Source organism: Sebastes fasciatus, chromosome 8 (assembly GCF_043250625.1).
Source record: "Sebastes fasciatus isolate fSebFas1 chromosome 8, fSebFas1.pri, whole genome shotgun sequence".
Classification (NCBI taxonomy): Eukaryota; Metazoa; Chordata; class Actinopteri; order Perciformes; family Sebastidae; genus Sebastes; species Sebastes fasciatus.
In genome coordinates, this window is record NC_133802.1 from 19,261,871 (window position 1) to 19,333,959 (window position 72,089).

General features: G+C 42.2%; 2 protein-coding genes across 2 annotated transcripts; one reads left to right on the top strand and one right to left on the bottom strand.

Annotated features, from left to right (window-relative positions):
- Positions 1-16,825: 16,825 nt before the first annotated feature.
- Positions 16,826-22,210, bottom strand: spata2 (spermatogenesis associated 2). The gene is made up of 3 exons (XM_074644112.1): positions 22,071-22,210; positions 19,741-20,588; positions 16,826-18,393 (listed from the first exon to the last, which is right to left on the bottom strand). The coding sequence occupies exons 2-3, from the start codon at positions 20,089-20,091 to the stop codon at positions 17,041-17,043; spliced, it is 1,704 nt and encodes a 567-aa protein (XP_074500213.1). The 5' UTR covers positions 20,092-20,588; positions 22,071-22,210; the 3' UTR covers positions 16,826-17,040.
- A 3,255-nt stretch (positions 22,211-25,465) lies between these two features.
- On the top strand, positions 25,466-31,507 carry rnf114 (ring finger protein 114). Its single transcript, XM_074644113.1, has 6 exons — positions 25,466-25,651; positions 26,841-26,991; positions 27,445-27,551; positions 27,990-28,104; positions 29,374-29,481; positions 29,590-31,507. The coding sequence occupies exons 1-6, from the start codon at positions 25,515-25,517 to the stop codon at positions 29,653-29,655; spliced, it is 684 nt and encodes a 227-aa protein (XP_074500214.1). The 5' UTR covers positions 25,466-25,514; the 3' UTR covers positions 29,656-31,507.
- The last annotated feature ends 40,582 nt before the right edge of the window (positions 31,508-72,089 follow it).

Sequence of the window (72,089 nt, forward strand, 5' to 3'; positions counted from 1 at the left end):
TCAGAGAGGGCAGAGCATAATAAGCAAGCCAACAAATAAAAAAGTGTTAACTTATCTTCGACATGAAAACTAATAGTATAAGGATATCCACAAAGAAAAAAGACTTTGTTGTTTATAAGTCTGGTACTTTCCCTCATGACTGCAATACAAAATCTGTTGTTTACCGGGTATTCCTGCAGTAGCAATGACACTCCAACACAACTTAACCACTCCGCCAAATATCAGTAAATGTAACGTCAACTGTTTTCAGACAACACCGACAGTAACGCAAGTCTCTGAGAATTTTAAAATAATAAAAAGATATAGAAAGAATAGAAAAATGCAATAGCTGCTCGCGATGACATTAACACGGGCCACTCATACTGTTTGTAAAATGTGAGGAACTCATTGTTTCCCCAAAGAAAAAGAAAAATATTTTGTTAATAGCACAAATACGTCTAACAAGCAGCTGTTGCTGAAGTACAGTGAGCTCTTTAAGATCATGATTTAAGCAGTTAGAGGGTCTTATAGGGGCTTGCATGTCTGCCACAGCTGAGAATATCTGTGAAGATTCCAGTTTTCAAAAGCTTAAACATTGGGGCTTAAAAAAATATATAATATTTTCCTTGTATGGCCCAGAAACGTTTGTAGTTCCAATAAGTAAAGCTGAAGTGGGTAGAAATTTGTATTATCTATTATTATTATTATTATTATTTCTCACCTCAAATGTTTTTAGAAACATCTTGTAGTGTACTGTTTAGCTGTAAAATGAGAAAGTTTGTGACCTGGCAGCAATGTTGAAATCAGTTGAGGAAATACCAAGCACCGCCCACCAGCCGGAGCACAGCCAATAGGAACGCTCTCTCTCTCTGAAATGACCTGTGATTGGCCAAAGTCTAGATTTTTTAAAGCCTGAAAACAGAGCCATAAGGAGGTACAGAAGTCTAGTTATCTCTCAGAACACTTCAATTACAATATGCTGAAAGGTTATTATGGAATTTTTGCACAATGATGCCAAAAATATTCTGCAGGTTTAATGGCACTAAAAGTGGAGAAAAATATTTATATTATTTGAATTAAGCCAATGTACAATATTTGAATAATGCAAATCACTATGCAAATTTAGGTGCTAAATGCGAGACTGGGATTATTTCTATTGCATCCGGACAGCTCTCAACAAGGTGACGGCTGAGCCAGCGGCTCGCAGCTAACGGTGCTAACAGAGGAAACAAGGCAACACTGCTGACAGAATCAACAGTGTTGATCTGGGGGGGAACCGGAGTGTGGGTACTATGCTTCCGCAACGGTTATCAGCTGTAACCGCCATATGAGAGCAGTGCAGATCAGCGGCCATGAGCCAGCCAGTGGGGCACGCCCACATGCACGAAAATGCACAAAAAGCCCGGTTATGTCAACAAAGAGCTGGGAAACTTCAATTACAACACACACAGAGGGAGAATGACTTAATTCTCTGCTCAGGTAGACATTATTCCTCTATATCTTTACACATAGTTGTTTGCTGACATATTAATGCTCTGGAACATCATATAGAGCACCTTTAAACTAGTATTAATTATTCATTTAACGTATAGTGTAGATGGAGTGAAACCATTCCCACAACTGACAGCGAGAATATCATTTGACTATTGGGGAGCAAAGAGAGAGAGAAAGAGAGGGTGGAATCAATGTTGTTTATGATGTCTCAGCTGCCCATGGTAAACCAGAGACAGGTGAGAAAATGCAGCCATTTACAGAGTTTTGAATTCAGTCCAAGTTGCCACAGGCAGCCAATGAGCAAGTCCCATGGAGAAAGAGGAAACATTGAATAAATTGAGCATAGGTGTACTGCCACGTTATATCATAAAGCATGCAGTCTCAGCCTGGGACCACAGCCAACAGACAGAACAATGTCTAAATGGTAAACAGGAAGAGTTTCTGATACAGAAAGAGTTTATCTGAGAAATATTATGCAGTTTTTCCTCAATAAATGTCTAGAATCATCCTTAACATTTGCAAAACAGTATGTTGATTTCTGGAAACAATTCGTACAAACAGCACCCACAGACTTGTGGGCAGAAATCACACAGAGAAAGAGCCCGTCCAAGACCAAACATCTATTTAACACGCTCTGAAATGCATATGTTAACCAAAATAGGCCATTACTACTAATATACTCACCTGAATTCACCACAATTTAATCATACAAGCCTTATACATCATCATCAGAGGTAATGTTACAGGCACCTGACTTGTATACATGCATACTGTAAACATCCATCAGTGTATATACAGCAACATGTCACATTACTCATTCAGTATTTATTCCAGCATATTTGCACTCTGCACCATTGCACTGCTGTATTATTGTTTACAATTTACAGAAACAGCCTGACACATTGCATGTTGTTGACATTGTATTTAGCCTACAATGAGAGCATAATAACCAGAGTCACATTCCTGGAAAGCCTCTACATGTGCAGGTCTTCTCATATCTGGCCAATCAAGCTGATTCTGATCCAACAAAACAAACATGAACAGCATCACATAGCCTGGCATGGCGGCCACATATTCACACACACAGCTGACAGATGCAGCAGCATCATTTATCAAGCTTATGGATCATAGAGCACCTGCATTAAAGTTACAAAAAATGCATTTTAACATAGCCTTGCATGGCGGCCACATCTTCACACACACAGCCGGCAGCAACATCAGAATAAAATTGTTCACAACTACACCCAATTAACAATAATATTGAAATAGGCCACTAGTAAATGTAGTAAATGAGCAATTACTTTTGATGATGACAGCAGGAAACGAGGGGTTTTGGTGATGAAAACTGAAATGACTTCATTATCTCTTTAAGAGGAGAGCAGGGACACAGAGTTCAGTCTGATATGAAGCCCTGATGCCAGTTATTTAACTCGTTGACTTAGATAATAAACACACAATGTATTTAAACTTGATAAAGTACAATTCAAGGCTTTCTGTTTGTGTTTTCAACAGCTGCCGTCACTACGAGCAATCAGAGGAGAGACACCAGCTGTCACTGATGAGAGAGGAGGGGCTGCTTAATTGCTACCTGCCATTGGCCAAATGAACTGTCACTCAAACAATCTGACCAATCACGCAGCTTAAACAAGGCGCGAGCACAGAATTGTTTGATGGTCGGAGTCAGATATTTGAAACAACTTCAGCTCTTCTCCAGTGGCTCCCTGTGGATTTTTAAAAATGGAAATGAATAACTGTTTTTTGATTCAATTTTCATTTTTATTTATCATTGTTGTAGGTCTGTGTATTAGGGCCACATTGAGGAAAAAAAAGTAAATCTGAGATTTCAAGAATAAAGTCATAATATTATAAAGTAGTAATTATATGTGTTATTTTCTTTTTTCTCATAAAGTAATGACTTTATTCTCGTAATATTACGACTTCTTTTCTCGTAAAGTTATGACTTTATTCAAATATATATATATACTATAAAAACATGCATCATTCTGCTACATTTTACATTTTCGCACACATTGATGATGCCACTATCATCTCCTCTCTCTGTAATCTTCCAGACCTGTAACCCCCGCCCATTTCTAACACCTGAGCAAATTGGTATGCATTGCTCCCAGGTGTGACCAAGGTCGTATCTGAAATGTCCTGACCAGGTATTAACCCGGGTTGACTGGCTCGTTTGAATTGAAAAAAGAAGAATTGAACATGGGTCGATAACCCTGGTTTGACCCTGGTCTTTGAAAGAGGTGTTAGAGAACTGGTTGATCATTGGTTGATCATCAAATTCCCCTTCATAGTGAAAGTCAAGATTCACCTGAGAGCAATTCATCAATTCAGGACACATTTACAAAAAAAACGACTAATAGAAATGTATATAAAATATGCTTGACACATTATGACAACAGGCTTTGGCATGTAATGACTTGCAATGAACTAATTCACTTTATTTCAATTCAATTTATTTTTGTATAGCGTCAAATCACAACAGAAGTTATCTCAAGATGCTTTATATATAGAGCAGGTCTATAACCGTACACCATAGTTTAGAGACCCAACATGATCCACCAAGCGCGCTGTGGCCAGGAACAACTCCCCGATTACTGGGAAGAAACCTGGAGCAGAACCGGGTGCAGGGCGGGCGGCCATCTGCCGAGACCGGCTGGGGGGATAGATGGATGGACAGAGAGAGAGAGAGAGAGAGAGAGAGAGAGAGAGAGAGAGAGAGAGAGAGAGAGAGAGAGAGAGAGAGAGAGAGAGAGAGAGAGAGAGAGAGAGAGAGAGAGAGAGGGAAGCAGCCACAATAATAGCCTAGCAGCTGTAATAGCTAATACAAGTAGGACTAATAACACAAAACCAATAGCGGTGATAATACAACTATCGGAATTGATGTCATCGGGTCTTCCTCAGACGGGCTTTCAAGCGGAGTTTCCAGCTGTCTCAGTCCATCATACATCTGGCAAGCTCGCCAGCACTGTCCAGCATCTCTCCTCAGTACGTCCATGTGTGTTGGTGGGGGACGTCCCTGTGATCGATGCCCGTGCGTTGGTTCCCGCAGCATCAGCATGCTTGCTGGGAGTTCTTGATGTCTTTGGCAGTGACCGAGAAGTGTTATTCTCCAGGTTGCCACTTTGTCACTAAGTGTTGGTAACTAATGCCTATAGATGTTTTGAACCAGTATAATTTTGATCAACATGACATAAGTAGTTGATACAGCAGACAATTGTACGTAATCATTTGCATGAATGTGTCAAAGCATTTGCAATTTGTTAAAAAAAAGAACAAGAAATTGCTTTTATGATGTGCACAAATAACTAGAGATGATGTGGAGGTTGAACAAGAGGTTTGGAGAATTTCTATTCTGTTCTGAGAAATGTAACAAAGTGACTGAGAAAAACTTTTTAAGTGAAACCTTGGAGGATTGATTTGAGGATGTGATGTGGTTTATAAGTACATTGCACATTTGATATCAAATCACAGAAAAGAACATAAAGTATGTACTTTATACATAAAAGATACTGAAAACATTAAAATATGTAGTGTGCAGAAAATCAAGGACACAACTTAAATTCCCGCTATTCAATGCAGAGACACTTTTTCTTTTTTATAGACCGGACCGGACCATACAGATAGACAGATAACCACGCGGCAGGAAGAAGCTGATGGCAAGGACACAGGGATGTTTTGAGCAGCTTCAGAACTAGACACTGTGGTGAAGGCAAACAGGCCAGAGGCAGTTATAATCCTTCAGGGCTGTTGCTTTCTGTGATGTCCCTGGAGTTTTCTAAAAATCCTCCATAACTCAGTTAACAAATACACACAAATACACAGGTATGTGCCTCAGTTTTCGATCTGTAAACTTTGTTCCACTGATGTCCTAAACCTATTGATACTGTATAAGACTGGGTGAAAAGGTACATGGTATGCAAGGTCTTCCTGATTGTCCCCATCCTCAATAAAATCATTATAAAATGGTTTAGGGGACAGTGGGGTGAGTTGAGCCAGTTTTTACTCGAGGCTTCTTTAAAGTGAGAAACTAAAACATGTACATACATATATTTCAGGACGTGGAGCATCCTTGGAGTAATCACTTTGGATGTAAAATAAACAGTTTTCAAAATATGACTTTCCATGGCTTGGCTCAACTTGCCCCCAATGAGGGGTAAGTTGAGCCAGTACGGTACGCCTGGTCTATCAATCGTCCATTACTGAAGTGAGGTTATCAAAGAACTCCCACACATTGAGCCTAAAGGCCGTGGCTCTTCTTAGTGATGTTACTTAAGGAGTGCGCCATGACAGATGGTGACGCACCCTAAAACGTGAACCAATCACGCCCTAGAAAAGGTTAGAAGTTGAATAGCCTATATGATCATCTTTTTATTTATCCTTTATTGAACCATTGCAGTTTACATTGAGATTTGCATAACAAGTTGAAGCTACTGTATAATCTAATTATAAATCATTATAAATGGCTCAACTTCCTCCAGGCCTTTTGGCTCAAATTACCCCACCACAGCCATTGTAACAAACTTGTATCAACCAGCAGTTTAGACCTAACGTCATGCTAACAGTATAGCCTCATACAGTAACTTCCTAAATTACTAACACGTGTGAGATTTTTTCAAACTTGTAATTGTTCAGACAAGAATCATGACTCCTTGAACATAAAAAAAACATTATCAATGGCAAAAAGATATTTTTTCAACCTAAATGTGCTCACCACTTGTCATATGGGCCTCTCTCCATCACAGGGTCAATAAAAGACTAATTTTGTCTATGGTTGCCTAGAAACAAGGGGTGGCTCAACTTCCACTTATGCTCAAATCACCCCACTCTCCCCTATTTAGATGTGTGTTAAACATTGCTAAATGTGTGTTTCTGGTTATATTGTGTACCGTCCCGACAAATCTTGAAACTGAATTGGAGGAAATGCCTGCCTCTTAAATGTTTTTCCTTTTCTATTGTTCCTCCACTGTGAACCAGATATGGAGTTTAGATAGTAATGTTGGTGTTGCAGAAATTGTGTTCTGGCAGCCGCGGTTCTTTCTCATAAGCTTGTGGTGACATCAATGACAGCAGTTACATAACATCCAATTGCAGTTTCAATGATTCAATTCCGTGTTTTGGTTTGTGCTGCAGGCCACTGAGATGGCTTATCAGAATAAAAGACAGCTATCACATATATCTCTCACACACACACACACACACACTTTAGAGTTGAATGAATGTCTCTTGCCTTTCAAAGCCACACACAAACATGTGAGGATGAACAGCAACGTATGTGTCACTGTCAAAGTAGGACGCTGCTTCAATATTAAGCTGTTTGTTGTGTTTATATTCTATACGAATGTGTCTATGCTTTGACTATGAGTGTGTAAAGGTTGTTTAAAGTGAAACGTATCAGTAAAAAGTGCTGTCATGTTCTTTGCTTTGTGCATTTGTCTTAACACACGGCCATTGAGTATGTCACGACTGTTGGAAAATTGTTTCGGCACTATGGAAGGAGTAAAGTGCTGGACATTTTTTGCAGTAATAATGGCCCAAGGCTGTTTTATAATTTTAGGTATATGAAAGAAAAGTCTGGAGTGTAAGATGCCGATAAGAAGGATGTCAAAGCTAAGTGACTGACACAAAATGTTCTCAGAACTTCAGAGAAGAACAGTGTTCTGGGAAGAAAAAGCAGAGTGGGGACAGAAAATACAGAGAAAATTCATATGCACACTATACCTTCAGTTATCAGAAGTCATTAACAAAAGGCAAGGTTTGGTTTGCATGCTTCAAAGTAACTTGATTTATTTAATAACAGAGTTAACATGGATTCAATAAAGGGATTGACGTCAAGAATCACCTTTCTCAGAACTTGTCCTCACTTCTTTGTGTCTGGCGACCTTTACGACATGCACAGTTTGAAAAACAAAGTTAAAGTCAGAACGTTCACTGCAACTAAAAGTGAGGCAAAAAATAGCTAGAGTGCTTGATGATTTTGCACCTGATCAGATACTAAAATACTTTCAACAAAGCAAAAAACATAAATCTGTTGTCCACATCTGCTTTATACGGTAACGCTTCTCCTTCAGTTCATTAAATCCCTGCAGCCATCTGAAGGCAGCAGAACACATGTTGAAACATCGCCAGCGTCTGATTTAAGAAGTGCCGCGTCACTGCGCAGTGCCATTACGCACGACCGTTCACTGTGTTAATCTTCATTAATGGTTCCATACATCCACCCAGGAAGCACCGGGCTTTGAAGTGCAGGATGGTGCAAAGGCTGTTGTGTCACATTTTACGTTAAGATGTGACCCTTTATGAAGTGAGATACAGAAGAATTAAACTGAAATAGTGTCGGATTGATGCGGTCATACAAACAGCTTCATCAACATCAGGGGCGGCTGTGGTTCAGAGGGTAGAACAGGTTGTCTACCAATCGGAAGGTTGGTGGTTCAATCCCCGGCTGCTCCGGGTCACATGTCGATGCGCCCTTGAGCAAGACACTTAACCCCAAATTGCTCCCGAAGGCATAGCCATCGGTGTTATATTAGATCCTGATGGGCAAAGTTGGCGCTTTAGCAGCCTCTGCCATCAGTGTGTGAATGCTGACATGTAGTGTAAAGCGCTTTGAGTGGTCGGAAGACTAGAAAAGCAGTATATAAATGCAAGTCCATTTACCATTACCATGTTTTATTATTTATATAAGTCAATTTAAATTTAAATTAAAAAAAAAAACTGTGCTGTTGGCTGCAGATTTGTGGTGATTTGTTGGGCAATTGTTGTCATGCTTCTCTGTGATTGGCAAGGCGGTTTCACAGCGATGACATCACTGATGTGATTGGCTAATCAGCCTCTGATATATATTCACCTTCACACAGACGTTTTGCACTTTGCGCTGCTGCCCCTACATGAACCAAAATAGCAGGTAGGCACACAAAATCCCAGTGTCCAAAACATACCGCTTAGCACTTGCCATATTTCCTTATGTCAGGAAAGTACTGTTTGCAATATTTGTACAACATGCCATTTGATTTCAAAGCATGGCTCAGCCTCCTCTGTCAAGTTGAACACTGGATACCAAGTGTCTTTTTGACCCCATTACCCTTAAAACTACAGATTAAGTGAGGAATCTCAGTTTTATTCTTGGTGCTGACCTCAATTTTCCACAGCCATTCTGTAAAAACACTTGCAGAATATAAAAACCTGCAGAATATATTGTTATGATGGCCTCGGCTTAGCTACAGTTTTTCACACTGACTAAGAAAAGAAAGCCCAATCCACCTGTTCTCATATGACTGCTTCCAATAGGCCCTACACACTAGATTGGACTTCTCTTGCTTGTCGAACCACTGAATGGCCTTGTCTTGATAGCCACTCAGAGCTCAGGTCATCAAGCTCTGGTCTTCTTGTTGTACTGAGAGTCAATTTAAAGTCTGGCGAACCTGCCATGCTAGTTGCTGAATGGACCTGGGACATGCTCGAACTCACTCCTTTTAGAAGCAACCTGAACTTTTCTTTTCTCTGTTGCCACTCAATAATGCACCTTAGCAACTGAATAGACTGAGTGTGTGTACTTGTTGTGACCAAGCAACTGTGATTGTGTATCCTTAACTCCTTTAACTGTGACGCACATGTTTTGTCTCAAGTGTCGAGGCAACGAGATACTGTAAAGGCAAATGTGAAACAATGAACTGCTTCCAGCAGGAGTGTCAAGGTTGTGAGTCGGTGGCATGAAGACAATTTCAAATACCAGAAATACCAATAAACTGTAGCAGGAGTTAAAGTGTTAATAACGTCTAAAGTAATTACACTTTACTTGCAACTAGGGCTGTCAATCGATGATTGCCCATAGTTAATCACAATTAATAACAATTTTTTATCTGTTCAAAATGTACAATTGGTCAATTTATTAATACTCTCATCAACATGGGAGTGGATATATATGCTTGCTTTATGCAAATGTATGCATATATTTATTATTGGAAATCAATTAAAGACACAAAACAATGACAGATATTGTCCAGAAACCCTCACAGGTACTGCATTTAGCATAAAAAATATGCCCAAATCATAACATGGTAAGCTGCAGCCCAACAGGCAACAACAGCTGTCAGTGTGTCAGTGTGTTGACTTGACTATGACTTGCCCCAAACTGCATGTGATTATCATAAAGTGGGCATGTCTGTAAAGGGGAGACTCGTGGGTACCCATAGAACCCATTTACATTCACATATGTTGAGGTCAGAAGTCAAGGGACTCCTATTATACTATTTAGCCTCCTTCACGACAAGCTAGTATGACATGGTTGGTACCAATTAGTTCGGTTTTCCAGTTTCGTATGATACCAGGATCCTCCCTCTAGCTTTAAAACTGAGCCCGCTAGAACCCATAAATCGTAAGTTGCGTTAATGCATTAAAGAAATTAGTGGCGTTGCGTTAACGTTTTATTATCATGTTCATTTTGACAGCCCTACTTGCAACATTTATCAACATCAGCGTTATCACGATCAGACCTATCACAAACCACAGTACATACTTACCGACTACACGCACTAAACTTGTCTGCTCTTTGTTCCACAAAACCTTTGAAAACAAACATAAAAAAACTCACTTACCCATCATGAATTGAGGCTTTGTAATAGCAAGGACATCAGCAGGATGAAGTTTCAAAGTGAAATGGAGGGGAAGGTGATGAAACCTTGAATTATAAATCACAAATCACACATTAGCTGCAGGCAATTACATAGCGGAATATTTATGAGACGGGGAAAAAAAAAGACTTCTATTATAATATTTGCCTTGAGAAGACAAGAGCTAGAGGAAGCACAGATAATAGGCGGTTAAGTGCTGGCCTCTGCATTTATACAGTATGTGAGTGTGTGTGTACAGTCATGCATTTGTTGACTCTCAGTTATTGAACACACTAACAGAGGGCATGAGATAAAATGCTTCTTTTTATTTAATTTAAGAGTGTCATTGATTACCGACAGTGAAATGTTGAGTATGCATTTAATGAATTTATGTGTGTAATTAACTTCAAAGATAACAAATCATGTGCAGAGCAAGAGAAGGTGGAGAGGTAGAGAGAGAGAGAGAGAGAGAGAGAGAGAGAGAAGCCCTTCAAGTGACCGACACATGACTCTCTTCTGACATGTAATTAACCGGTGACAAAAGCCTTACACAACACTACGCACAGGTCTTTGGCTTCCCTCTATAACAGTTGGTTGTCTAAGATTTGTGCCTCGACACAAATGCATGTATGCACAGGTGTGAATTATACTGGGTGTAGGCGCAGGGTGCCACGGTATGTGGGTGGAACACAAGTAAGTACATAACATATAATGTAATGTGTACCTGTTATTGCCCTGATTAGGGTGACATGCTTTCAGACTGTAAATGTAGTCCATTAAAAACTGTGCTCACCTCCCTCTGCTAATGATCTGCTGCTGCTGCTGGAACCACAAGATGCACATCGGTCCATTTCCTGCAGCAGTTATGGTAGAAAGTCACTATGGAAATGGCTGAATAAATGGAGAAAATGGTTATAAATTGGAGGCAGATGAGGGGAAAACTTGACCTAACGCAGTGGAGAATACAGCACATGTGAAATACATGTCGTTCTGTGCAAAAATACTCCGCATCTGTGTGAACAGTTTAGATAAATGCCTGTGCTGCAACTGTTTCTCTGGCAAGTCTCTCTTCAATGAGCTGAGACCATTAACGGAGATGGTGTTAATGCTACTGGCTGCTGGTGGATTTATTCAAAGGCTAAGCAGTGTGCCATCAGTCATTATCTTTCTCTCCTGCTGAACAGTAATGTGCGTTACTCAGTGTGTCTCGGGCTCCCTCAAGGCTAATAAAGGCTGTTAGTCAGCACAGTTGTGACATGTCCCAGAGGAGAGGATGGTGCAAGGACTGGCACTCACTCAGCATTTCGGTCACTGCAGACGTCCCCACTGATGTCCATCTTTGCTATTTCCCCCTTTTGTGATTAATCTCAGTTACAGCTATTCCATATCTAACATTAGTTCGTTGGAGGCAGGCGCGGGTCCAGACACTGATCCAATTATTATACCCAATATGGAAGCTTATTTAGACTAGTGACGGGCGCCGGGCTCCGGATCTCATTTGTTAAAGCACCGTGAGCCAAAACAAGCATCTGCAAGTTTATCCTGAGCAGGTGTCCATTCCAGAAATGAGCCTCTAGTAGCTGATGAAACATACCATTTGGATATGAGCTAACAGCTAAATGAGGTTAGTCGTGTCAGGTTCTTAAGATTAAAAGCAATTCCACCTGTGCTTCTATTTGTGCAAATGAGTAATCCTACTAAATTTGGGAACATGACAGTCAAATGAAGACATTACAAGTCACCAATAAAAGGAGAGGCAGCAACCAAAGATAATCAAAACTCTCACTTTGTGTCATCTAGGGAAAGTGACCAGTATTTAGTGCTTGTCGGTGGTAATTTAATTAACTTAATTAATGACCAAACTGCTGTTTAAGCAGTTTGTTCATTACAGAGATAGTCATTTAATAACTTGGCACACGACCAGCCTTTCTCTTCTCTCTTTATTGCAGTAAAATGTCCTGAGACATCTCGTCTTCTCATAGAAAAGCGAATACTACAGTAAAAATGACTGATTTAGCTAATCTTAACTTGTATTCTGTTATACAGAACTACAGTGTTGCTTTTGCACAGTCTTGCCTTGTTGAGCCTACAGAGGATTTGCTTTGACCCTACAGGCTATTTTAGTACTTTATGTCATGCAACAGCCAGTGTCAAAAAACAGAGAGACATGACACGCAGAGGAACGGGGGCTGCTTCTAGTTTGTCTTTTTACTCTGTGGTTGCCTTTATCTAGATGTGCGTGTTAGTCTCAGATGAAGGAAATGATGCTGAAAAGAACATTCATACAAACATTATTTTACAGCAAACCCATACAGCTGCTAAAAAAAATAATTCATAATGATATAATACTAATGCAGACCCAACTAAGGGCTTGAATACAGTTAAGTCCTACTATGAAACATATATTTAAGAAGTTAAAAAGGATTGGTGTATTTCATACAGCCTCAGTCTCTCCATGTGTGGGTGTTTATCGCCATCTACTGGTCATATAGGAAAAAGCCAAATCATGTAGAACTGGGCAGCCTGGAAACTCAAAATATGCCGGTACAATAGTCCTGAATGTGAGTTAGAAGGGAGAAACAAACTTAAACAGATAGAAAATAACAAACTGACAGCCTGGAAGTTAGGGGAAACAGGAATTAGAGTATTTTTGACTTTGACTTTCTTGAAAAAATGACTCACAGATTAATCGATTATCAAAATAGTTGGCGATTGACTGAATAGTTGACAATCGATTAATCGTTGCAGCTCTACTGTAGACAGTAAAAAAAAAAAAAAAAAACAACGTCCCCATAGTGGTTCAAAACTGTGTACAAATTGCATTCAACAGTTCAATAATGCTACATACCAAGAAAACTTTTTTTTTTCAGAATTTTATTCTTTAAATTATTTTATAAAATCTCATTTACATTTCAATATATATATATATATATATATTTTCACCGATTAACAATTTTGGCTATTTTCCCTTTCCACCCCCGTGTATGCCCACATATTGATCGTAAGGTCCATACCCCTTCATATAGACATTGTGCAATGATCCTCAGTGCCAAGGTGGAGGGGGGGAGAGAGGGGAGACAGTGGGTGAGGGTACATGTAGGGTTGAGGGAGAAGAGGTATGGGTTTGGGGCCTTGTACAGAGCATGCCAAGAAAGGGTTCGGGGGAGATCGGGAAGGGTAAAGGGGCTGCCTAACTACACCACCACTTTTAACATCAGTAAGATAACCACACAAAGAGGTAAAGGGAGTATTGACTTCCACAATGACTTGAGTGTGTCCGGTGTGGGTTAAACCAATCATGTTCAAAATGGCTCAATGTATTCCATGACACAAAATAAAAATAGCTCTTTTGTTTGTTTTCCAACATCAGTAATTCACATCCACTGATGAATGTAAATCCACATTAGATATTTCACCTATGACAAGTCAGTTGTTCACTAAAAGATTTAAAACAGTGCCCACAAACTTAGCAGCAGCCCTGAAGACTGTTTAGCCCTTTGTAGTGACCTATACAAGTTATCAGTCCACCGATCTGAGTCAAATCCACGTCCCATGGTGTGCGAGTAGGTATCTGTGTTGATGATTCTCTTTCTAGGCTTCTTAAAAAAGGCCAACATCAACACACAACTTTAGCAAAACCACAGATTTATGTTATATTAACTGTACATCCGGGCAAGCAACAGGATTTCGTTTTCTACTCCAATAAGATATTTGTTCTTCATTTGGCAATATGACCACTCTTTGCAACATGGCTCAATACTTCTGAAAGTCGTCTTCTTTGTTGCTGGTATGATTTGCGATGAACGAGACTCGCGCAACTGAAATATATCTATGATAAATACTCAAACTATATAGAAAGGCTTCATTAGATGAAAACAACACAATTGCACACCTCCCCTAAGGTCACTCAAGATTTTTGTGATACCTAAGTTAGCTCACGTCTCTCAAAGAACCCCTTAAGCTACATCCAAACGGTATCAAAAGATCCCTTCTTTATGTTGTTTGACATGATAAAGACACAAAAACTCAAGTTTTAAAGGGAAGGAATGAACAGTATGAGATCAGACATCACCCCCTGTAACCACACATGTCTACTCTGTTCAGGTAATATCTGTAAGCAAAGCAAAATTCCTTCCATGCAAAACATGGTTATTACAGACACCCACCCATGTAAGCATATAGTATATATATATATATATATATATTGGTCTACAAAGTGTGAATCGCTGCATAATTCAGTTACTATGGTTCAATATGCTCCGTCTTAGAACACCCTGTGTGGTAGTGTGTATTTTTGAATTCCTTCCTTAGCTGTCACAGATCAAGCTATGTATTTAGTTCATGTAGCCTCGCAAAAGCCATGTTAATGTTTAACCTACAGGCTGGTAAAACAACACGATGTCAATGACAACACTGAAAACTTAAAACACTCGATAAGACAGCTGAATGAGTTTAAGGCATTTAGAGGTTATTCCTGACAGAACATTAAGGCTACGGTCGCCTAAACGCTCTGTCAAAATAACCCACTCTCTTTTAATGAAATGTGATTTAAAATTAGCCCTTTGGTGACTATCAACTGCGATATACAACATTACTTATCCTCTCACATGGAAGCCTTAATCACTAAAAGGTACCTTCTAAATGTATGACACACGGTTTACATGTTAGCAAAGTTTATTTACCCAGTGGCAGTGGTTTGCTTGAGGGAACTCTTCTTAACCTCGTGCAACAAATCACCCCAAATCGAGGGGCCTTATAGAAGGGCTTTCAGGGTCTTCAAATATGAAAAATCACACTACGCATTGGTAATCACTGTGCTGTACAGACAGGCAGACAACAACGTGAATCCCTGTAATAATATAGTGTAATAGCCCTGTGATAAATACCAACTTTGCAAAGCCAAAATGTTAACTCTGTGTCAGAAAGGCATCGATTGAACTCTGTAGTCTGGGGCTGCAACTAACGATGATTTTCATTATCGATTAATCCGTTTGATTACTTTCTCGATTAATCTATTAGTTGTTTGGTCTATAAAAATGTCAAAAAATGTCAATCAGTGTTTCCCAAAGCCCAATATGACGTCCTCAAATGTCTTGTTGTATCCACAACTCAAAGATATTCAGTTTACTGTCATAGAGGAGCAAAGAAACTAGAAAATATTCACATTTAAGAATCTGGAATCAGAGAATTTCGATTTCTTTAAAGATTACTCAAACCGATAAATCAATTACCAAAATAGTTAGCAATTAATTCAATAGTTGACAACTAATCGATTAATCATTGCAGCTATACTATTGTCATTTTTGAGTCCATAGTCTGTGTTGGTGTTGTACTGAACTGCAACATATTATAAGTGATTTCTGTCTTTTGGTCAATGGGACAAAACAGAGACAACTTGTAGTGTAATGCAACCCAGTGCACTACCACAAAATACAGGTTCAGTATGACCATAAAACTAAATCAGCACTTTTCTCTCAATCTCAACCAACCATAAACAGTTTGAGCTTCACAATGTTAGTATTTGTAGCAGAGCTTTTGTATTGAATTGCATTATAAAATACAGATTTTCACAGTTTTGTGTGCACTTGCCTACAGAAATTGTAAACCTTGTGATATGTTGTTCAGGATTATCTCACAAGATAAATAACCTCTGCTAACCTTTAAAAGTGACTAAATCAGCTGATTGTAAGAGGAGATGTTTTTTCTATTCGGCTAAAACACCAGTTGGGCTAGTTTGAAACCACATTATCGAACTGGGTGTATAAGCTGAAGCCATTTGAGGTAGACAGAAACCGTGTCAGAGTATACACTTCCATACTGTCTAAAAACCAATCGATAGGCTCACACACTGTCAAAGAACCGTAATCACTTGATTTGTAGCCCAGCGCGAGACCTCCCGTGACTCTCCACCTGAGACTGACAGGGAATGACTGATCTGGTAAGGATGCACGACAACATCATGGACCATAAGGAGTGTAATGAAAGGGAATGGGGGGGGGGTTTGGAACTGACACAACTCAACAGGCTATTTACCAGAAAGAAGTCAACGCCACACATCTTCAATGTCTCAAGTCAACGGCAGCATTTAAACCTCAGTCATATAACCAGAAACAATTGAGGGTTAATTTACAAGGCATAATCTTTTAAATAGAATATATGGCATCTGGCCATTGGCTCAATATGTCCCTTTGAGATATCTCCCACCCCACGCCCACAGACATAAGTTTATACCCCAAAAAATCCCAATGCCAGACCTCATGCCCATTTAACAGTCTCACATTGTTCTAGAGAATAGAGATTAAAAATATATACTATTGACTTATTGACTTCCAGTGTATGTTTTCTCTGTTTTTCCCTATTATTTTTCAAGTTTAAAAAGATCTCCTGTGTCACAATGCAAGCTCAGAGGTCTTTTCTACACACGCACACTCTCACACACACTCTCACACACACTCTCACACACATATATACTGTATATATATATTATATATATAGAGGAATTTTTAGCTGAGAAGTTAGGCAAAGAATATATGTTCATTTGGACAGAATTCATTCAAAATGAGAAGGAATTAAACTCCCTTTTCTCCAGTTTCCCTTTTGAGGAGGACAAAATTTGAGGAATTGGGGAAGCGCTACAACATCACATGACTACTCAAGAGCAGGTAGCAAGGTAAAAGGAAGAAGAAATAGATAAAAGGCCTGAACTTGTACAAGGCAGAGAGATGGGCAGACGATATGGCTCTCTGTGGCATGTGCATTCCAGGGCCCTACTGACAGTTAGAGAAAATGTACAAAGTTCAAGAGAGCAAAAAGACCATCAGATAAAGGGGGAAGATAGTGAATGAGTTGTTTTAAACGGAGCTGAAGCAATAGTGCAAGACTATGCAGCAGGTTGAGGGAGGGGACTACAAGGGAGAAACAAATATTCTGTCTGCCTGATTCATCGGTACACCAGGTGAGATATGGTGCCGGATTTGAAGTTGAGCTGATGGTTGGGCACAAAGCTGTGCTGGGGATTCTTCCGCGTGCAGATGTCCTTTGCATACAAGCCCATGCACGAGTCACATGACACCTTAGAGCAGTTCACACAGGTGTGTGACGCCCCTGGCTTGTTGCAAAACCCGCATCGCGATCCCCCGATGCTTAGTCGCTCACTGCTGCCTCCCTTTGGCGTTGTCAAGGCAACAGACTTGCTTGCAAACAGCTTAGTGGACATGAGGGGTTTCTCCACCATCTGGGGGTGAGGGTGCGGGTGAGAGTGTGAGTGGGTCAGCGTGAGGGGGTGCGGATGGAGATGGGAGTGGGAGTGAGTGTTAGAGTAGACAGAGAGCTTTTCCTTGACAGGAATGTATCCATCGAGGGGTCGTGGGGATTTGGGGTGGTAGTCCTGGAGGCCGCAGCAAGGGGAGGGGTCCACGTCGTGACAGGTAGAACAGAGGATCATGTCACATCTCTGGCAGGAGGCCATAGAGGAGCAGCCCAGCCCACAGCCCTGACACTTGACACTACCATGAGCTTTGAGCAGCCACGCATCCCTTACATCCCGAGGCTCTCTGGATGGAGGTCGAGAGGGGGTCTGCCGCCCTCCCGTCCCAACACCCCTCTCTGTGTACAAGTCAATCTCATCCAAAGACGATAGGTGGTAGGAGGTGTAAGCATCGGCTGGGGGAGGGGACTGAATTGGGAAGAAATCTGCAACAGGGCTATAGGAAGACGGAGCGGCCACAGAGAAGAGAGATGCTGAGGTGCTGGGCCTGATGATCTCATCCTTCATATCCTCCTCTGCATCCACAAACAGAGGCTCCTTCCTCAGACTCAATGAGGCCTTCAAGACAGGCTTGCTAACTGCTGCGTGCCAGTGACCAGCCCCATCTGTAACATCCACAGACTTAGACGGTCGGCTACCTCGCCTCAGGTGGTGGGCATGAGGCCTCTCTATATCCAGCGGCCGCACAGACAGTCGAGCCATATCTGCCCCAAGGCTGTCGCGTCTGCGGAGCGCCTCGGCGCAGCCAGCTGCATCATCTCTGCAACCTCTGCGGAGTTCCAGGGCCTCCAGCTCTGAGGCTGAACCACGAGCCAGAGCCACTACCTCTCCCAGAAGACGACACTCCGCCTGGGCCAGGAAGAGCTCAAACGCCAACTGCCGGAGATGATTTGTGCCTCCGGGGTGCTCCTGCAAATGGAACTGCGAATCATGGTCACAGGCATAGCCGATGGTGCGCATTAGAGTTTGGAGTTCAGCGTCAGAAATGGCAGACTGAAGATGGTACACATATGGGCCAGTGAAGGTCTAAATGAGAAATGGGTTAATTAGTATTAGTGTCAGTCAATTAAAACAGCTTGACACGATAAAACAAAAATATGCATGCTATTCCTCTGATATCATATAATTCAAAGTATAGGTTGATTTACAGATGTAAAACTTTTAACAGCATTAGAAAATATGACCTCACGTACACATGTTGTCTAAACATGTGTAAAAAAGTGTTAAAAAACAAGACAAGCAATTTAGGAGGGATTGCAGGTTCCAATCTAGTGTTTCAAATGTTAGAATACTTATAAACACTGCATGGTGTCATTATGATTAGACAATAAATATTCTAACAAACTATAATTAGACAAGAATTATATCTGTAAGTTAACTATATCGTGCAGGGCTCAACAATAAGGCTTGCCGGCGGCAAGTAAAATGCCACGTCGGGATAGTAAATCTAGTAACTCACTTGCCCGCTCGGGCACTCGCGAGAAAATGGCATCGGGTTAAAGACAAAGTGTATGAGCTGGAGTGCAAGCGAACATTTCAATTATCCTGGACACAGGAGTTTAGTTGGGTGGCGTTAGAGAAGATGTTGGTGAAACTCCAGCTGTGTATGGCGCAGTTTGGTGCGAGACTGAAAGCAAGGCGGATAAAACGTGACAATTACCTTTAGTCTTTGTTATTTGATAACCGCTAATAAATAAATCAATTATATTTATTAATTAGTTTGCCCCTATACAATTAATTGTATATTGCTATACAATACCCTATACAATTAATTGTATATTGTATTATTATATTGTATACATTAATGCTGAACCCTGCTGTAGGATGTATATGTTGTTGTTAATAAGTCAGTTGCTACTGTTGGGTAGCCTTATGTTACTGTATCCTTTGTAGTAGTTAATAGGTACAGGATCAACTATGTAGACAAAAAACTGACATTGTATTTAAACAAAAAAAAGCCTCTGTATTGCTCAAAAGATCACTGCAGTCTTTGTGACCAGTGGCACAGATACTTCAACAGAGGCGCTAAAAGATAAGACTATAGAAGCCACAAAAGATATAAATGTATACTGTCTGTACAAACTAGCATGGAAAACACCAGGTGGACCTTTGAAGTGATAATTCACAGTGGGATAACCTGTATGTCTATTTCTGCCTGAGCATATGCCACTTGTTTTATTCAAATCTAAAAGTTGCACTCAAAACTTCTACAAATCAGATAAACAAAAAGAATATTGCATTTCCGTTGCAAGAAGCTGGATTTCAGGTGTTCACTTGAATAGTGATACTAGAAGCTGGTGGCTAATGCTGTTACAACCAACATTTTAATAAGTAGTAAATAATATGACAACCCTAAGAGTAAACTCAACTCACCTTTATACATCTGAACTCCTTCTTCCAGGGGAAGAGCAAGAGGTTGGTGCAGATGGTTTCCAGTGTGTGGAAGGCTCTCTCCAGGCTCTTGATGTTGCCCCCTCTCTGGCAGCGGAGAGAATTCTCCACCACTTCATAGAAACGCACCATCCGGAAACGTTGTCCCGGATCTGGCTGGTAGGCCCCTAACAGAGCTGTAGCTGTGGAGAGTAGTGCTTCACTGTCCTTGTGTCTCCCTCTGTCCCCCTCTGGTGCATTTCCAATCCCTGTGTATTCCCCTCCATTTTCCAGACGCCTCTCCAGGGCCGTCACATACCTTCGAAACAGGTCCTCTTTTAACTTGGCATCCATTATCGACAGCAGACTATCATTCGGCCGTTATACTTTTCTGAGAGAGCCTCACCCCTTTTAGCATACTCTGCACCACGATGCCACATTCAAGCACCATTTTTGGTCACCATAATTCACTGTAAACGCTGGCACACACTCAACGTTAATAACATTTTGGAGAGGTGGAAGAGGAATGAGATTTTGCATCCAATCAGCAGCACATCCTTTTAGACAAGAGATGCAGTTGTTTGGTGCTTTCAGTTGGCGTAGCTAGGCTGCAGCCTGTAGGGATGCCTTCTCACGGGCATCTCTGGTGTTGGCTTTAAAGCCTGACTTGTTTCCAGACAAACAGGCCTATGTCGACTTGGGCAAGATGAGGTCAGGATGAAGCTTTTGCTTCACGTTCTGTTAATGCAGATCTATTCCATCCCCTGGTTTCAGCATGTGCAGAGTTCAAGGTCACTCATCATGAAGACTCATTTATTGATTGTGTGATTTCTTCTGAGCCGTCTCCCAAGCTGTAATGACACAGGAGAGCTTTATGAAAATGGTAATCTCACATTTTGACACACACAAATAAAGAAGGAAACTTGGGCCACAACATGACTCAGTCAGTGTTAATTCGGTCCAAAAGAAAATGCAATTTATGACGAACAACAACAACAAAAGTATTCTCTAATGGTTCAAACAAGAGGGTGTGTAGGCATCACTATTTTGAGAGAAACAGTGTTTGTGCTCTGATGGGTGGTGGTATAGCTAATAGGTTGGAGCGTATAGCTTATTATCATAGATGTACAAGACAAAGACTAGAGGAATTACAGTGTACATCAGGATGGGGACTCACTGTTTACAGACATATTTCCTTTTGTGTTGCACGCCTGTTTGCGCCAGTGTATATGTGATCCAGCAGTACAACATGTGAACCATGCACTGCATAAAAGGATTTTTAAGAAAGTAAAAAAAACTTGTTTCTAGGAAATTTCTTATTTTCTGCCTAAAAAGAAAAATAATCTTGACAAGCAAGTTTTGCATTAGAAAGTAATCTCATTTTAAGATAATATATATAAATTTTTCTTAATAATAAAATCTTAATTAAGGTGTAAATTCTTAAATTAAGTAAAACAATTTTAAACCACAACACTCATTTTAAGTAAACATTTCTTACATAACAGTTTCTTTGCTTGTAATAAAAACCCTATTTTTCTAGTTTTAAGACCCATTACAGTCTTAAAGTGTCTACATTTATAGTCTAGTTTTAAGAATTCTAGCCAAGCAAAATGTGCTTACCCCATTGGCAGATTTTTTTGCTCAAAACAAGAACATTTGTCGAAATTTAAGAATATTTGGCTTATTTCTAGTAGGGCTGTTTTTGCAGTGTGGTAGCCTGCACTTAGCTTTAGTTAGCTCACATTAAGAACACAATATTAGACATTAGATGTGCCAATATGGATATATGTAAGCCTATAAAGCTTGAACCACAGTGTTTCTGCTCCTCGTTCCCATTCATGCAAGCTGGCCAGCTATTCCAGCAGTGATCAACCTCAGCCAGCATCCGTTTAGCGAGCTAGCAGAGCAGCAACATGCCTCAGCTCCAACATCACCATGCTACCATGCATTACTACTGCGCATCAGCTGCAACACCATCGCTCCGTCACGACCAGTGTTTGTAATACAAAGTAGACGCCCTGAGGACTGCGTGGACGTTTATTCTCCATGAATCTCAAACCCTGAAGCTGTCACTTGGCATGGGCCCCCCAACAACTGAGTCTCAGCTCCTGAGCAGTGAGCAGTGAACGCCCATTTCATCGCAGCTGCTGTAGCTAACAGTGGCTTTAGCTTAGCAGGGCGGTCCATCCATCGCTAGATATTAGACATCTTTGAGTCAATTATCTAAACACACACCGTCTTTGTAGCGTGACTTCTTGTGCAGCTAAGTCTAATTCTGCTCTTCAGCTAAGAGACCACGCCGTTTTCTTAACAGCAGCAGCAACACATCTTACCTTTAACAAGTTGCTAGTCGTGGCTAGCTAGCTACGCCTCCTCAGCTGTTGGAAATTCCCATCATCTCAACGCGCATGCGCAAAGCTCTGACAGTTCGTCAGCAGCGGTGTGGCCCACGTGCTGTTTGAGCCGGAGGAGGAGGCGGAGATGCGGAGCAGAGAACCACCACATCATCATCATCATCTTCATCATCACCACCGGTGTTCAAGTACACAATAAATAAAACAATAAGATGAATATCTAACATACAGATTTGAGTAAATCTGCAGACCCCACCCCTCTCAAGCGCACACACACAATCACATGATATTGATCTTGCCCAGTTATGTTGGCTTTTTTAAAGTTTTCTTTCTTTCTTTCTTTCTTTCTTTCTTTCTTTCTTTCTTTCTTTTCTTTCTTTTTATTTTTGTTTTTGTTTTTTTCTTAATTTTTGTTTTTTCTCTGTTTTGTTTTATCCATATTTCATTTGATTTTATTTTGTTATGAGGAAAAGAAAGAAAGAAAAAAGAAAAAAGAAAAGAAACGATATATGTACATAAAAAAACCCAAAAAAAAACAAGAAAGTGAAAAACAAAACAAAAAAAACCTTCTCAACTGGCTGGGCATGGGCCATGCTGCCTCAACACCAACTGGGCTCCTCCTCCATCTCCTCTCTCCTCCCTCCAATGATTGCCTATGGATAGAAAAGGGCATAAGCCCTGATCACGAATTTACGATCTACGATACAGATTTAAATGTAAAATGGGTGATTTCTTTAAGACTTGGACATCCCTCTTTAAATATGCTGGTAAAAGACATACAAATATTTTACTAAAAGGGTCTGATGTACTGCAATATTGAAAATTGGCAAAATGAAATTTTTTGGTCATAAAGAGAAATATTAATTTTTTTGACTTTTATTTATTTATTTATTTTTCTTATTTTTCTTTAAAGGGACTGTTTGTAAGAATCATAAATTGGTTGTAACAGCGACACCTATGGCCGTTAAGTCAACGAAAGTCAGCGTCCTGTTACTCGCGCTCGCCCGTGTGCACGCGCTACATGAATGTGAGCGAGCATCCGTCAAAACAGTGAGGCGCCACACATCAGCTAAAACCACAATATCACTCTGTATTTCATCTGCTTGGCAGTAATGTTAGCTGACCAGACGGAGGTCTCTCCATGAATCAATGCTGATCCTAGTGTTGGCTTTTCCTCCTTCAGCATCCCGACCGCGGCCGGAGAGAACAGGGAGACACCGGCACCCGGTCAGAGACAATAACGTAACTCGTTGCGGAGTCTCGTCACTTCGCAGACACGGGAATACTCTGTTGGTCTGGAGGAGCTGCAGCATTTATTTCTGCACAAACGTCCACTGTACATTCACTAGATATTCTCAGAGCTAAACTAATCTTCTGCAGTGTGTAGTGTGCGCGCATGCACGTGAGAGTGGAGCGAGAGAGCGAGAGAGCGAGAACGCGCGCGGTGTGTGACTGAAGGCAAGCAGGCAGAGGAGCAGAGACTCCGGCCCTGGAGACCAAAGCTACGGTCTCCCCCACGTCCTCCGACCACGGTCAACACTGCTTTGCAAGACGGGCTTCACTAGATATAACTTTTGGTGCTTCCGTGTAGTTTGTGTTTGAGTCTGAGTCTGAACAGTAAACAGTAAAAAGCTAACATTATAGGCTATAAACAAACCACACCACGGTCGAATGAGCGCGAATATACACAACGAGGCTGTAAAGGCGGACGAGTTGACGTTAGTAGTCTCATTTAGCCACTTGTTAGCAACCGCCTTTTTTAAGACACGTAAAGGCTTAAAAATTCACGAGTGGGGTATTTATTGATGTATTTCATGTTGCAAAGCAAAACTTTAAAATCTCTTAAGCTTGTGTTAACCACAGACCTTATTTCAGGCATGTAACTAAAAACTCATTAAATAAACCCATTGATTTACAGTCGAGGAAACTGGATGTGCTAAAATGCTAATTCATTTCCGGGTTTTAGGACTCATTCCTGTAGCACAAAAAAGAAAACAATAATATGAGCTCACACGTGCAGTTTGTTGTTCATTCAGCGATACATATGTGCGCATAGAAAGTATTTGTCTTCAGCTACAGAATCCAACAACGTCCAACAAATAACCAGTTTTATGAAACTATTTTCATAATATATGTAGAGGCTTCATTTTATCCACCTTTGTGATTTTGAAATGATGTTTACCTTCCTTTCAATGTGTTTACGCTCCAGTCCATACTATTATACTATACTAGATTTCACAGACCAGAGAAAAAACAATCAATCAGAGCCGAGCTGGAGTCTGCCGTCTCTGAGCAGCTGTCAATCACTCACAAACTCTGATCAAGCGGTCAAACTAGGTAGCGCTGATCAACTATGAATCAATATTCTGTTACTGTAATGCCTATTTCTCGCCTCAAATGTTTTCAGAAACATCTTGTTGTGTACTATTCAGCTGTAAAATGAGAAAGTTTGTGACCTGGCAGCCATATTGAGGAAATACCAAGCACCGCCCACCAGCCGGAGCACAGCCAATAGGAATGCTCAATAGGAACGCTCTCTCTCTCTGATATGACCTGTGATTGGCCAAAGTCTCCCGTCACGGGCTAGATTTTTTAAAGCCTGAAAACAGAGCCAAGAGGAGGTGCAGAAGCCTAGTTTTCTCTCAGAACACTTGAATTGCAATATGCTGAAAGGTTATTATGGGATTTTTGCCCAATGATGTCAAAAACCTTCTGCCTATTGAAGCTTTAAAGGGACTGTTTGTAACTTCTTACACATATAAATCACCCGGGTCGGTGTCCCATGCGCACTCGCATATGCGCTATGTGTATATGTGTATATGTGTAGCATATGTGGCTACGCTGTTCAGACGAGACTCCAACACAAACTACACGGAAGCACCAAAACCGCAAAGTTATATCTAGTTAAGCCCGTCTTGCAAAACAGTGTTGGCCGCGGCCGGAGTCTCTGCAGTACTCTGCTCCTCTGCCTGCTTGCCTTCACTCAGCTCGCTCCACCTCACGTGCATGCGCGCACACTACACACTGCAGAAGAATTAGTAGCTCTGAGATTATCTAGTGAATGTACAGTGGACATTTGTGCAGAAATAAATGCTTTTGTTGACTTAACGGCCACAGGTGTCGCTGTTAACAAGCATTTCTGAAAGTTACAAATAGTCCCTTTAATGTTCTTTTGCACTTTGTCGCAATGATCTTGAATGTTTATGTAAAGCACAAATTTGAATTGCCCTGTTGCTGAAATGTGCTATACAAATAAAGCTGCCTTGCCTTGCCTATTATTATCATTAATGTTATTATTATTATCATCATGTGCTGTACGTGCAGCGTTAGCCCCGCCCCCCCGCGCTTAAAAAAAGCACCAGGACCTGATGACGTCGTCACAGGAACCGTCGGAGGGGGACTGTCTCTCAGCGAAGAAAAGAAATGGCGATGCTCGGAGGGTTTAGTGCAGCACAGCACAAGAAAAACGTCTCCGATGGTAGTAACGACGTGTCGGAGTTCGTCTGTCCAGTGTGTCTCGAAATCTTCGACAGTCCCGTAACAACACAATGCGGCCATACGTGAGTATTTCTCCTCTTTATGTCTCATCGTCCTCCCTTCAACCCACCTCTCTACCAGCAGATGCAATGGTTGGAGGTAACAACAATGAGAGGAACGGCTTGTTTTGAAACGTGTCGTGCCACCAGAGTCGCAACACATCGACTATATGTGTGCCTGTGTTTGTTGTGACCCTGTAATTGTATTTTGCTCACTTGTATATTTGGTAAAAAACCATTGCCCCAGCTTGCTAAATCAGTTTCAGTTTTGTTTACATCAAAGAGGCGGCCTCACCTGGGAGTTGTAGTTCAGACATGTATTGCTTGGACTCATCAGACCACTTTAAAGGACTACAAGTCCCTGCGCCCTCTTGAGGTGGGGACTTTCCATCAGGTTTTACAGGAAGCTCTTGTTAGCAAATGACAGCATCTTGTTTCTGTATTTTTAAAGGAAGACTATGGAGCAGGATGACTTGTAAACAGCTTCAATTCAATTCAGTCTTTATTTCAGACACACAGGAGGGTCCATAGCAATAAAAGAAAAGAAAAAGAGACAAAAAACATACAAGATAAGACCACAGCAGTTCATCTTCAATTCATATGTAGGCTAGTGTTTTCTGAACCTGGATGAGTACCGATTGCAGCTCTCGCTCGGGCTGGTTAAAGCCTCTATGATGCTGTTCTGACTCATCCAAGCGACAAATGAAATTATACATCAAATGTCTTAAAAGTGCCTCACATGTAGGAATACCAGAGGACACAAACAGTTGACTGGCACTATGCCATCTGGGAACCTGAAGCAACAACCTCATTGCATCATTGTAAGCCACTATGAGCCTTCTCATACTACTTTTCTTGTAGCTCAACCAAAGATGAGCTGTGTACAAAGGCGTGCAGAAAGCTCTAAATAATTAACATTTTACATTTACAGAACACATACTGAACTTACGAAGCGGCATATTCGCCTGAGCATATAGTTTACAGCACTGTCGACAGATATCTCTGCCATCATTCCAATCATCAGTGAGAAAAAGGCCAAGGTGTTTTATTTCCTTGCATGTCGTGAGAGGAATATCGCACAAATGAAACACAGGAAGAACTCATTTCTTCTGGTCACTAGAGGCCAAATTAAAAATGATCACAGTTTTACAGTGTCTTTGTTTCCCTTACCTTGTGTTCATCATTACATTTCTTCACCCCCATCTCTTGTCAGGTTCTGCCAGAGTTGTTTGCAGGAGTGTTTGCGTCCACAGAAGCCTGTTTGTGCTGTATGTCGGGCCGGGCTGGGCCACTGGACTAAAGCTGCTGAGCTTGAGGCCGTTATCCAGTCATCGGTGGCTGCTTGTAAGGGATGTGGAGCACAGGTATGTTTTATTATGACAAAAGCTAACATCTGAGAGGAGAGGAAAACATGCACATTCTCCAAATTGTTTGTGGTGCTGGGAGTAGATCCCAGCACCACAAACCCCCTCCAATATGTTCTCTTCATCAGGTCCTTGTTGACCGAAACGTTGACTAATAAAGCAGAGAGAAGTGTGTGCGGGAGCAAGTCATTTTTTTTTTGAAAAAGCTAACATCTGAACCACCTTTGCTGGTTTGTTGTGAATTGGATTTGAAAACATGCAAGGGTTCAGACAGATAATTATAGTATCGTATCATATCATAACTAAACATGCACAAATGTAATCTGATACTGAGTCTAAAGTTCAGCATTCATATTGAGACAGTAGCAGAGTTGACATTGCAAACATTTGAGAACTAATTATGTCATTTTGGTTGTGCACTATCAGTTACTGGTGTGTTTTCTCACTATCCAGGTCGGCCTTTCTCAAATGAGAAGCCACACGGCTGCCTGCTCAAAATACCAGGAGTACATTGAGGAGGGAGTGAGGACCACTGCCCAGAGCCAGCCTGCCATCATCAGGTGAAATAGAGAGCAATAATAAATCCCTCACTCATTCACTATTACCTTCATAATAAACACTCAATAGTCTATAGTGAGCAGTAAAGAGATATTTTGTACTGTCACTGAGAGGTGTTGCATAGCTGCAACACATCTATACACTCACGCGCCCGCTCTTATGTTTGCATTGGCCCCGCTAACGGAAATCAAATGCCCGCCCACGTATTTATGTCTGCTGCCGAGTATGCTCGCGCATAGTGAGGCCCGCCTCCAGGAAGAAGAAAACAATCGGTGCATGGGGTGAACGTACTATCTTTGTATCAAGATGGATCTTCCGAATGTTGTTTATTTCACAGATATATGTTTCCTTATCAAATGATTGCGTTTGCTGTAACGAAATCTCTTCTCTATGTTCAAATACAAATCTGTAGTTTCATTGTTTCTGTTTCTCTTCCACAGTCCAGTACCAAATCGCTTCACATTCACCTGCCCATACTGCAACTGCCAGAACCTTGATCAGGACGGCCTGGTTGAACATTGCACTTCCCAGCATGCTCGTGATGCACGACAAGTGGTAGGAAATCCACACTACACTGTGACTCCAAGAGTCGCTCTTTAAAAAAAATAAGGTTCCACACATTGATCCAAATCCAATCCGGCCCCTACACCGTCCCACAGTGTGACTGAGTGAACTCTGTTTGTAGTCACACTCACAGCTGAATGAAGCACTCTTCTTTAAAGGGATCGTTAAGGTGTTTTTGAAGTGGAGTTGTATAAGGTACTTATCCATAGTCAGTGTAGTACTTACATTAGATGACGGATGATGTCCCCAGCATCGAGAGAAACGGACAGAGTGGACGGGGCCGGCAGCAAAACGTATTTTAGCCATCTAAAAGAATCAATATCCGTTTTAGTGTATGCTATATTTAGAAAATGTTCTGACGGGGAACTGAACTGAAAAGAGCATAGATAACTTTCGCTTTCAGTTCAGTTCCCCCGTTGGATAGGGCTGTCTGCTGGCATGATAAAGCGGTGAAAATATTTGCTGCTGGCCCCGTCCACAGCTGTACAGTGTCTGCTATCCATTTAAGGTTTGGAGTATAAATACTGTGGTACGCTTCACAACCGACTTCCCTCTCTCCGGGGGAAACGGGAACCGTCGTAACTTTTTATAACAATGGTTTTGTATCAGCATCTTTCGGAAGCTGCAATCTACGCCTATAGAGAAAAGTAAAACTCCCAAGTTTCTTTGGTGGCATATCTTTTTCTTTTGTAAACATCTTATTTGAACTCTGATGTTTATGAGCTGCTTGGTTTTTGCAACAATCAAATGAACATGTCTACCGTTTTTCGGCTAAACTAGACAAGGGTATATTTACTTTAAGTTGTTAACGTCTGCATAACAATATTTAATGTCAATCTTAGTTTGAGCAGTTTACTAGTAAATGTTTTTACATGGAGTTGCACAAAACTACATTTGTACGGAGCGTAATCAATGACGAACATGAACCGGCTTTGCATGTGGCCAGTAAGATCAGCCAGTTAAGTCAGCGTCTATGTAGACTTGCTGTTGGAGGGTTTTTTAACTCCACTTCGACATGCTGAATCGGCCAAAAAAAACTCTGACACGGGCAGACTAGAGCCGACGGTGCGGGACACAAAAAAGTCGTCCAACAGACGGTCACCGACAGCCCCCACTGTCCAATGGCTGACCGTCGGCTTGGTGTGTTGGCCATTAGGGAGCGGCTGTAGGGGCCGGATTGGAATTGGGCCATTGTTTGGATTTAGCTAGGGTTAATTTGTTCACAGATGCATTATTACTTTGACTTTGTATTTTGTCCAGGTGTGTCCCATCTGTGCCTCAATGCCTTGGGGGGACCCTAACTACAGGAGTGCTGACTTTTTCCAGCACCTCAAGATCAGACACACATTCTCCTATGACACCTTTGTTGTAAGTTGACGCCATAAACACTACCTGGAGTTTCTTCTCTGTGATGTTAATGATCAGTTAAGTGATTGGTTCGGTTTTCCTTCTCTCTTTACGCCCGTGTCTTTGCAGGACTACTCCACAGATGAGCACACAATGATCCAGGAGGCTTTACAGCGCTCCCTTTTGGACAACTGAAGTGTGAAGAACAATCCACCAGAGGAGGCAATCCAGTGAAAGTGAAGGGGAGATGGTGATGTGATGTCTTAAGAAGACAGAAAACAACACACTGTAACATCATTCATCTATCATGAGGATGGTGGTACTGTATTACTATGGGTAATCCATTTCACAGGGAAATTGGTATTGTTATTATGGATCTATAGGTTTATTATTCAGAAAATAAATCACGCAATATGGTTAAAACAAGCATATTGTACTGTCTGATTTAGGAGTGCTACTGTGTTTCTGGTGTGATAAACTCTTATCTCCCCCCCAGTTGAGTCTGTAGACTTGATAGTTTGTTGAATATCTACTAAACTATGTTTGTTCAAGCTGTTTGTTCATTGATGACACGGTGTCATATAGCCAAAAACTTCCAAAGTTGTAATTCAATTTCCCTGTCGTCAATACTTGATGTTATAAGAGGGTTCGACCACTAGGTGGCTAACTATTGCCAGCAAACGACAGACTTCACTCAGTGAGGTGGTCAAGTAATGTTAACAATAATATATAATAATCTACTCAAGAGTGACTCTGCATGTTTAACCCTCGAAGGAGGAGAGGGTTTTTTTTTGTTTTTGAGTTTATTAGCAGATGGAAGCTCTGTCTTTTTTTAATGCTGTTTCTGGGTGAAGTGTGTTTGTGTGAGAGAGTGTATGTTCCTTCTGTTTTCAGAGATCTACTGGAAAGAATAAATAATAAGAGGGTTAAACAAAGCCAGAGGTTGGCTGTTTGCTTTATTGTAAAGTTTCTCCCTTATGTCTTTGTGCCTGCTGGTAGATCTTGTTTCTGACTTCCAAAACTCATAGGGCTAATAGTTCAACCAGTGAACCAAAAGATGCAAATAGGAGACCATCAGTGTGTCATAATCGGTCAGTTTCTGTGTTTTTTCATTTCTGGTGAGATTTTTTATTTGCATGTTTATGGCCAGAGGAGGGCAGTAGAGTTCCACCGCTATCTGGCCGTCCATGACAGCCCAGTGGCCCTCGCCAGCCTCGTGGCTCCATCGCAAGACATAATTCAACACAGACTTCATTCTATAAATGTGCTTTCCTCAATGTGTTGTTCTCCAGGCTTAGGTTTTTATATGCAGCATACAAAAATGTCACTGATCTTTAGAGGTTTTAGTGGGATACATATTTGTTATAGTTTTAACTTGAGTAACCATAACTTCTCTTTTAGACAGTTCATGATGTGACATGGTTTAAGGTTTTAAATGTAACTTACTGTAGTGTGTTCTTTTCATGCCCAGTGTCTTTGGATGCTTCATCAACAACAAAAAAACTCCAGTTTGTTTTGCTGGCTTTCATAGTACCTAACATCACTGCCAACAGTTCTGAAGAAAAAAAATGAACATAGTTATTATTTGTATGCCTCCAAAACTGACAGCATGTGAAGTAACAAGAAAATTCAGTTTGCTTGATTTTTGCTGGATGTTTTTCTTCTTAAATGGATTGTGTCTATCTCATTTTACACAAGTGTTGTTTTCCAATGACTTGTAATTGTCACAAATACAGCCATATACAGTAGTGCAAATCTCCACACACAGTTGCTTTTGTCTTCTACCGACAGGTAAATAAAACACCCAGATCAAGTAGCTCTAGATCAGAACCTTAATGCCTTTTCACGTGTAGTCTTTTGGTGCCACTTATCCCTAAATGTTCGTTTTTCTCTCCAGTAAAATGTGTAATAATTTTGTATGTGTTTCTCATGTATAATGACCTTTTTTCTTTTTTTTTTCTTTCTCAATATATCTCATTCTCTTTTGTCAGCCCTACTGTTCAGGGGTGCTAAATCCTGATAAATTAAAGCTCTTTAATTATTTAAACCCTGGCCCCAGAAATCAGGCGCAGTGATTTATACCTGTGTGTATGAGATGTGTGGGGGGAAGAAACAACACTCGCTGCTTTGATGGATGACCACAGTGTGTGTGTGTGTGTGTGTGAGAGAGAGAGAGCAGTTAAAAGGGAAGTAATGTGCAGGGTGCATCAATCGAAACTCTGGATTTGCTCAGTTGTCATAATCAGGCACCTTTCTACAAACCTTTGTTCATGTGTTAGAGATCAGGGCAGTACTATATCACACCAACAATGCTATTGCAATGTGTTTTTGCATGTACTTGTATCAGTGCTAAGTTTATGATGAAACTTAGGCCCTTCGGTGTACATTGTCCACAGGGAGAGAAAACCCTCTCATCTCTTTTCTTTCCTTTGTGTGTAATTACTGTAGCTAAATGATATTACAGTTTCTCACCTAGCTCTATGGAGAATCTCACCCAGCAAACTTCTTGATGTAGTCCCCCCTTTCTTCTCTTTATTCCTCCCCTCCCCTCCCCTCCCAGATCAGGTTTTTTGCTCCTGGCAGATAGAGGAGAGATGTTAGCTGTGAGAGAACTAACGAGATACTCGAGTGCTTCTGGGCAGGAAGGAAGTCGAGCCGAAAAACATGGCAGAGCGAAGTCTTTCTTGTCTTGTTTGGTGGCGGAGTTAAAAAAAAGGGAGAGGGGGGCCAAGGTGGGGAATAGGAAAAGGAAGAAAGAGAGGGGGAAAAGGGAAGAGAAGTGAACACATTGAATAAAAATTTCATAAAGTTCAGCGCGTGGTTTCTTTGATGCGAGCAATACATAGTGTGTGCAGTCTGCAGGCTCTGTGGAGGCAGCAATTAATGCTACATGTGCCCACAGGCACACCGAGAGAGGACGGTGGCTTGTTTTAGAAGTGTGTCGCACCATCACTCTACCCTAGACACCCTTTCACTAGCCTTTTGTTTTCTTTCAATGTATTGTAAAGCTCCTTTTCCACCTACTGTAAGCCTCTTGGAATTCAGCATCCCTGAACTTGTAGGTTTATGCCCCTCGGTAGCTGTCTAAACTGGTTATCGGCAAAACTCCGAACAGTCACACGTAAACGCACCATCAGTTCAGTCAATATTTTAACAATATTGTTGAAATTGCACAATTTTGAGTCTTGAGTCAAGGCCCGGTATAACCCCATCACCCCTAAGACTCCCCTCTGTTTGTCTGCTTGATTGTTGGCAGCAGCAGTCTTAAAAGATTTTGTTTTGGACCCGGTGGTGCACCAAAATCTGTGACCGCAGAGAGCCAGCAACACATGAGGTCACCATTTCTAGGCACCATTTCCAGGCATTTGAGGAGTTCCTATCTCTTGTCACCCTTTCTGTGTATCACATTATTTTTAATATTACAGGTTCACTCTCTTTTGTTTTTCTTCCACTAAAAGCACCAGTTGATGAATTGTACACCACTTCTTTCTCTCTGATCAAACATTAAGACAGAATGCACGGTGTGATAGGTGTGAAAGAGCCTAAACCAGGAAGAAAACCATCTTTTTGAACCGGTGTTACACCAAAATCTGTGACCGCAGAGAGCCAGCAACACATAAGGTCACCATTTCTGACGGCTGTCGTCAGAAAATGTGACCCCACTGTACCTGTATAAAAAATGAGGCAAATATATGAAAGAAAATACAAAACTAAATTGTTAAAAAACATAAATGTATTTTTAAACTTTTCATTTAAAGATATATTCACAAAACTCTAAAAGAAAAGTAAAAGATAGGTACAGTGGGGTCACATTTTCTGATGACAGAAAATGTGCTCTCTGCGGTCACAAATTTTGTTGGTCACAGATTTTGGTGTAACACCGGTTCAAAAAGATGGTTTTCTTCTATGGTTTAGGCTCTTTCACACCTATCACACCGTGCATTCTGCCTAAATGTTTGATCAGAGAGAAAGAAGTGATGTACAATCCACCACCTGGTGCTTTTAGTGGAAGAAAAACGAAAGAGAGTGAGCCTGCGATATTAAAAATAATGTGATACACAGAAAGGGTGACAAGACATAGGAACTCCTCAAATGCCTGGAAAGTTCTTTCTCTTGGTCTCTATATCTCTCTCTAGTTTTGCTGAGGCAGGTATCTATGATGAGGTGCGGGGCGTGCGAGAGGAGCACTGGGAGTTTGTTCACCGTAAAATTCCTCAAAGTCAGGAGAAACAGGAAGAGCGGGAATCCTGCCGCCCGGGCGCTGCATCTCGGGCAGGTCGGTCCTCTCGAATGTTTGAACAGAAAGTGCCAGTGGGCTTCCCCGACATCAATACTGGTTCTACACCAACTCCTCTTCCGCTTTTAAACTCTTTAACAACCGACCCCCTACCGCAGCCACACACACACTTCTTGTGTTGCTAGCCTGAGAGCAACAAGGCTTAACTTTGATTTTAATAATGCCTGCAACCTGCTTGGCCCTGTATCAGCTAAGTGAAACTTGCACATCTGTGTTCATCTATTTTTGTCCCCTCTAAAACATCATGCCAGATGTACTCAAAACTGCAGTTTATCTTTACTCCTGTCTCTAAAAGCATACTGTGTACTTTGTTACATAAAAATCAATGCAATATATTGGAGAAGAATCATTATTTGATCTGTTTTGCGTAAATCCAAGCAAAGGACTTTGAATTCCTGTTGAAAATACTGTATATGACCAGTTGAAATGCTGCAAAAAAGTAAAAAAAAGCCTCCTCACACTAGTTTTAGGAGTCCCTCTAAAAGCTTGGAAAGTTCTCAGAATCACTGTTTCTACAGAAATATTCTCCTGGAAGTGAAAATGAATATGAAACACATTGGCATAACTATCAGGAGAATTGCTAATCCTTGCTTCCTCATTTATTTATTTATTTGAAATCCGCACAGCCCACTGTACTAATATTTGAAAGTTAAGCCCTCTAAGGTGTAAAAGAAGGAAGGGGGGCAACGTCCCTGGTGTATGTGTGTGTGTGTGTGTGTGCTCATACACTGTGTGTTCGCTGTGTCACAATGGAAACAGCAGGCCAAGTGAGGCGAGTGGATCTAAATTTGACTCCCCCTCTCTGTACCCCTGTAGACCAACTAAGATGTGTGTGTGGAAGAGAGCGAGGCCCAAGGCTATTATTCTCCCATTAATTTTTCCATTTGAAATCAAACCTCAGCGGGCGTGCATGAGGGAATCAGAGGAGGGGGAGAGAACTGGAGTGGGGATAACCTTATCAGGGTGGGGGGGGGGACAAATGTTGGTTGTAGCAGCGTTAATGTCCAATAGGGGAGGCAATTTCACTTCCAAAGGAATCCTCATTATTTGTCAGACTCTCCATCCTCTTCCTAGTCCAGCCTGCCCAGAGGGAAATCTGCCTGCCATTAAGACATTGTTTTTGTTTTATAGCTATACGCAGTTATGAGAACAGATGAGAAAAGTCATTCATGATCTGCTTTGACTGGTTGGAGACACCCTGGTGTTTTTATCTGCCCATCTAAATCTGTACAGTCCTGTAAATCTTCTCATTTTACCCGTCTCTTCCACTTTCCGCTGCGAAAACTTTCAGTACTTACAGAACCATCTTACATCTTTATATTCCTACAATAGAGAAGACCTGTTGACCTCATTCCTCAACCCTTCCTACCCACACAAACACTCACCTCCTCTTCCTCACACTTCCTCTTCGAGTCTCCTTCAATTCCAATCACCACTCTCCACCCTGTCCCCCCCCCCCCCACCCCCAAAGTCTTTCTTTGAAAAAGCGCCAGTGCTTGCTAATCTGTCAATCAGATGTTGTCCTGTTGTGGCGATGATGGGGGTCCGTGACGGTGGGCCGTACACCTCCAGCAGCTCGGAGCGGCTCGATGATTAACCAGGCAGGTAGTGAGTTAAACTGCTGACAGCAGAAACACACTGACAGCTGATTTGGAAGACAATGGTCCCCGCTCCCTCTACTTAACTTGTCACGGCAGTCAAAGCACCTTCTCCATTAACTTCTGACACATCTGGAAAGATGGAGGGAAACACTCAGTTACTGCATTGCACTAATAGATGTTTGGCATATGCACAAATACTTATAAACATCCAAACAGATCTATTGCAAGATTGCAAAACAAAAGTTATCAACAAGTCATTAGTTGTAAATATAAAGTGCACGAAAAAAGTTCTGATTTATGGCATCAGTGTTTCATTAGAATTCCAACAGAGCTTGAAAGTGAATAACAGTATAATGGCATTATTTAAGTACTGCCAGTTGTTATTGTGGTTGTGATATAACTGCGACTGACTCATGGTAAACACCGTGAGATCCTTCAACTGTATCCAAAAGTAAAAGCCATACAGCTCGGTGTCAGAGCTACAGCAGTGCGCAACAACGAAACCCAACGTCACATCCTTGTCTCTCAGATTAATAGTCCAACACTTCCCAATTATTAACCGCCCCTGCAGTGTACCATTCATATTCAAAGCTATTTACCTCCCTTCACTTCCTGTGCTTTGTGTCTTGTGTCTTTACAGGAGGGAATGGACGACGCAGGCAGATCTGTCAATCAAGCAGCAGCCCCCCAACCACCAGTGGCTGCCCATAGACACCCATCCATACACCTCCATCGGCTCCGGTCCTTCCTCAGCTCAATGAGTAACTAACCTGCAGGTATTGAATCAAACTGCTGACAAGCACGTGGAGGGGAGGCGTGGGGAGATGGGGGCTGTGTAGGTGGATGGATAGAGAGATGAAGAAAGGGAAGGGGAGGATGGAAATGACAATAGCATCATTTTATAGCCCACCTTGGTGACGTAACCTTTAACTTTGCAAAGAAAGATGGGTTTCTTCCCTGTCTGTCCAGCTTTAGCGTTTTTCCTCCCTCCCCCTCCTCCAAATTTCTCCTTCTCACTCTCTAAGTGGCATCCTTTGATGGGCTGTCCCTCTCTCTCATCGTGTCTTCTTAGACAGATGAGTGCTGTCAGCGCTGCCATCACTGCCCAGCTAAACATTAATGACTCTCTCGCCTGACAAGTGTTGGCGGGGCAGAGGAGAGGTGAAAGGGGGACGCCTCTGGACAAAACCAGGGATGAAAAGGAGAAGTGATGGCTTTATCTGCTTGACAGATTCTCCTTTGTCTCTCTGAACTTGCGTATATGTATGTGTGCCATCAGCAGATTCTTGGCTCGACGTGATGGTTTTATTGCCCTGTTTTTCCTCCCCTCTGAGGAGATGAACCTCTTTGTATTCCCATTGCCCCTCATCCTTCCTGCTGGCATTTCTGACATTCCTTCAAGTATCTGTGCATGTGTGTGTGTGTGTGTGCAGGCTTGTGTGTTTATCAGTGCTGCTACTTATTTGTATGTCCACGTGTGTTTCCTTCATATTATCGTCATGCATCCCGCGTTTCTTGGAGAGAGAGCATCCTGGACTTTGATGTTGATAACAGTGATGGCGGTGACGGCAGGTCACAGGGAAGAGTCCTCCCAGAGGGAGTGAGAAGAGAAGAGGATAGAGAGGAGGGGAAGCTGGATGAAGGGAAAGGTCTCTGCTGGTGGAAGAGTCTGTGGGTCAGTTTAGATGTTAAGAATACACAACGTTAAACCTGCAGTAGGCAGAAATGTTTTGGCATCATTGGGCAAAAAGCTCCATAATAACCTTTCAGCATATTGTAATTCAAGTGTTCTGAGAGAAAACCAGACTTCTGCACCTCCTCATGGCTTTGTTTTTAGGCTTTAAAAAATCTAAGCCCGTGACGGAAGACTTTGGTAATTTCAGTGAGAGAGCGTTCCTATTGAGTGTTCCTATTGGCTGTGCTCCGGCTGGTGGGCGGTGTTTGGTATTTCTTCAACTGATCTAAAAATGCCTGCCAGGTCACAAACTTTCTTATTTTACAGCTAAACAGTACACTACAAGATGTGTCTGAAAACATTTGAGGCGAGAAATAGGCAGTAACAGTATATTGATTCATGTTTGATCAGCGCTGCCTAGTTTGACCGTTTGATCGGAGTTTGAGAGCGATTGACAGCTGCTCAGAGACGGCAGGCTCGCCCTCTGGAATATTTCTTTCTCCTGTTATTGCTCCATGGTTCTTCTCCATTGCTCCTTCCTACAGTGGTCTCGTTTTCCATACTGGTTTCTTCTCTCCATGTTGTCACTCAGGCCAAGGGCCTCTTTCCGCATCTCTCTTTTGAATTATTAACTCTCCAGCTCAGGGGAGTGAATGGGTACTGCTGAGTAGACACAGCACAGATCCGGCTTCACACTGCCCACAATTCGGAAGTCCGTCCATTTAAGGGGATTACGTTGCTGGTCCCATCAACCCCCCACCACATGCATACTCTCACACACACATATAAACTTGTGCTGAACCTCTCATCATTATGAACAGCTGATAGTTGGACAGTGAGGTAAACAGACAAGTGGTTCAGCATTCCTTTACTGTAGAGCTGCAGGCCTCCTGCGGTGAAGCCGCCCACTCTCCTGGCTTACTTCTCCCCAGGCAGCCTCTATCTCCTCTGGGTTCCCGGAGCAATGATTAACCCCGGTTCTGATCAATGCTTCTGCTGACTCTGATACATCACTGGAGCCTTGCAGCTGCCATGTAAAGGAAGCGTCAACTCTGCGCAGCTCGTGACAGAGCATACCCACTCCATCACTTACACCAGGGCACGCACACACACATGCACACACACAAGGGTGGTCAAAATAACAGAAACACCTGACAATACCATGCAATCCAGTGTAATAGTCCTGCTATAAATACTACTGCTGTAAAGCTTTTGATTGTGGGGTTGTACTGGACTTTAATACATATTCAAGTGTTCCTGATATTTTGTCCACCCTCTGCATATGTGTAATATATCTTATCCATATTATCTATTCATTTCAAAATTGAGGAAATGTATTGGACAAGTAGTACTAAAGGATATTTTCTGTGTGTAAGCAGTTCTCGTAGAGGGACATAAAGAGATGTAAAGAGACTGAGATAAACATAGACACAGAAGAACAAAATAAAAGGAGGAACGAAGAGAAAGATTGGCATCGCTCATCACCCAGTGGTGCTTTACCTCGACAGCAGGGGGAAGCCCTGATTTCCTGAAGATGACAGGAAGCACAATGGCAGAGTGTTTTGTCAGCACATCCTCCTCACAGAGCCAGGTTAATGATTCTGTAGCCACAGCTGAGCGGGAGAGAGGGATGAGCGGAGGGAGGAACAGAGAGGAGAAAAACAGGTGGAGGGGGCTGGCATTCAGCTAGGCCATCATTACTGCTGCATTAGGAGTGATGGTGTGTTTTTGTCATTTTAATTACCTTTAATCTGATCTCTTCATACGCGGGCCGTTCGTTAATGAGGCAGAACAAAAACTACGTGTCAGACATGTTTAGCTCGCATCCACACTATCAGTCATACAGCTAACATGGCACAGTAGTTACTGCGAGGAAAACCCTCAACTTCAATGAGAGTCCGTCAGCTCAGTGGGAAAATATGAAAGATAAAATAACTTGGTGGGGAACAACATTTTTCTTTTTCTAGTTTAATAAAATATCAATTTTTCAGTGTTGCGAGTCCATTGGAGGCAAAAAAATGAAAGCAAGGCAATTAAATTGAATATGGGTTTAGCGTTAATTATATGGCGATGCATAGAATTTTGTTGAGGAAAAACTGGCATGGCCATTTCCAAAGGAGTCCCGTGACCTCTGACCTCTAAATATGTGAATGAAAATAGGTTCTATGGGTACCCACGAGTGTCCCCTTTACAGACATGCCCACTTTATGATAATCACATGCAGTTTGGGGCAAGTCATAGTCAAGTCAGCACACTGACACACTGACAGCTGTTGTTGCCTGTTGGGCTGCAGTTTGCCATGTTATGATTTGAGCATATGTTTTATGCTAAATGCAGTACCTGTGAGGGTTTCTGGACAATATTTGTCATTGCTTTGTGTTGTTAATTGATTTACAATAACAAATATGTACACACATTTGCATAAAGCAGCATATTTCCCCACTCCCATGTTGATAAGAGTATTAAGTACTTGACAAATCTCACTTCAAGGTACATTTTGAACAGTTAAAAAATGAATCGATTGACAGCCCTACTGATTATGTGTTATTATGCTGCATGTGATAAAAGTAACTATTTATATTTGACATTTCCATAACTACATTTCTGTATCTTTATTGATATTTATGTCTTTCTGTTACTTCCTTCTTTTATTAAATGCTTTTCTTCCTTGTTGAATTCTGTAATTTTACTTTTTTTATCTTTATACTTACTTATATTGTTATATTTGTATATTTTTTCTTAGCATCTCTTGATAACTTTTCAGACAATGACAATGCCTCTCCCTTGAGCTCTTAAACCTGAATGATTTTAATTTTAAGAGAAATTGGAAATTCTCGAAATATCAGGATAAACTACTGTCGAAGTACAGAGAGAGAGAGAGGGGAGGGGGGGGAGAAGGTCTGGGAGTGCCCTCCTCCATTCGTCTCCATACCAGGACTCGGTTAAACTATTAACCGACTGCTGCTTAACAATATTGCTGACTGGTGTGTGGAAACAGGAGGGATCAAAGTTATCATGTAGAGGAGAAAGGCGCCTTTCACTGGGCCCATACAGCCTGTCCACTCCATCTTACCAGCCCATTGAGAGCCGCTACCCAGAGCACCACTCAAGACACTCCCATCCTCCCACTCCTCACCTCCCTCATTCTACTCTCATTTTTTATTCCTCATCCTTTATTTTAACACTTCCTCTTCCTACGCACTCATCACTCCTTCGTGTACATAATATTAAATAATTATTTATTTCCTTCCTTCACTTCTGTCCATCCATCTCTCCATCTGTCACCTGGCGAAGTAATCACATCCACATTTGATAAGGCTGGTTAGGTGGGTCATAAAAAGTTTATGCTTGTGATGCCGGAGTCTCATTTATTATCCCTACTAATGTAGCAGTAGGGAGTGGGAGGAGGTGGACGACGAGGGGGGAGACAGAAAGAGTGCGAGAGGTTGAGAGAGAGAGAGGCCACCACATTAAGGGATCATTACTCCTCTATAGGCTCTGTCCCTAGCTTTCAGCGCTAGATAAGTCCTCTTTATGCTTTATGGCCTAGATGAAGCCGGTGCTCTCTGTATTTAAGTGTTCCACGGCCACTAAGAGTTCAAGATGCTTATGGCACAGGAGGTAGTTACTGTTCTCCAACCACAGAACTATTGGCTTAAGCCCTAATGCGTGTTGCTATTTCCCCTGCATTTACTTCACCAGTAAATGTGAAAATGTGCTGGCCTTTAGTTGACATTGTGTAGAGTTTATCCAACACAACTTTCTACTAATCTAAACTTGTACTCAGAACACCACAATAAACATTTGGTATGAGTGGTTAATCACAGATTCTCAACAGTGGACAGCAGCGCTATGTGCTGACTGGCTTTCATGGCAAACTGCATACCGTTGATTTCTAAAGAGGAGTAAATGTCTCTGTATAGACACTACAATGTTTTCAGCAGGTTTTTCACACAATGCATTACAAGGATACATGTGAAAACAGCTCTATTTCCTAGAAGTCTGGTGATATTTTTCTTATTGGCAACAAATCCATAACCTGAGAGAGCGCCAGATGGTTTGTTTATACAGAACCACCTGAGAGGCCGTCATTGGAAACTGTTTGGAAAAGGGCAAGCACTTTAAAAAAATACTTGACAGGTGACCATCTGTCAATCAAACTCTTGCAGAAGCCGGTCAGGAGAAAAGCAAAAACATCTTTTCCATCAAGAAAAGCCTTCAGTGTCGTTCTTTGCTCGTCTTACAATAAAGAAATACTCTCCAGTTCTAATTAGGGCTGGATATTGTTTTAAAGATTACGATGCCAGCATCACAATCTACGGTGGGGGGGGGGCGGCATTATCGCGGTAGCACCCGCCATCCGGTTCCCCCGTCAGGTTAACACTGTTAACACTGGCTGCACTGTTGCAGTTGTTAGCACTGTTTGTGCACCGTTAGCTGCTAGCCGCTGGCTCAGAACACCTCCATGTTTAGAGCCGTGTGGACTCAATCCCGGCTGTATGGGTTGTATTTGGATAATCACACGTCGTATTAAATCAAAGAACGCTTGTGGTGATTGGCTACGAGCAGAACCAAACAAATCAAAAAGTCATTTTTTTCTAGATCTGGGTACAAAACGGATCGAATGCAGATATCATTTGACTGGAGAAGTTTCAATACTACTTGGTACTTGGTTAATTCGGTCGATATCTTAAAGGTATCAAATAACGACACCTAGCCCTAGTTCTGATATAACTGATGCTATTGCAGCATCTATGCTAAAGTATTTAGGAGCTGCCATTGTTGTTTAGAACTAACAGTCGCCTCTACATGTCACACACACCAATACCACGCCTGTAGCTGCCAGTAGCTCCTCCCATGGCACTGATTGGTCCGGACACAAATGCATCTCGTGATCCTGTGAGAATCCAGCTGCCAAGCAAGGTAAACAAATCCAGTGGAAACGCCAAAACCAACAATGAATTGATCCCACTAATGAGTATTGCCAGTGAAGCAAAGCCTGATATAACTTATTCCTCTGTGCCAGAAGACCCCCACTGTTGTGCACAAATTGTTAAAAACACATTAAAGAGCCACACCGTTGAACTGGGGGACACGCTCCTTCATTACAATGAACATGGACCCTGTAGTTTATTTTGAAAGTGATCCAACACACACCATCCTGCAGCTGTAAATTACTCACTAGCACAACAAATCCACCATTGAAAATAATCCCCTACAAATACTATAGTGCCCTGCTGTTTTAGGAAATGATTCAGCTTTTCTTTTAAATGAAAGTACATATTTGTGACCCATTTTTAAAGAATTACATCCTCAGTATAGTAACCAAAGGGCTCGGGGTGAAGTGCCACAGGAAAAAACATAAAGTATTATGAGACAGACTAAATAGTTGTTTTAGTCTTTCCATGGGATTTGTTGACAGTAATATAAGTGTAGAATATCACCAGACTTATCTATTAAAGATTAATAAACTTGCTCTAATGTGGAAATACTGTGTTCGTATTATGGATTGCTTCTACAGCATTCAAACAATATAGAAATGTAAGGTTTTGTAAAAAAAATAAAAAGAGAGAGAGGTATGATGGGAACGTGCAGATGGGACGGTGAGGGAGTATGGGCATGTATGAGTGTGTTAGTGTTGGGGGGAGGCTACCCAGAGGCATAGATAGTGATAGATTGGCCTGGGAGAACTGTGATGCAGATCCACTCATCAAGATTGATGTTCTGCCATTCTGCTTTAAGTGCAATTAAATTGGCCCCTGTGTTAAAAAGCCCAGCCGATAACGTGGCTGAGGCTGAGATTACGCTACATTTCCCTTGCGCTTTCCTCCACCTGCATCCCTGCCACAGCCACTCAGATTTACTTTACATTCTCGGCCTCTATTGGACGAGAACTTTCCCGGCATCCTGACCCGTCCGTCAGCCTCTGATTTACAACTTTATGTACAGCTTGTGTTTTTTCCACGTAGCCCGCAAAGTAGTTTTTAAATCAATGCTCCCTAAAAGTTTTTAATCACTTTCTGGTTGTTGTCTAACCACAGAATTGATGACTTGTACATTAGTGCATGTTTAATGTGTAATAATGCACGGTGATTACTGAGGAGAGGAAGGAAGTTTAATGTCTTCATGAACTATTCCAACATAACTCATCTCTGGCGGCCACGTTGACAAGCTTGTCTAGTCTTAAAGCATTACGCTGAAGTAAGGACAAGGTCAGGAGGAGATGCATCGCTGCTTGTTTTTTACTTCTGCTGCATTGAACAGTCACGGAAAATGGTTGCAGTTTGTGTGTTTGATCAAAGCGTTCTCGTGTACAACACTCTGGAAAATCACTCTCACTTGTCCTGCAGCACGGACACTTCATAATATACTCAATTTGCTGCTAAATAGAAATATTTGCAATAATTCAAATTGAATGTCGATCACAGTCCAATCCATCTCTCTTTCTGTCTCAGTCTCCATTCTGCCGCAGGCCTCGCCCACCTCTGTCAGTGTCAAGTTGTTAACCCCGTGTCAACAGTGGCGCAGGGCGTATTTGGACCCGGTTGATGGATGGGTCTTGGTGGACTTGTCCCACGCAAACATATTCTCAGAGTCAGCTGAGAGAGGTGCAGCGCGTGTGTGTCAACCCCTCCACCCACACACACACACACACACACACACACACACACACACACATCCACGATCGAGTCCCCGGACTCGGGCAGTCACCGTCACCCACTGACACCCAATGTCTCTAGTTTAGACCCAGATGGGTGGAGCTCTGACCCCACTGTCACAGGACGAAGGAAAACAGATTCAAGATTTGTTTTTTCTTCCTGCAAATGGTAAACTTGACCCATGTCCTTCGCATCATTACATTTCCTTGTGAGGGCTTGACATCCTGTTCCTTTAACAAACCAGTAAAATTAACTTTGCCGCAGGAAACATGTAATAATCAAGGGGAGGACCGTTACAAATGAGCATGATTTTCTTTCTTTCTTTTGTTGTATGAGCAGGTCTTTGACATTTCACTCTTTAGGTATTAAAGCCATTATCTGTTTTTCATTTACTTGTCTTAAAAAAGTAATAATAATTTTGATTCATTACTTTGAGATGAATTCTGTGTTAAGATTCAAATGCTGAAATGTTGCCGCTTTTGTTGATGATGATGTCAATGAATTTAAAAACTACTCACCAATAACAAGTATCTCTTCTGCTTGGAAAGCTTCATCAAACCTGGTGAATTGAAAAAAATAGTTATTTAATTGTCAGGACAAATAATTAATATCAATTAATATGAATGAACTAGGTTGATTGTATATAATCCACAGTGCTTTGTCTTCTTACAATTTAATTGTTGTATTTGCTTTTTAATATTTAATTATTTTACACAACATCGGTTTGATGCATCTTTTTCTTACAATCAACACAGAAAAAAAAAACAGCGGCAACATTACAACACCCTGTGCAAGTGAACACATGGTTTGGGGCAGAGATGGCATCAGTACATGACTGATCACTCGTCAATATCACGAGTTCATCCAGCACCATTAGTCATCCGCACTGCGTGCTGTCACTCCACACAGCTGCTCGCCGTCTCTGTCCTCCACCTCTCATTTTTCTCTTGCTGCCCAACTTTTTCTGTTCTTTTTATACTCCTCACCAAATGCACCCGGCTTCTAAGGCATTCCTGTCATGGTTTATGGGGCTGGAGGGGGTGAAAATAGGCTGAATAAAAAAGAAAAGAGGCTCATATGTAGGCGGGTAAGTTTAGTTACATGCCATGTGTTCTCTTTTTGCGTTTTTGAAGGGGGGGGTTGTCATAATGTGTTGCGTTGTCCACTCTGGCTTAGAGGGTCAGATTAACAAGGAGTCCGGGTCCCTCTTTGCAGCGGTCCCCTCACAGGGCACAATGACAGGAGCGATCCATCACTTCTGTCCCTAACAGGGTGGGGGTCAGTGGGGGTGGAGGCCGTGGGGCTGGGCCCTGCTCTGGCTGGCTGATGGAGGGCTGCGGAGAACAGGATGGGGCTGGTTAAACTTTAACCAGCTCCCTTCCTACACACTGAAGACCACATTCAGCCACTATTCTCTGCTGTGGGAGACTCTGATGTTTCGTCAAGCAGAGATCCGTGACCCGCCGCCCACTGGGACCCCCCTCTCGCCCACTCATGGCCCCGCGCCCACCTGCTTCCATATGGATCACTACGGCAGAGCGCCAAACTTTTGGTCGTAGCGTGGGAAGAAAATGACTCTGAGGTCTTCTCGCCATCTGTGCATAGAGCAAGTGGCTATATTAACCCAGCCCTCTGCACGCGCCATACAGCCCTCTGATATACTAACCTCCATATTCCCTGTTAGTCCCTGCCACTGTCACATCCGGCGTTGAAACGTTTTCACAGCAGATCAATAGCAATAGCCTTCCTTGTGATTGTAGAAGGGTTAGTCCTGGGGCACGCCATGGTTACAGCATGAAAAATGATGGCTGGCCTTTTGATAGTCATTTAATACACAGTTGCACACTTTGATAGAATTTGGCAAAAGCCTCTCCCTGGTGAGTTAACAATGCGTACTGAAAATCATATTTCCATGGCGGCCCATTCAATCTTATCCCCCTGTTCCAGGAAAAACTGCGGTGACAAATGGGATGTGAGCACACTCTGGGTGGCGGTGGGTCACATCAGGTGCAGAGCAGGTTGGAGGTGTTAACCCAATGTGTTCCTGTTCACTGGTCCAATCATCTTCATTGATTGAGCCGATGATTGAGAAGGTCCTACCTTTTATTTACGATGCCAACAGGAGGAGGTGAGGGCCGAAGAAAGGGGATGAAGGGTTATGGCAAATATAGAAAATATACTCAGCAATTTGCTCTGTTTGTGTGCATTTGTATACTCTATAGACTGATTAAGTTATAGAATAATATAAAACAAGGAGGCAGAAACAGGTTACCCTCATTCTCAGTCATTTAAGACTCCATATTTATGCATCATGTCTATAAGAGTGGGAGTGGTGCGACAGCCTGATTAAATTAGATTTGATGAGACTCGACCCTCCACACACACTTAATAATGCAGTAATTTCTGCCCATTTGGCATGAGGAGAGTGAGGGAGTGACACGCTTAGGGGGAAAGGGTGAGGGCAAGACATTTGGAGAGTGGTTTGAGTGAGGGGGGAGTCGACGGTTTGGGGGGGAGAGAGAGGAATACGGTGCTTCTGGGTGGCGGAGAGAAGAAGTGAGAGGTTTGAAGTGAGAAGGAGGGGAGTTGGGGAGCTGTCCATTTGTACAAACCTAAGAATCTGTCATGTGTCGGGTCGCGTTTTCTTTGCCGCAGCGTTGAGGTGGTTTTGACAGCCAGGACTTTCTCTCCTTCATCCACGCTGCAAATGACATTACGGAAATTGTGTTTGTGGCGTTGCCTAGGCCAGGGACTCCTGGGAAACTGAGAGGGTCACGGGGGTCGGGTAGAGAGAGGGAAAGAGAGGAGTGAGAAACCATGGACAGAATAAACAACAAACTTAATTTAAAGCCTTCGACAACTTAATTGGAACATAATGATAATAATGAGCTGAATAATGCTAATTATTTAGATTAAAACAATATGTTTTTGCCAGCATGGCTGTAATTTGTTTTAACATCAACAAAGCTCACCTGAGCTGGGAAGTGCAGGGATTACTCCTTCTAGCTTATATACAGGGCTGTGTCTAATATTTGCTACTTCTAGTCTCTCAGGGCATCCTCACACTCCTAAATATTTCAGCAGTTGAAATGAACTGCTCTCTCAGGGGGGCAATCCGGCGCCTGATTGCCCTGGCCTGGCGTTTATAGCCTGGGTAGGTCCGGGTCAACCTGGGCTAGGCCATGGTCCCCACCATGCAGGTCTATACATCCCTAACCTTCACTAACAAGGACCAGGGGAGCAGCAGAACCAAAGCTCCTCCATAAAGCACAATTACAAACTAAAGGAAAGGATTTTGTGCTCTTATATGTGTGTGATTTCCCCCTTTACAGCTTACAATCAATATTTAATGAGCCATTGAATATTAACTGGATTTGTAGGAGCTGAGTGTCAACTCCCATGAGTGTAAGCTGGAGTCCCGAGGTTTAGCAGACAGTGAAGACGGAGGGGAAGAGGGGGAACAAGGAGCATTTGCGAGGTGGGGGGGATGAGTGTTTTACATGGGGTTTATATGCAAAAAGTGGTTATAGTCAATTACAATTACAATCATTCACCATGGGAAGGACAACCAGGGTAATTGTAGTCTCAGTGCCCCCCTTGAAGCCACTACAGTAACTGCATTACAATGGAGCAAGAAGGATGTAAGTAGGATCTTAGAGATTTTAGAGTTCTGATAAATCTGTAAAATGACAACTCAGTGACAACAATTGTTGATTAATAACTTGGACCACAACAGAGCCCATTGTCTGGTCCTTCATGCAGCCCTCAACAGGCCTGGAGCACAGCCCGGGCCCTGCAGCAGGACCGGGGTAACTCCCCGGACTCTAACCCCCTGCCAGGCAATCTCTTTGTCACTGCGCTGCCTGCTAACTGATTAATGGACGTAGTCTTGTGATCAGAAGGCTCGGACGTGGCCGAGGTCCTGATCTCTCTGTGTCTGAGAGCTACAGATGGATCTAGCGGACTGAGACAGATTAGGCCTTGATGCTGACCCCTACGGAGAGACCTCTGGGGTGGAGGAACAGGCCAGGGGGCCCGGGGATAATGGGACCCCTCTCACACCTTTTAAAAGAGAACATGTTTATGGCTACTTAGAGGAAATTGATTTGATTGTGCCAGAAACGCATGTGTGAACACCCCTGGCACTTTTATTGGCTATTTGTCTTTTAAGTCACAGCTGGAGAAATTTATGCCCACGTTGGGGTTTAGGAGAGTGGGTGCATGGCTGTGTGTGTTTGTGTGTTTAAGAGAGTAAATATTAATATGTGTGTGTGTGCGCATACTGGCATGTGTGCATGTGTGTGCGGTGCACGAGAGCGGGTCATGATAAGCGATGCACTGAAGGTGCACTTTAACTGGGTGTCAATCATTAAGTATCAGCCCTAATGACTAAAAGCGCATAATGGAGGCCCTGGCGGAAATAAAACAACAAGATTTGTTGGGACACATTAATTCTCTGAATTGATGTCAACAGGCAGCTACTTTCCCCCCCGCTTGTGTTCTCCTGCTCATGCATCTTGACTCTATTAAATGACAAATGTTTGAACATGAATTTCAGCTCATGATTTCATTGGGCCATCGGAAGAAAAAACATTTTCTTTCTGCCTTCAGGGATGTTACAGAATCTGTAGTTTATTGTGAAAGGATTATGAATCTATGAGCTGCTGATTGACAACATGGTCCAGATCTAAAATAGCATAGTTACTAATCAATATAGACAATGTATCAGTGAAGCATGTGGCTGTTTTCAAACCATACATATCAAAACCCCTTCTCTCATCTCACTCTATCTCTATTTCATTCTCTCCTCAGTTGTTTTTCTTATTTCTTTTTTAGCAAAGAGTGATATTACCTTCTTGGATGGAGGCCAGAGGACATAAAGCTATCCATTATTCCACTATAACAACACAAATATATGAGAAAAGCAAGAAATATCTCATCGCACATCCCTCAGATTTATCTTGCATCCCTTTGGGAGGTTCCAGTTCCCTATTTGTTTATTGAGCCTACTTGTTCATTGCAATTTTGATAATCTAGTATTTTAAATTGTTCAACTTTTGCTCCCACTGTAAATCAGTCTGGAAAGGAGCCAGCTGTTTCTCTCAACTTGTGAAATATTCAGTAATAACACGATCGACTGTTGCCGATCTCTGTCCCCCGAGCACATCATATTCTTTTGTAAGCAATGTCACATCAAAGTCGGGAGTGGGGGGGCTTGTGTGGAGAGATGACGGACTGAAAGAGGTAGAGGCTCACTGCTCGAAACAGTCTGATTTATGCAAATTGAAGAATCTTATCGATTGTTAATTGATTTACTCTCATTCACGGCTGTAGTAGTAATGCACTGATGTAGGGCCCCGCCACCTCGCAGTTCGCCTGCATTAAGACAAATCAAATTCGTCCGTCCATCCTTTCTCTCTGTGCTGCCATCCATCAGCCTCATCGCATCACTGCTGACAAAACCAACGTGTGTGTGTGTGTGGGTGGCTGCGTGTTTGTGCATAGCAAGTGCAAATCTGACCTCATCATATGTAACCTATACTGTACCTATCCCTGCATAGGGCACCGATATCTAACAGCAGATCAACTCAAACATCAAAAAAATGGAAAGACAAAGAGCGACCGCAGATAACCTCAGACAGTGTAACAAACAAACAAATCAAAAGCACAGGTAGAATGGTTATTCACAAAGTCTTTGTGACATAATGTCTTTCAGCAACTTTATTATGGATCTATTTAGTTGCCATTTATTTACATGCAGTATTGATTCTATTATCCTGCTGGTAAAAAGGGTCCATAGAAGCCCGTGTTCGTCTTAATGATGGAGCGTGTTTGTGTGTATGCCGGCGCACTGAAGCTCAAATCTATTTAAGCCACAGAGAGTGTATGTTAATGTGTGTGTGTGTGTGAGAGAGAGAGGGAGAGAGAGTTATTTGGCCATCCCCAGGGGGACAGGGCTTCTGCTCCTCTCTCTTAGGTAATGGAAGCAATGTGTCCATAATCCCAGTGAATGACTAATAAAAGAGAGTAGCGCCTTGGGCCTGTTCCCTCAGCAATATTATGGCTGGGTATTAAACTGAGTGCCTGTGTAATACTGTCAAGTCACTGTTTTCTCAAACACATTCCACATACGCTTTATTTATTTATTCTTCTTGCATATCTCCGTATTCGCAAATGAAATCGAAAGAGCTCTTTATGAGGGGAGATTGTTCTCATCTGTGTGAGAGCTGTTTATAAAGTCCTGGATGCGTGAATCATCACATCGCTGGCATCGCTGGATCCATCGAGACACCTGAGGCGCTCGTGAACGCTGCCTTAATGGAAACCAAACGCTGCTTGAATACTAATAAGCCATGACACCATAACCCGCAGCCCTCCACCTGATACCCCTGTACTCTCTTTAAACGCTCTTTAATGGCCGTGTTAGTGTTATACAAGACTCTCATTAGACACTTTAATTGGTTTGGCCGATGTTGACAGCAGTGTGGATTGGCCGAGCCAGGCTACGGAGTTAGCGTGGTGGTTTGTGGGGATCAGCGGTAGGGTGCTGCCGGTGACTAATGTAGTCATAGTGGACCAAGTGTCCGGGCTGAGGAGCTGATTAGGACGGGCGGGGGGTCTCCCTGTGGCAACATGAGGTCATACTGTCCTGCTCCTACCTAGAGAGGTCTATGGAAATCAAGGCCAGGAAGGGCAGGTCAGTGTGCACTAATTAGAGGACAGCTGAGTTTTAAAATGATCGGCCTCCTGTTTTGTATTGATTATGCCAGTTTTGTGGGGATGATGTCACTTTGCCGGGATCTGTTGTCATGGCTGATATTGGTGATCGGAGAGATGTGGTATTGCTGCTCTCTGACATCAGTGCTACTGTTTCCCTTGTGGCTTATGGACCAAAGTTAAAGGGGAACTCCTCTGACTTTATACATCAAAGTCTGCTTACAGGTTTTGGGAAGTAGTACTGCATATGTTAATAAAGTTGCATAAAGACGTTTATGGTTCCAGAGGGAGCTGCACAAAGTCTGATAAATTGGCAACGTCAGTTGGGGCCAGAGACGTACTGGGACGGAAAATTGAGAGCCATTTTTTGCAGTAATTTTAACAATAATACAGTTTTTGTGGTATAAAGAGAATCTGATGATGCTGAAGACCTTTAAGACACTTGACTGATGTCACATTCACGATGAAAATGACTGAGCCAATCAGATTTCAACAGAAACGACGATCAGTCCAAAATGAGAGGGGGCACTCGTTTACCCCCTCAACATTGAAAGTATTAGATTGGACCAGTCTGCCAGTCAGCCAGGCAGCATTTAAGAAAAAAATTAACAATAAAATCTCTTTGACCACCAGCCGGTTCGGCCTAGAATGTATTGGCTGTTCAGGAGTCTTCCCGAACTTCCCGATGGCCAGTCCACCCCTGATTGGGGCTGATAACTACAAGTTTAAAGTTAAAATATAAATAAATCTGGAGGTGTGGAGTTTGCAAGAAGTGAGTTTACCAGACTTCTGCTCTGTAGCGTGATCCTCACCTCTGTTTGAGGCTACTAGCATAATACACCCGATGCTGCAATCCATTTACCTCAGAATTCGGAGGTCGGAGCTGGGAATGATGTCATGCCCGATGTTGATCGCGTTCCAGTAAAACAAGTCAGAAAACATAATAGAGTTTCCTCCCCTCAGGTTGGCACTTAGTTAGTAATAACAGTTGATAACAACATAGCAACATGTCCACAGATAGAAGTTGGACAGTGCTGTGTGTACGACTGATTAAATGAGACACAAATAAGACATTAGATAAGTGCTAATAAACAGAATATTACTACAGTTTTTTTACTGTTGACGCACGGAGCAGCCAACTTGGATTTTGAGGTCGGGGTTAGTGAGGTTCCTCCGACTTTCTGAGTCGGAAATCAGACTTCAGGTGGCGTTCCATTTGAAATTTCCAACTGGGAACTTGGAAATTCCGACTTGCCAGCTCAAATGAAAACACAGCACAAATCTCCATCCCGACTTTCAGCAGTAGAGTTGCATTGTGGGTAACGTAGGCACCCGTTTTGACAAGGAAGAAGAATGCATGGAATACAACAGACGATATCTCAAAGCTTTTGAGACTGTCGGACAATGTTGTAGAAGTGTAATGCTAAATCCATGAAGTTCTCTTTGAAAGGAACAGTCTGGTATTTGTCATTCTGGGTGTTATTCTGGTATTTCTGTCCATAATGACTATTGATCATGCATTTTACTCACCATATTCTTCATAGAGATATGGGATACACATGAACTTCGGCAAGAACAATGTCCGTTGGGGCACGAGCCTCCTACAAAGTTATTAAAAAAAAAAGTTTAAGCATCCTGGTATTGTCCATGCTTGCTCACTGTCACAGCTTACTGGGACGCTTTCCTACTATGACAAGTCAAATGTTTGCTGTGAGAAAAAGGTCTACGATCATCCTGAATTCATTTAAGTTCAGGGTAGAGGCTCTTCAGTGGGCGTTTGACATGTAATTTTCTTTTTACTATTCATCTTTGATCAAACTATAAAAGGCGTGAATGGAGTCCAGTCACCCCTCTGTCCACTCACTGCACTGTCCTCGCCTGGCCCTCCTGTAATTATGATTGATTTGGGTCTGGGACATATATTGCTTGGCAGGTCTATTCTGACTGTACTTCATCACCAGGCACGGCTAAATGCTTTAAAAGCATTGATTTGCCTGAATTACAACATGGCATCAGACCTCTCACCTGTCTGTGTGTGTGTGTGTGTGAGAGAGAGAGAGAGAGAGAGAGAGAGGGAGTAAAGACAGATCTCACCTCCACATATCATAACACTCGGCTCTCCTCTCCCTTTATCCCCGTCATCCCCCCCCATCATCTCCGTCCCATCGATTTGCCCCATAAAAGGTGTTTAATTCAATCAAGAGGAAAGCGAGTGCCGTTTTTTCTGGGTCTCTGTCGATAGCGGTATAATCAATTAGAGTGGGCCTGGACCTCCCTCCCTCTCTCTCACGCTCACTCTTAACACTGGCTCAGTTTCTAAAAACTCATGTACACTGTCTATTTATGTTCTGCATGTCCTACACGACTTCCTCACCATCTCTATACGCAAACACCAACACGTGCCACAGGTAGAGCCATGTAGGATAAAGAACAGGATTTTCAAAAAACAAGGTCTCTCTGGACCGTTTTAACCCCCAAATAATTCATGCTGCGAAGTCTGCTAATATCTTGTTTCTTTAGAAACTTAATTTAATGAGTTGAGCCAACTCTCGGTAAATTAATGATCTCAAAAGACTTCAAGTCAGGTGAACTCATGTTTTAAGTTCCAATCTCTGAACCCATCGGCTATCGGTCTGACGACAGATAAGTCTCTGGGTTCAAGGGGCTATATTTCTGGGGTTCAGGTGTAACGACCGGATTGTTTCACAAGTAGCCAGTTTACAAGCTAATTTTAAACAAATAAAAAGTTAAATCATCATCGGATGATATTCGGTGGGTTCCCAGATTGCATTTCGGCCGATGCGTTCCACCTCTTTTGATCAATCAACTTTGGTCAACACAACTCGGACTACAAACGGAAACCAGAGTACTTTTGATTCCAAAATCCTGTCCCGTTGCCTACGGATGAAAAAAACTACATATTTTAAGTTGAATTTACTTGAAATTAAAATACGTGTATATTTATATTGAGTCCATGACAAAAGATTAGTTGATTCCTACGGCAGTGTATTGCTGCCACCATGACATTATAAAGAGAAACTTTTTGTTTTAAAGGTACAGTCTGTAGGATTTGGCGGTATCTAGTGTTGTGGTTGCAGATAGCAACCAACTGAGTACCCCCCTACCCATCAGTCCATGTGTATGTATGTGATTGTTCCTGTGTATGTCGCTTTTTGTCGTTCGTCTCCTGTCTGTCTGTCTCACACCGTTTTCCCCCCGACTATAAAGCGTCTTTGAGATTAATATAAAGCGCTATATAAATCCAATATATTATTATTATTATTATTATTACCCCTCCGCTCACGCCTCCCTTTCCAAGACTGCGGTAACGTGAGCCGGCGAGTGCAAAATCGTGGTAACGTCGTTCGCTCGCTGGCTGGCAGTACCACGGTTTTGCTCACGTTTACACAGTTTTTTGGTGTGTCAGAGAACTATGGTTGCCTTCAGGTAATGTAAAAACACGAAAGGCCCTCGCTAGAGCCAGTGCTTGGTTTGAGCAACATGGCAGACTCCATGAAGAGGACCCGCTCCCTATGTAGATATGAAAGGCTCATTCTAAGCTAATGAAAACACAACGATTCTTAGTTTCAGGTGATTAACCATTAATGAAAACAAATAGATCCCCTGATAGATTACACACTGTTCCTTTAATGGGATATGTTGATTTTGTGAAATAATGATAAGATATAACAAGATAAAACGATATGTTTTTATTACAAAGAACAGTTTCTCGTAAAATCTGAATAATTTGGTATCTGGTAATAATGAAAAAATGGCATAATAATATGAAAAATATCTTATTATCACGTGACAAGGATCTTGTAAAAAAAAAAAAAATCTTGTTATAACAAGAATATGCTGCCGTATATTCCACTAAATTCCTGTATGATGTTTTACAGTGTTTTGTAATAAACCCAGGTCCTTTGAGCAAGGCATCTCTTACAGTGCCTCTACACTACATGTATCTAATATTTCCACACATTAAACACACATTTCTATATCAGTGTAGGTGTAACACTGTATGTTGTAGTTCTATTCACATGGGTACCAACAAAGCACTCAACACACTCGAGCGCGCAAACGCACGACACCTAACCACCAGACAATAAAGGGAATGAAGAAATAAAAGGTCCGATTCATCAAAATCACACAAGACTCTACCACCCAGTAAATTAAACAATATTTCATAATCACTCTGACAATGAGACAAGAGACAGCAATTTGGGCTGAGAGCTCCTTCTCAGCGGAGGAGCGCACACAAATACACACACACACATGGACACATAATTATCAGAGTGGACATGCTCTGGAGACCCCAGACACTCCCCTCGTACCTGCCCAATCAACTGTCCAACAACAGACACCCACCCAGCCTTCATTTATCTTGTCTCTGAGCGTGTGTGTGTGTGTGTGTGTGTGTGTGTGTGTGTATGAAGCTAATTACCACCACGAACCATCCCACACACAGACCTAACCCAGACATTGTGGCGCTGTCCAGGGACATGGGAGGTGGGTAATTAGCCTTCCATTATTACACACACATATATAACACACACAGACACATACACACCTATGAGTCAGTGGAGGGGCAGTAGGACAGTTGGGAGGTTGTGTTTTGGGTCTAAGGACACTGTAGGAGGTCAAAGTTAACATTCTGCGTTTAATACTAGTTGCCATTTAACAAAGCATGTGTTTTGGTCATTCAACAGACGACAGCTGTGGGATGAAGTCATTTTTAGGACAGCTGAGATTTTTTTTACACCTTGAACCTACCAGACAGTCTCTTCAAAGCAGTAATAATGGATACTTTTAAATAGCTAATGAATTTTCACCAGTGCGCTTGTTCGCTTATTTGTCTATTTATCAACTCTATTGTATAAAGTGCTGCAGGAATGAGTCCTAAAACCCGGAAATGAGTTAGCATTTTAGCACTTTCGGTTCCCTCGTCTGGAAGTCAATGAGTTTTTTGAATGGGTTTTAAGTTAGATGCTTGGAATAAAGTCTGTGATTAACACAAGCTTAATAGATTACGTCAGTAAATATCCCCCTCGTGAATGTTGAAGCCGTTATGCGTCTTAAAAAAGGCGGTTGCTAACGTCCTCCTTTACAGCGTTGTTGTGTATATTCGCGTTCATGCGACCGTGGTGTGTTTTTTTTTTATAGCTTAACATTAGCTTTTTACTTCTAGCAATTGCATTCACGCTTCAAAAATCATAAAAGTGGTGTTCATTGTGGAGATAATCTTGCTGAACAAAATGTGAAAGTATCATAAACGTCTGATGCCACTGAGTTTATTTTCTGCAATAATCCAAAACCCACTGAACCCAATGAAAAAATCCCATTGGCTTTTTGTCAAGGGAACCAGGGCGATGCTAACTTCCTGGCTGGCCTACAAAAATACGTCATCCCTGCACCACTCTATTGTTATTGCCCAGAGTTTGATTTAAATTGCCAGGCAAAGTGTCACCGTCCACTTGTTTCATTTACATGTGTAACAATGTGCATATACCTCATTGTGGAATAAAAGAAGAGTCTAAAAGTAGTAATGACCACTACATTGAATATAGAGACACCAATATGTATTTCATTGGGATGTTTCTCAATTTTAAATATCTTACACTACGAGGAACTGAAACTCAAAGTCTCCTGATTTAAATCTTAGAAAAACAGTAGAAAAGTCAGTGCAGAATGGAAGACTTATTATATAATTATATCAGTAGTGCACATACTCAATAATTTGTTAGCTCTGGCTTGGCTGCAGCAATTATTGTGTTTATTCTATAATTGTCATAATTGTGTCCATTACATGTTTATTTTCCATCTGTCTAAATGGAGAGCAGACAGAAGAGCATGTAGAGAATGAGACATTAGTCATCTGCGAAAAAACAGCCAACAAAAACACAACCCTGCTCTCCAAGAAATCTCCATGTTGCCGAGAGCTAACTCCACCTTGGGGCCATATGTAGTGTACAGGGAAAAGGTGCAGGTGGGTTGAAGGTGTAAAAAATCTCATAACTCCAAGCTGGCCCAAAAAGTACTCCATCCCACCGCTGGCCCAGCTGTTGCCTGGGGGTGTGTAATTGTGTCAAAACCTTCTATTCCCCTCCAAGAGCGCCCCACTAAAGCAGTTAGACGCCTCCCCCCACATGGTCCTGGGCATCATCATTTTCCTGCAACCATCCATCTTCGGCCCGCGATTAATTCTCTTCATTTCCGAGCACAGGCCATAAATCCTGGCACACTTAATTAATTTCACGGCCAACGCGGGGCTCCCGTAAAGCGGGGATTGTTCTCGCAAAAGCCCATATTAATTATGCTATTTTACAGCCATCTCATTGAAGGCTGTGTTTCATCTTTCATAATTACATTTTCAACAACAACGGGGGCAACAAAAGGAGTCTAATTATGGATTTGGCGGCACGCTCCCTTGTAATAAGTCAATGTTAGCATCGAGCACACGACGTGGTGCTAAGGCGTTACGACACACAGCGCAGAGTGGAATCAATGTGAGCTTCAGTGTTTTATTATTGTTACTGTAACTATGATTTTAGCTGAGAGGACGATCATTACGTAGAACATATTGAAAGCATTTGGTGGCCTGCTGGCGTAAATTGTGTTGATGAAGTTAGAGGAGATTATTGTCACATTGAGGCTCTGGTGATCATTACTCTTGTGACAGAGCTCATTGGGTCTCTGTAGTAGAGCTCATCAGCTGCTCTCCTGATGTTCAGGCAGCAGCATCTCCCTCATGTCAACGCCTCAACCCATCATGCAACACACAAGTGTCTCTCATGTGTCCTAAATGTGCTTATACAACCACAGAGAAGGCACCACGGATTAAAGAGCTAAAACACAATGGTAGCCCCATTAGTTTATAACATAGAGTTCACCTATTCAAACTATGTGAAATCTGACAAAGATCACATTTTCATCCCCGGGCCTTGTGTCACGTTCCCCGCTGTTGCACTCTCCCACTGGCCTGTGCCACAGGTCACCACCCAGTCATGATGGGTGACGGAGCCCGTGTTAACAGCCACCTACACACTTCACGTCCAGCATCCAGCCTTCCACCCACACACTCCTGGAACTGAGCAGTAATAATATACCCTCACACACACGCTCATACAACGCAGAGCTGCCATAAGTACGCAGTGATGCATGGGCTGTCATGGCTGCCTGGTTGGTGGTGAAGTTGAGGCAGAAAGGCCTGCGCTTGTTAAGTCATGATGACGGGGCGTCACCTTTGACGGGAATCTATTTTTTATACTTGACTGATAATAGTGCGGAAATTATTAGTCAGTTAATCTTTAATTTGACTGACAGAAAACTAAATTTTTCATAATCAATTAATCATTGATCCAGAAAAAACATTCAGCTTCTCTGATGTGAAGATTTACTGGTTTTCTCTGCTTTATATCATTGTGAATTCCGGGTTTTTTGGTATTGGTTGGACAAAACGAGCAATCTGAAGGAATCACCTTTAAGGATAGGTTCATCATTTTTCAAGTCTGTCTTAAAACAATAGTCAGCTGCCTGCCGTCTGTATGAGACGCACCGGGCTTTCAAGTAACTACAATGTAAACTCATCCGTGTCAGAGAAAGCTCTCCGGGAGTGTGGTGACGTAGTTTAGGGGCGAAAAAACACACATAGGGCAGATAGGAGTGGAGGTGAATGGGTCCAACAAATACAAGGCTTTCACTAGGACACCGCTGTTCCTATCCCGTGCTTCAAGTTACATTTTCACTTTACAAACGTTGTAATTTTAAGCCAAACCATGATGTTTTTTCCTAAACCTAAGCAAGTGTTTTTGTTTGAATTCACGAGTTAAGCACGTATTTTCTGCGACTGTAAAGTGAAGCCATGGAGTCTGACAAAGCGTCAGTATGTGACGAGTTGGGGCAGCTTTTTACTGCAGTATTTGTTACTTCTCTTCATACAGGCTGTTAAAAGATCCTTCCTAATGTTCCTCCAGTATAAGTGATGGGGGACAAAATCCACAGTCATCGTTTTGTGCAAAAATCTATTCAAAAGTTTATATGAGGTTAATGTGAGGCTTCAACTGTCAGAGTAGACAAATAAAGTATTTGCTTTCCAAAGTTACAGCCTTTTTCGTACAAAATGTCTTAATTTTGTTACTATCCTTCCACCACATCTCAACAGGGAAACACAAAGAGAGAATTTATACTAAAAAGATTATCCAAGATATCCACTTGGTTTGTCTGACTCGGACTTAGCTTCAGATAAACTGTTGAATACATTTTATTACACCATACAAGGACTCTGGATGTTGTCCCTCATTAATTTGCCGAGGCAAAAAAAATATTTCGAAATCAATAAAATCATTTTTGAATCAATATTTTGGTGTCAAATTATTGATTTCTTTAGAAAGTAAATGTGTAATAAGCGGGATAATGTACAGCGAGCGGGTCATTATTGCAAAATGAACCCCAACAGGGTGAGTAGGACCCCAACGCGACTTACGTATGAACAGCAGGAATGATTACAACAAGCAAAAACTGTTTAAATGTTCATACAAGCACCTGACTATTGTTTTAAGACAGTCTTGGAAAATTGTGAACCTATCCCTTTAAGTGTTTGATGTTTTCTACTATTTTCACATCACTCACCAAGAACGGGAATAATTTAATTTCATTATAATTCCATCTATATGTAACACAATGACAGAATGTGTGACTGGTTTGATTTGTTGGGTTTCATTCACTTTCTGCAATAAAACATATAAAAGCAAAATCTTATCAAATGGGGGTCCGTGGTCTAATTTGTGACAGTTTAGGGGTCCTTGATGGGAAAAAGTCTGGCAACCACTGGACTAAACAATTACAATTTGCAGTGGAAACTAGTAGAAAAGAAACACGTACAGTGAATGTACACCAAAAATGACAAACATACCTTTGTAGTGTGGCTGAAATGTCGCTATGACACAATCATTCAGTGGAGCTGTGCTCAGTCACCTTCTCCTCTTCTAGAAAAGACAGAGGACACATCGAGCTATAGAGATCACTGGGCAGATATTGAGAACCAAACCATGTGTTGTGCACATTATCAGAAGGAAGACAATAACCCTAAAAGTGAATTTGTGATGGGGACGGTGGTAATAATGGCCGCCTGGCTGACCTGAGAGTGCAGCTATGTCACCTCTGATCAGTGGTGTTACAGTCCACTGCCGGATAGTCCTTTCACTTCCTATTAGGCTCCTCACACTGAGAGTCTGCGTGAGGTGGCAAGGGCCATAAGTCCTTTGACAGCGACCTTGAACATGTGTGTGTGTGTGTGTGTTCATCCATGTGCAACAACGACCAGCCTCTCCACCCATGTGTATGTGTGTGTGTGTATGTGTGTGTGTGTGATATCTCTTCCTCTTCCCTCCACTCCTTCCTTGTCAAGGCCATCGGTGATCAGTGGAGGTTAAAAGTTACAAATCACCCCTCCTCCCCCACTCTGCCCTCCAACCCACCTCCCCGCCGATCTCCACCCCCTCTCCCTTCCCCTCCCCACCTGTCCTCACGCTGGCCCAGGCGAGTGCCTCTAGGGGCCCCGGGTCTCATTCGTATTTGGGACCACGGCTCCTGTTGAGGGTCTGCAGGGGATCAGAGGCAGCGGAGGGCAATTACTCCTCTGCTTTAATTGGCATTATCATTTTAGCAGGCTGACAGAGATGGATCACCCGGCAGGACCCCGCTACTGTCGGAGCAGGGGAGGGGTGGAGGCGGGAGGAGAGAGGAGGGAGAAGGTGTTGGCCTGGTGGGCACGATGAGAGAGAGGATAAGGGGAAGAAGAAAATGTAGGTGGAGGAGAGGAGCACAAAGTGAAGGGCAGGAGCGAGGAAATAAATCTGATACCAACATCAACTTGAACAAATAACCCCCATTATACAAGAAAGGTGTGTGGAGGAATTGTGTGGGCCAGTAGCTCTGTGGGTGTGTGAGGATGTACTAGCCCTCATAAATGTGTGTGTATGGTTGTATGTGGGGGGAAAGGGCAGTGGAGGAGGAGGGAGGTATTAGTGTAACCCAGTGTGAAGCCTGGCGAGGGCCTAACGAGCAGCAGGGCTGTGGCTCCATAACTCAGGTCCTGTAAAGCTGTCAGTGGAATTAAGAGGCACCCATTATAGGTGCCCATACAAGTGCCTCAATGCAAAACACCAGTCTTCTCCCTGGGGCTGGCAGCGGCAGATAATTTTAGCTACTTAGTGAATCATCTTCAAAGCCGGAGCCGAGCTTTTTCCAGCTCTGTGGTTACAGCTTCTACAGTTAAGTACACATCCTTATATTCTGTTCATTTGTGCTCTTTGAGTTCAAGTTAGCTTCGTCTTCTTTGCATCAGACACCCGGGTCTCCCATCTAAGAATACCCCAAGATCTCCATATACTCCCCAGAGGCTGAACCAAACATGCCAGAGAAAAACAGTGATGGATCGATGAAAAATTATTATGAAGCTGTCCAACCTGAATTATTGCGCTGTCTGTTGATAATCCCTTATTTGTCTCTTCCTGGCATCCAACAAAATCTGTCAGTCCGACTAAAAAAAGCGAGGGACGGTTGATGGAAGATGATGAAGTGAGTGGAAGGGGGGGATGTGGGGCCCTCGCTTCCCGCCTCTTTTAAGGAAAGAACATACTTGAAGGGAATGCTGTGTGCTCTCTCGCTCTCTTTCTCTCTCTCCCTGATATGAAAAATGAAAACTATAAGGGAGACAATAATAAAAATAGCAGAATGAGTGGACAGGCCGGAGCAGTCCATTACTCACAGCTGCTTTGGGCTGCGTGGTAAAAATGTGCTGCTTGCTGCAAAAGCATGCATCACCGCTGGCACAAAACAAATGGGCTGTCTCCAACGTATTTACCTCCAATTGTTCAAGCATTTGTGGGGAGAGCTACGGCCTGTCCAGACAACTCAGACCTGTCCATCTGAGGGACAAGAGAGTGGGCTACTGGGAGACGTGAGGAGAGAGATGCCGGATGCACTGGATGACAACGACACAGGATTGAGATGGAAGGAAAAATAGGAAGCAAAGACAGATCTGAATCTTTGAGAATCTAAAAAGTGTTGGGTTTAAACTGGAAATGAGGACGTAATCACGGTTAAATCAACTGAAAATGAATTGACAACAATTTTCCTGATTGTTTGTCATTTATCAAGCAATAGTGCCCAACATGTGCTGGTTGCAGCTTCACAAATGTAATAATTTGCTGCTTTTTACTGTTAAAATGTCATTGTTGATTGACTATCTTGGACTATTGGTCGGACAAAACTAGCAATTAGAAGACTCGGATGTACTAGGTAAGGGATAATGTACAGAAAGGCGATCATTGTTGTGAAATAAACCCTGACAGGGCGATGCGACACCTGATGCTTAAGGAGTTTATTTCGCAACAATGACCCGCTCACGGTACATTATCCCGCTTATTACTCGACTACTTACTTAAGAAATCAATAATTTGACACAAAAACGGTCCGCCAGAGTCCGATATCAGAACACGGCCATAGCAACGGTCTGTTATACATAGCAACAGTCTGCTATAAAGAAATAACAAACCGTAGAACGCTGTGATTGACCAATCAGAATCTAGTATTGAACAAAGCTGTGTAATAAATGACAATAACACTGGAAAAAGGTATTGAGATGAGGGGAAATGCAGGAAGCAAGGAGATATAAGGAGGTGATCATAGTTGAGCCTTGAGCTTGAGACCTTAAATGCGACTTTAAAAGTCCCATTCAGGTTATAACATTTGCCTTGTAAAACGTTTTATTGTGAAAGTGTTATTTAGATTCAACAAAATTGTAAATATATTCCTTTACAAGTGGGAATTAGGGAAAGGAGATGACAGTAAATAAGCTTAAGATATTACTTTCTACATAAATTTGTCTAAACAGTGAGTTCATTGACCTGGAAAGACAAGCAAATTCCTCCTTTAACTTGTTATTTATGTGTGTGTATGAGCATGTGTTAGTCTGTGTTACAGAGGAGGATCATTCATGATTACACGTCTATTTGTTTTCTCTCTGAAGCCACTGATGATTTTGGAAAGGCAGACGAGTAGAAAAGGGAGTGTTGTGTATAAACAGAGTGGAGGAGACAGAAGGAGTGAGGGAGTGGGATTCACATAAACTACACATTCAACTCATCTCACCCCCCCTCGTGCTATTGACTGAAACTGGTGAGCATCCCTGGGAGGCTGTTACTAGAGACCTTCACTAGTGGGTAATAATTTAATTTGGCTGGATGTTTTAGGCACTTATCTTTCTATTCTTCATTTCGGATTTAAAGGGGCAATCAGAGCAACACTGAACCTCTGCGGAGCTCGAGGCTCGGGCCTGAGCCGGTTTCACGGCACACCATCTCCCATATCCTGGTGTGATACAGCTGTGCGTAATGACAGAGCCCCACTCTTAAACGGCCCTCCTGATTAAGATGGCTCTCCACATCGCCCCTGTTTATCTCCAGTGCGGTCGTTAGCCGGGATGGGCCCGCTAATGATGAGTAGTTTACAATATGGCACTCTGGCATAATCGGCCTCCCGTCATCATCTCGTGGCAGAGAGGAACCCGCCCAGCTCCAGCCTGTAGCTCTTTTACCCGTTGTCGTCTGAAAGACAGCAGATTTAGAGAGCATCGCAGTGATAAACAGGAACGAGTAAACACATTTTCAGTTATGGTGATCCGTCCTTAAGTACGTCAAATGTCGTCTGACAATGAGCTCATCAAATAATACGCTGGAGGCAAAGCAGTAATCTATGAAGAGCACCTTAATCGTCTCCATCACATTACAGGAAAAAATTGAAATGTATGTAACAACTGCATTATTATTATTACTCCCACAACATCACCGCTGACTGTTGTAGGTTTCATGTGTGGGCGTGTGTGTGTGTGTTTGTGAGACGAGGTAACTGATATAAAATGTAATAAAGCAAATAAAGCTAAAAGGAGTAATGAAAAGGGAATTGGGAAGCATGGGGGGAGTAGATGAAAGACAAAGTGAGAGGTAGAAGAGAGGAGGAGAGAGAGAGAGAGAGAGAGAGAGAGAGCTGGTTATTTAATTTATGTGGGGAGTGGAAGAGAGTGGCAGTGATACATGGGTTTGTTAGTCAATTGATAAAGGAGAGGAAATTTCTAAAAAACATTCAGCACCGAGAGATATGGCCGCCATACATCACCTATTTGCAAACAACGAGGGCTAATATTTATCCCTGGGAGGGACAGAATGACCCTCACACACACATTAACACACACACATACACAGCTCACCATGACCTAATTAAGCCAAGAGAATAGACCTTAATTGGAAAAAGAAAAACTGAATTATAAAGAAAACAACATCTCATCCCTTTATTGTAAAAGTGAACGCCTTCATGCTGTTGTTGTGTGGTTATTCCTTTTTTTTTTAAATACAGATGCATTTTGCCCCACGTGTGAGCTTTAAGTGCTTTTTAATGCAGTAATGGAAGTGTCTGGGAGAAGAGGCCCAGATAAGGAGAGTGAAGAAGAGTCTGGTGGGCCTACATGGTTAGTTGAATGTACTCGCTATTGCCTATATGTCAGGAAAAGACAGTAGAGAGTGTGTGTACGTGCACGCACAGTGCAGCCCTACGTTAACACGCCCTGTAATGTATTAGATGTTGAATCCGTCTGATGCATTGCTGCAGGCGGAATCTTTCATCTTCCCCTCTTTCCTCATTCAGTCGACTACGTGTGGGGAGACTTTTAAATTGTCAAGGCTGAAATTTAATTATTTAATCCCCCATGATCGATCATTAGTTAAAACGCCCGATCCACAAACCCTGCACCCCCCCACCCTCACTCTTCATCGCCACCCCTCCAAACCACCCATTAAGACACAGACAGCATTTAAAGGAGAGGTGGTGGTGGGGGGGGGATCATGTTTCATTCACAAAAACAAACAATAAATGCACTTTCCAATGCCCCCACGAGCACTTTCCATTTAATTCAACAAACAAACAAACAAATAAATAAATGTGTAAATAAATATGGCTGCTGTGTGGGATGTGTGTGTGTGTGTGTGTGTGTGTGTGTGGGTGTGTGTGTGTGTGTGTGTGTGTGTGTGTTGGGGATGTATTGGGGGCGTCTTTGTTGCGACTCATAGTCCAGATGGATGACTTGTACGGGGGAGTGTATTTATTTTGCGGCGAGGCGACATCAAGAGATTTGTTATTCCCTGGCGTTGCCGAGTTTTTCACATTGCTCCACATCCCTGGGACCATATTTCATCCCCGCACCCCCAATCCCCAAACAGATTTATTTACAGGCTCTCCTCCTGTACATATATACCCCCCTTTCCAACACATGCATACATACATACTGCTACAGACACATACGTATATATACACGCTATAAACAGCAGACATGTTCAAGCGCCAAAGGACCACAACGGCACCTTCTCTGAAATCAAATGTATGAACACACACGGCACACTTAGGAAATACAAATACACACACATTTTCATCTCTGTGTCGCAGTGAGTTTCCAATAAGGATATTCAACAATATTGCCATTTTACCATTCTGTTTAGGTCCACAGTCTCTTCATGATGGGGCTATAATTGCTCTCATATATTCCACAAAGCAAGGACTCTTCCTCAACCTGGAAAGAGACACAATACAGAACTAAATAAGGGTGCAACTGAGAAAGATTTGCAATAAATCCCAAATGATTATTATAAATATGCCAAGGAAACTGTGCCAGCTTAAACTGTATTGTTAAATTCTACCCGCATAAATTCAGCTACTTCACCAGAGTTAATGTTTCATCTTCCCTAAACTGATCCCACTGAATGAGGTGAGCATGGTGAACATGCCTGCTGTGCTTATTATTATTATTAATTATGCTTATTAGATCTCCACCAGTACAGCCAGACTGAAGTATCAGAGTCTACTCCGTGTTCGTTGACTTTTCCAGGAACTCCCTAAATGTCCACCATCAGTGTGAATTATGTACATCAGTATTGTGAACTTTTACTACAACTCTAGAGGCTTGTATAGCCGGCAAGCTAGAGGTATTTTTTCATCCTTACCTTTGGTCTCGGGAAACAAGTAGCTGTCAGAGGGGTTGGGGGGCGGACAGTTTCCCTAGAAAGAGAAAAAGAGAGAACAAGAAAGAGAGAGAGAGGGAGAAATAGATGGAAATGAAAGATTAAGAGAAATGACGAGAGAACAGGCAAAGAGGAACAAAGAGTATAAGACCCAATCGAAAACCATCCCTCACTCCCCCTCTCCAAGAGGGAACCCGGAGCTTCAGTCTCTTAATAAAGGGGGGTGGATGTGGTGAAATGCCAGGCACTCTGCTTAGAAATGAATAACCTGGGGATATGTGTGTGTGCAGGGGTGTGTGTGTGTGTGTGTGTGCGTGCATATGTGTGTGTAGGAAGGAGGAGGATGTTAGGGGTTCCTCGGCCCTGGGTCTCTCCCTATCTTTGTGAGTAATGATTCAGGCTGCCAGTGTGGTGGTGTCGCCCCATCTATAACCATTTACACACAGGCGCACATACAAACAAACACACACATGCACGCACGCACACACACATAGACACACACACACAGGAGATTAATCAGACAGGAAACAGGGCAGGTGGATGGACATGGCAGCAGGCTGGATTCATCCATTCAGTCCTAAAACAGACACGCTGTAAACACACAGGGAGAGTTTTAGGTGGAAGCAGCCGCTGACCGACCAGCAGCCTCGCTGACAGCTTCACTAACACAACACAGGAAGAATAGTAGATTTTCACACATACACTTTCTTTCACTGCTGCCCCACACATATTCCAGAGATGAAACAGATCCTGAGGGCTTGTAACAGAACAGTAACATTAATGACAGAGTAAGCGATAAAATATCTACAGTACATATTTTAGTTTTCATACAAGGTGGAGGCCTTTTAAAGGTGTAAGCCAATCTCTAACAGGCTAGAATTTCATTATCTTAAAAGGCAGAGCTTAAATGGCATCAGCAAATATCTCTTGTTCACAGTCGATCTCAAAACATTACTCACACGCTGATAGACAGTGAAATAGTCGCTGTGATCATTCTCCCTGTCCATACTGGCTGTGAAGACATCCCTTCCTAACGTGCCTCCAATTTAAGTGGGAGGCAAAATCTACAGTCCTCTTTTTGTGGCAAAAAATATATTAAGTTCAGTTGAAGCTACAACGAAGGGTTAATTAGTTGAATCGAGTGGGTATTTTCCAAAGATAAAGACGGAGACTGTTTTTTCATTACAAAATCCCCCTTTTTGTTTCCCCAGACAGCGCTTCTCCCACAGAGGGATCGTAAAACAAAGCGCTAGTTTTGCACTAAAATGAGTGGAACCTTGGGAGATTTGCACTTGTTTAGCTTGAAGTCTCATATTATCTTCACCTGAACATTTTAGTGCAGTTTTGCACAGAATGAGGGCTGTAGATTTTGTCACCCATCATTTAAATTAAAATTCGGTTAGGATGGGATCTATTCATGGCTTTCCATTTCCATCTCGTCACGGCTTTCCATTAACTACAATGTAAACCCATGGTGGATGGGTTCAACAACACAGGGCTTTTACCAAGGAGACAGCTGTTCATGTCCCGTGCGTTACGTTTCACTTTCACTTTACCATCAGCTGATGGACACGTGTCCCGTGTTCACAACGTCCAGTCACATTTTCACTGTACAAACATAGTTATTTTAAGCCAAACCATGTTGTTGTTTTTTTTCTAAACCTAAGTGATTTTGTTGCCTAACCCTAAACAAGTGTTTTTGTGTAATTCACAACATTAAGCATGTGTTTACTGCGACCGAAAAGTGACAGAGAGAGAGGTCTGACAGAGTGTCACTGTGATGAGTTGCGATGAGAACGTATTGAGACAAGACAAGCATTACAGCAACCACCCACAATTGTTTTAAGACAGACTAGAAAAAAATGTGAACCTATCATTTAATGTTCACGACATGAAAGATACAAAAAATTAGAGGAAAAGGATTTGCGGGAGGGGACAGTGGATGTGTATTTAAATATGAATCTTCTTAAATGGAAAACTAATTGAATTGACAAAATAAACTGTCTGCGTACACATTATTTAACCGTAAAGACCAACAACTCCTCTTATAGCTTCAGAAAATCTGCAAAATTTCAGACTAAAGAAAAAGAAAAGTGTTTCATAGACTTCAAATGGATAAAGGCGTCAGTGTGAGGCTGCGTTTCTGAAAAAGACTCAGCCAGTAAGTAAAACAACCATTACATTACGTGATGTAAGTGAACATGAGTCCTTCGTAAACAGCGCTTGTCCTGTGGGTTTAGAGTAGGCCGGGGTGTGGTCCAGTGGTCAGGGAAATGGCCGGATGACCTGAACTGTGCTGAGTCATGTCCCAGGTGAGGGATAGAGCTGCCTCCACTGGGCTCCGGGACGTGCACTTAACCTGCAGTAATTACTGGAAACAACACTGAGAACATGGCAACATGGAAGTCGTGGAAGTGGCTCGAAGATTTCAAATTACTCTGAGCCTCTAGAGGCAGACTGTGGGGAAGCCTGCCAGGATTGTAATGTGGATGCTCAAGTTTCTTAACATCCTCTGGGTTTGTCAGGCAGGAGCCCATCACTCTGAAACAAACAACTGAAATAACATATTTAGCTACTGCAATGTATATCCTCTGTCTCATAAACAATTATTAGTGGCATACGCACTTGTGTGGATAATGACCTTACAAAGTGAAGACACGAATGGTCAACACCGATTGGAGTAACAGTGAAAGGGAGGAGCAGAGGAGCAAACCAGAGAGCGAGAAATCAGGAGGTAGAGTAGTAGAAGAAATAGGTTAAAGAAAAAAAACAAAAACAGAAAGAGTGGATAAAAGAGGAAAAGCAGCAATGAGAAAGAAAGAGAGAAAGACCCTGCGAATGAGACCCAAATGGCTGCTAAAAATCATTAATCTTGTGGGGATCTGTGTCAGCGAACGGCGGCGACACAAAGAGCTCTCGGAGCAGCAAAGAGAGCAGCTCAGTGACCCGAACCCAATTGGCTGAGAAAGGCCCACCAGGCTTTAATAGACTTTTGCTGATCCGACACTTGTTTGCTAGGAGCCACAAAGAGGCGATTGCAGGGGCTGACAGGGGCCTGCAGGCCCAGGGGCTCCCCTCCTGGCCCATGATAAATGACCCAGGGTGGGCAGGGCCAGGGCCGGAGGAGAGGGGTGAGAGAGCCAAGAGGCAAGGAGGTCACCCAGCGAGGGAGGGTGGACAGAGGAGGAGAGAGGGAGAATGAAAAGGGAATACGGAAAGAGTGGAGAGTAGAGATGTTTGATAAAAGCGACGTCTTCTAAAAATCCACGGTGAATGACAACAGGTCCAGAGATTATGACGTGCAGGGACGGCGTTGGGTAGGAGCATCCCGATCATCTAGAAGGGAGAAGGAGAGAAAAAAAACGAGAATAGGTGAAAGGAGGGGTGAGGAGTGAACAATCAAAGAGAGGAGAGGAGAAAAACTGTCCGCTGCAGCACCCACCCACCTCCAGATCAATCATGCCCACACGCTCATACGCTGGCATAAAACTGACCTCGGGTCAGCTAGCTCGCTGGTGAACAGTTAGAGATCATGTCTTGAACAAACTCTTAATATAAACATGAATACATTACACACATGACAGGAAAGTAAAAAGTCTTCTCAGATAATATACAGAGCCATTTGAGGCCTATTAAACCCCTTTCTTTACTCTTAGCTTAATAACCTGCTGCTATATATGACGTGTATTTTCCAGAAGATTATATGAACTTCTAGTTTAATATAAGCCAGAGATATGGGCTGACAGCTCCATATGCAGACAATTAGAGAAGGCCGTGAACAACAAAGGATGCTCCTCAACACTGACATGTTCAGAGTCCACTGATTCTGTGCAAAGCGAAATAATGCAATAATAAAAAACACTATTTTATAGGCGTGTGTCAATTACTTTTACAAGAAACAGGTGCTCCTTGTGAGTAGAAATGATCCTAATTATGTATTCAATACATCATGAGAACTGAGTTACTCGTATGTTTCTTTAGAGCTACAGTAGCCGGTTATTGGCTCAGAAAAAACAGATGTAAATTGTGGTTATGACCAGAAAATATGGGCTTTAATTATGTTATGCCTGCACTCTGATATTTGGTTCTTGTGGTGTCGCCCTCGTTCTGTGGTTACACGGGCCCCAGTTTATGATAAGACCCAGTGTCGTGCCTCATATAAGCCTCAGCAAAGAGCCAACTGGAAGCAAGCCAAACTATTGTACATAGCATTGCAATTTACATTAATGAAATGACCACAGCAAAAGGCAGATTTATTGTTCTTTTTCTTCTGGGATTAAGCCAGTACAGTGCGTACTGACATTTATTTGTTGTTATATTTACAACATGTCAATCAAAGACATCTAATCTCAGAAAAGGCCTACAATTATGCCTTGGCCTCACCGTCATATTTTTTTATATCCTCTCTGCCATTTAAAAAAAGACTACTGAAGTTCTGAAGTTGGAGCTGTCTGCATGAGGTCAGTGCCAAAAGAAAAAGGCAGCATGTCACTGATGATACACATCAAACTATTAGCAATGAGTAAATGCGCCACCAGAGGCGCCCTGTCACAAGAAATAAACTCTAATTTTCCCTGCAAACACAACTACAGCTCCTCACTGGGTAAATGGTGAGAGTGACTGCTGTGATACACCGGTGAAGAATTAGGAGTCAAAAAACGAGTGATTTTTTTTTTTTTAGATAAACAATTGATGTTCACTGTTAAATCGATACTTTTTCATATTAATGAGATTGCCAGATTTTGCACTTATCTCACCTCTTGTTTTCCTGACAGACTCCTCGGTTAATTGTCCCTGATGGGGATGTTAAGTTTCCTCAGTGGCTGGCCTCCACACCATGATGTTTTCGCTGTTAATCGATCAGTCTGGAGTAAACAAGAATGCCAGAGTGACTGTTAAACGGAAGATATTAGATTAGTGATGCAAAAGATTTTTTTTTTTTTTTTTTTAGAAAAAACATCTTCAAACTTGTCTCCTAAGTGATTTCCTTACGGGCACTGTTATTATTTTCTATACCAATGCAAAGAGTAGATAATTAATGGAAACACCTGTTTATGATTTGTGGGGGAGGACATGGATCATATATACAGCTGAAGTGATATAAAATGCATTTTTAATATAGCTGAAGAATTTCAGTAGATAATTGAACATGAATCTGCGAAAAAGACAATTTTGAATTATGGGAAATTGACAACGGTATAGTTTCTCTCTATATAACTATATAAAGACAACATAAAATCATATGGCATCTGTAGAGAAAAAAAAAGCTGAAAGTTGAAATTTTACATTTGCATTTATTAGTTCTCCAAGTGAAAAACTCACTTATATTAAATCAATGTAGTGGAGTAAAAAGTACAATATTTCCCTCTGAGATGTAATGGAGTAGAAATAGAAAGTATCAGAATATGGAAATACTCAAGTAAAGTACAAGTACCTCAAAATTGTACTTAAGTGCAGTACTTGAGTAAAGGTACTTAGTTACTTTCCACCACTGAGTACATGTTATATACTGTTGTGTTTTTCTAAGCATTCTTTACTGCTCCTGTTGGAATAAAATAATTGTTGATTATTTAACTGAAAAGTAGTAATGTGTTTTTGATACCTTCACCTTTTTTTTGCATCAAATCATACCGGGATGTTTGCTGAAATTGATTGGATGTGGCACAGCCCTACCTAGAAAAATGTCCACCAGCCGCCACTGGTTATAATACATTTTAAAAAAGCAGTATAGTTGCTGCGTAATGATAGCGTTTATACGGGGTAAAACTTTTTTGGACGTTGAAAGAAAAGAGAGGCTTTTTGCGCGTCTCTTTTCTTCCCTCCTGCGCGTCAAAGCTGCTCATCAAAGCATGCACTTCCGAAAGCACCGTCTCTCCATCTCTCCATCTCCATCCCTCACCCTCCCTGTCACAAACTCAGCTACCTTCCGTTTTGTTCTGCAACATTTCCAGAAAAGGGTCTACGGGAACCATTATAGAGTTAATCATTACGCACAGCCAAAACGGCCAAAAAAGACGAGAGAATAAAAGACACAGAGTCTGATTCTGACCGTAAAAAAAAGTATTCCTTATAGTCTCTCTGCATCCTCCCATGCAGACAAAGTTGGAGCTCACACACAGATCCACAAGCGGTCTTGGCAACGCATCCCAGCCTCCGGACAGCAAGTGCACACATGCATGGATGGATAGGTCCTGGAGCAAGAATACAGATCCATATTAGTGTGAAGGGAGTCTCTTCCTATAGAGAAGCACCACCACGGGCCTCCTGTGTTGAAGGCCTGTTGCAGGTGTTGCAGATGTGAGATGTGAGCTGTGTGGTGGAGCTCCGCAGCCGCTGCATGCAGCATCCTCCATGCGTCAACTCCTTAAATGTATCATTTTAAAAGGTGATTTTATTTCTTGTTATTCATTCCTAAAATCCTGTAGGATGGGGACTCTCATTAAGGGGGGCGAATAAGCAAGCATCAACACTTTTTTTTCCTGCTGTCCATAAGCACACGGATCACTTAATAGATCATTAACCACCGATATGCTGCTGACATGGACGCTTTTTTTTTTTTTTTACATCTCGTCTCTCCATTACAGCCGGTTATTACCGCCGGCAGGCCTGCCT

What these genes read in the sequence shown, in the direction of transcription:
- spata2 (XM_074644112.1), bottom strand. Translation starts at nt 20,091, where the DNA reads ATGGATGCCAAGTTAAAAGAGGACCTGTTTCGAAGGTATGTGACGGCC. An exon ending in AGGAGTTCAGATGTATAAAG is followed by an intron (nt 18,394 to 19,740) that starts GTGAGTTGAGTT and finishes TTTCTCATTTAG; the next exon opens with ACCTTCACTGGCCCATATGT.
- rnf114 (XM_074644113.1), top strand. Translation starts at nt 25,515, where the DNA reads ATGGCGATGCTCGGAGGGTTTAGTGCAGCACAGCACAAGAAAAACGTC. An exon ending in GTAAGGGATGTGGAGCACAG is followed by an intron (nt 26,992 to 27,444) that starts GTATGTTTTATT and finishes CTCACTATCCAG; the next exon opens with GTCGGCCTTTCTCAAATGAG. An exon ending in TCTCCTATGACACCTTTGTT is followed by an intron (nt 29,482 to 29,589) that starts GTAAGTTGACGC and finishes GTGTCTTTGCAG; the next exon opens with GACTACTCCACAGATGAGCA.